A 72,089-nucleotide genomic window follows, 5' to 3' on the forward strand; every position below is an offset into this window, starting at 1 on the left:
GCTAGCAGGAAAAGAATCATTAGAAGCATTATGGGAGCCACAGAAAGAAAAGAAAGAGAGAAAGGGGCAGAAGGAATAATAAAGAAATAATATCAGAAAACTTCCCAAAGTTCACAACAGATATGAACATGCACATTCAGATGCCCAACAAACCCCAAACAGGCTTACCTCAATAATAACATGCCCTGACACAGTAATCAAACTGTCCAATGCCAACAAACAAGGAGAGAGTTCTGAAAGGTTCAAGAGAAAAGAAAAGCAACATTATGTACAAGGAAATCCCAATAAGTTTGGTACTGATTTCTCATTAGAAATGATGGAGGCAAGAAGACAGTGGTATGAATATATAAAGTGCTGAAAGAAAATAATTGCCAATCAAGAACTTTATATCTGGGGAGAATTTTTTAAAAAATAAGACAGATTAAGACATTCCCAGAAAAACAAAAGCTGAGGGTGTCTGTCACCAGCAGACCTGCCCTGCAAGCAATGTTAAAGGGAGTTCTTCAGACTGAAAGGAAAGGACACTAGACAGTGGAGTGAATTGGCATAAAGAAAGAAAGAACTCCAATAGAGAAAAACATAAGGATAACTATAAATGCCCATATAATTATACTGTAATTTTTGATAAATGACTCTACTTTGTGCTTTTTACATGTTCTAAAATGCAAATACATGATCAGGAATGATAAACTCATAAATTTGGACATATAATGCATAATGATATTATTTGTAAAAAGAAGAACAAAAAGGTGGAGAGATGGAGGGTGTGCCAGTTTGGATGTATTATGTCCCCCAAAATGCCATGTTCTTTAATGCAATCTTGTGGGGGCTGACATATTAGTGTTGATTAGGTTGGACTATTTGGATTAGGTTGTTTCCATGGAGTTGTGACCCACCCAACTGTAGGTAATACCTCTTGATTAGATTTTTTCTGTGGACATGTGGCCCCACCCATTCAGCACGAGTCTTGATTTAATCTTTGGAGTCCTATATAAGAGCTCAAACAGAAGATGCTCACTGCTTCAGCTTAGAGAAACATTTTGGATAACACCATTTTGAAACACAACCTAGGAGCAAGCAGACGCCAGCCATGTGCCTTCCCAGCTATCAGAGGTTTTCCAGATGCCATTGGTGTTCTTCAGTGAAGGTACACTATTGTTGATGCCTTTGTTTGGATGTTTTCATGGCCATAAGACTGTAACACTGTAACCAAATAAACCCTCTTTATAAAAGCCAACCCATTTCTGGTATTTTGCATAATGGCAGCATTAGCAAACTGGAACAGAGAGATATAAGAACAGTGTATGTGTATGCTATAAAAGTTAAGTTGGTATTAGAAAATATGATTCTTATAGATTTAGGATGTTAAATGTTAGCCTCATGGTAATCACACACACAAAAAATTACAAAAAATATATACAGAAAGAAATGAAAAAGGATTAAAAATAGTACAATGTAAAACAATCAAGTAAATATGAAAATAGGCATTAATGTAGGAATAAAAGGGCATAAGACTTGCAAAGACAAAATAGCAAAATGGTAGAAGAAAGTCCTACATTGTTAGTAGTTGCTTTAAATGTAAATGGATTAAACTTTTCAGTCAAAAGGCAGAGACTGGCAGAATGGATATAAAAACATGATCCAAATAAATGCTTTTCACAAGAGACTCACCTTAAATTCAAAAACAGAAGTAGGCTTAAAATGAAAGAATGATAAAAATTTTCCATGCAAATAGCAACCAAAAGAGAACAAAGGTAGCTATATTAATATATAAAATAGATTTTAAGTCAAAAACTGTTATGAGGGACAAAAATGTCACCATATATTGATATAAAGGTGTTAATTCAACAAGAAGCCATGACAATTCTGAATATATATCTACCTATTGACAGAGCCCCAAAATATATGAAGCATATACTGACAGACTTGATGGGAGAAATAGTTCTATGTTACTAGTAGGAGACTTTGATATACCACTTTCAATAATAGACAGAACATTTAGGCAGAAGATCAATAAGGAAATAAAAGACTTGAGTGATACTCTAAACCAACTAGACCTAACAGACATATACACAACATTTCATCTAACAGTAGCAGACTATGCAATCTTCCCTAGTGCACATGGATCATTCTCCAGGATAGACCATATGGTAGGTCACAAAACAAGTCTTAATAAATATTAATACATCCATTGAAATCATATAATATATCCTCTTTGACCATGATGGAATGAAACTAAAAAAGAAAACAGAAGAAAAAAAGGAAAATAATAAGTACATAGAAATTAAATAATGTACTCTTAGGCAACCAATGGGTCAAAGAAGAAATCACAAGGGAAATTAGGAAATATCTTGAGGTGAATGAAAATGAAAACACAACCTAAGAAAATTTGTGGATCCAGCAAAAGCAATGCTGAGAGAGAAATTTATAGCTCTAAATGTTTACATTAAAAAACAAGAAAGATCTTGTTTCACTTTGCTAAAGCTGCCAGAATGCAATATACCAGAAATGGGTTGGCTTTTATAACGGGGATTTATAAGGTTGCAAATTTACAGTTCTAAGGCCATGAAAATGTCCAAATTGAGACATCAAGAGGTCGATACCTTCTCTGAGGAAAGGCTAATAGCATCCAGATTTCTTCTGTCACATGGGAAGGCACATGGCAACATCTACTGGCCTTTCTTCTCCTGGGTTCTGGTTTCAAAATGGCTCTCTCAGTTTCTGTGGGTCCTTCTTGCTTCTTCTGGGGCATTTTCTTTCTAAGCTCTCTTTCTCTCTGAGCTCTCTTAAAGGACTCCAGTAAAGGATTCAGACCCACCCTGAATGGGCTGGGTTATATTTCCATGGAAACAACCTAATCAACAGGTCCAAACCAACAATAGGTCTGCACCCACAGGAATGAATTAAAAGAACATGTTTTACTGGGGTACATGACAGATTCAAACTGAGACAGGTTAGATGTAGGAAAATATCTTGTAAGCTCTGAGATGCCTTTGGACTCAGGGCAGGGAGGAGGGACATCTGGTGAGAACAGTCAGGCTCCTGAAACCTGAGGAGGTTGAACAAAGTAAGATACCAGTCACAATAACCCATTCACAATCCTTGGTTTGAATATTCACTCAGCCTATTGCAATAGCTTACTTACAAACCTTGGTTTGCATGTTTATTAACCAATCTTAAGAATGTATAGACAACCAATCACAATAGCCTACTTAGGCTACTTAATTTGAATGATTACTCACCAATCATAATGTGCCAACATCTCAAACTCCACTTCCTTGTTTTTTTTGTTTGCTAAAAAGCCAACCATGTGTAGTGCATCTCTCTTGAGCATTCCCTGCATCACCCTTTAAAGCATGTACTTTCACTTTCCTAAATAAACTTTTCTCAGTTGCTTATACCTACTTGTCTCATCCTTGAATTCCTTCTTGCGATGATACAGCAAGCCTGGAATGGAGCTCCGGTAACATCTTTCTCTGCAAAAGCAAGCTCCACTAGCAAAACCAGCACAGATTTCAACCTCACAGCTCCTAACAAGCTCCTAACTTCAGAACTGGAGGAGCTAGAAAAAGAAGAGTAAACCAAACCCAAAGTAAGGAGAAGAAAGGAAATGAGAAAGATTAGATTGGAAATAAATGAAATACAGAATTTAAAACAAAAGAGAGAATCAACAAAACCAAAAAGTTAGTTCTTTGAAAAGATCAGTAAAATCAACAAACCTTTCTCTAGACTGACAAGAGAAAAAAAGAAGACACAAATAGCTAAAATCAGAAATGAAAAGGGGGACATTACTACTGACTCCACAGAAATAAAAGGGATTATGAGAGCATACTATGAACAATTGTATGTCAACTAAGCTAGATTAAATGGACAAGTTCCTAGATACACATAAACTACCTATGTTAACTCAAGAAGAAGTAGATGGATAATTACTAAATAAATTTAATCAGTAATCAAAAATCCCAACAAAGAACAGACCAGGACTAGATGGCCTCATGGGTGAATTTTACCAAACATTCCAAGAAGAATTAAGATCAATCCTACTCAGACGCTTCTAAAAAGTTGAAGAGGAGGGAACTCTCCCTAACTCACTCTAGGAGGCCAATATCACCCTAGTACTAAATCCAGATAAAGGTACCATGAGAAAAGAAAATTACAGATCATTATCCCTTATGAATACAGATGCAAAATCCTCAAGAAAATACTACCAACCTGAATTCAACAGCACATCAAAAGTATTACACACCATTAACAAGTGGGATCTATCCAGGTATGCAAGGGTGATTCAATATAAGAAAATCAGTTAATGTAATAAACCACATAAAGAGAATGAAAGGAAAAAAAAATGCATGATCATCTCAATTGATACAGAAAAGACAATTTTCAAAATCCAGCATTAAAAAAAGAAAATTAAGACAGCTAGAATTAGAAGGAAACCTCTTCAACTTGATTAAGTACGTATCAAAAAACCCACAGCTAATATCATTCTTAATGGTGAAAGAATGAAAGCTTTCCCTCATTGACACATTATATTGGACCATTCAGTCTTAACCATCAGAAAGGTTAAATATATTTCAATTTAATTTTAATTTCTTATATGAGTGAAGTTCAGAATATATTCATATTCAAATGTGTCTTAGCACAGACATATTTGAGTGTCTTTTTTCATTAACAGTCATTATTTCTTTTATTTGAATGCTATATTTATATTATTTTACCGTGTGGTCATCAATTTTTTGTTGTTTTCAAGTCACCTTGTGTGCCTATCACATCTAGATTTTTTTCCACATACTAACAGCTGATAAGTTCTGTCCTTTCCAGTTGACAAGTTATGTCTTCACCATTTTGTATTTTTATAATGTAGTTTTTTATAAAACACAAATACAGTACTTTTCATATCTGTTTTTGAATATCATCTTATGTTTAGTCCAATATTCCAACTGTCCTGATCATTTCTGCATCTTTTAAAAGAATCTTTTCTTATTTAAAAAATGGATATGTATTTTATAGAAAGTGTTGAGAATCCATGTAAGGAGAAAAAAAGGGAATTCAAAATAAGCCCTTTACCCACCAATCAAAGATATTTGAATATTAATTCTATTACTTTTCAGGTTAATCAGATAATCTACAATGGAGTCATCTAGAAATCGATAAATATGCTTTCTAAGACTTCATTCATACCATCAAAAATAATTAATAAATAATTAGTAGTGTTGGTCATGTTTCCAGCTTTTCCCTTCTGCTTCTTTACAGATGGCAATTATCAAGCAAAGGGAGAGTGATCAATATCCAATGCATGTTTTCTACAAACTGTTTTCTTTCTATGGTGGGATGTCTCTGTGGGGTTTGAGGAGTGATTACAAATTGTAGGTCTAAGCACAGAATGGCCAAGGGAAGTGGGGAAGATTGAGCTATTTGTGCTGGCTTTGGGACAGAAAAGTTTTACCAGAGGCAAAGAAGAAAGACATGTAACAGACTGCTGTATAAAGCAAGGTCTCCCAAACAGAAAAAGTTCATCTATAAATACAAAGCCCAGAAGGTCAAAAAATGGGAATCAAGGTTGGCAGTGAAGAACTGTAAGTTCAGAGCCACATCAAGGCAGAATCGGAACAAATTTTTTTAGGCATAGGCAAAGCTCAAGATATGGTCACTTGTCTTGAAAATTTAACTTGCCCTTATTGGGCAGAAAGGACACCGGGACATACAGACTTTCTGGTATGTTTTGAGTTCATTGTATCACAGCCATCTGTCAGCCACCTGTGTCTTCTATTTCCTGGATCAAACCAGTATTTTATAAAGAGGTTAACATTTATAGATGAATATAAAAAATTAAAAAAATAATAGTATGATACTCTGGAATGGGACCTGAAAGATATGCTGGTTGCCTTTTACTTTCTATCAAATAATATTTACTAACTCTGGTGAAGTTCAAGAAATACCAGTAGCAGAAACTTCTGAAGTAATAGCCTGGTGCCTGAATATCAACCTCTGATATTGAGAATCAAATCAGAGGACATTTACATAGGGAAATTCATGTAGTTAAGTTTAACAACACACAGAGATATGATTGAAGGATTCCTTTTGATCCCTGAAGTAGTCAATTTTAAGTTCATCTTGATCTTCCCCTCTTTTTCAATGGCTGAGTTGCAAATTCTGTGAATAACTAGTTCGGGTTAAATGCAACCCAGCCATGCAATTTGTTTTCTGTCATGACCTATGCCATTGGAAACAATTTTCTTTGTATTTATTTCTAAGCTACTTGTCTCGTAATTTTGACAAATGCCCTATGTCTGTCCTTGTAAGGAGAAAGACAGTGTGGCAGTTTTCTAATGAGAGTCCCTATTTGTATCATCTTCACAGTTCAGAGGATTATAGCGACAGGTGATTGACAGAACAGAAATAGAGTATATAAAATGTTTATTTCACAAAATATAACCACTGATGAGGCTCTGAACTATACAGTGAGAGGAGATAGAAAAGAAGACATTTAGGACTTGAAGAAAGAAAACCTGACAAGATTTGGGAATTGATTGACTTTGAAGGATAGGGAAGGTGCAGGGAGAAGGAAGAACCAAAAATGATTAAGGTTTCCAATAATATAGAAAGAAATGAGATAATAACAGCTTTGTTTGTTTGTTGTTGTTTTTTGGCAACAAGTGTGAGCTTTGAAAAATGAACAGAGTTTTAATAAACATCATTGTCACAACATTGAAACCATGATACCTGAGCAAATTTACCATGATTTCATTTACTGATTTCAAATGTACTATATTAGTCTTATTATGTTCAAATGATACTCCAATTTCTTATAGAAATATCTTATATTTGCTATATGGTTATGCTGGCAACTAAAGGAAATTATTTGTCTCTATTTTCCCTATTTGTTTTAAAACAAGAAAATACACCTTAACAAAGGGTTTGGCAAACTACAGCCTGTGATCCAAATCTGGCCTGCTTCCTGCTTTCAAAAGCCTGCCAGCTAAGAATGGATTTTACATTTTTAAATAGTTGAAAAATGTCAAAAGAAGAATAGTATTGTGTGACACATGAAAACTATATAGTTAGTGTTTATAATTAACATTTTATTGGTACAGCCATTCTCATTTGGTCTTGTACTATTCATGGTTGCTTTCGTGCTTCAAGGACAGAGCTGAGTGGCTGCAACAGAGACCTTACGGGCTACAAAGCCTAAGATATTCAGTCTCTGACTCTTTACATAAATAATTTGCCTATCTCTGCCTTAATGTAAGCTACAGATCTAAAGATATGTTAGGAAAGAATGATAATGCAAATTAAAGTATGATTAGAAAAATCAGTGACTTAATTTTATTAACTTTTTTGTTCATCCATCCACTCATTAAATAAATACGTGAGAACTACAGACAAAATCAAAACAAATTTAAGAAAATGGTTACAGTAAAATGTGTTAAGTTCTAACAATTAGAAACTGATTGACTAACTTGTGCAACCAGGATAAATGAAACACCATAATACAACTGCTCTTAAAAATATCTATTCATATAATACATATAATATTTATTCATATTATAAAACTTCTTGTACCTGGGACATTAATTAAGACTGTACCTTGGTATCACTCTTATTTTGGGGTTATTTTTATTTTTATCATTGTTAAATTCAGGATTCCATATGTGGAATTGTGTGATTATCTATTAACTACTTAGGTGTTCCAAGTAGAACATAAATAACCACTAATGAAGTTCTCAAGAAATGATGAAATGTTGCATCATTAAAAAGGTAGAGCAAATATTGGGCCCAATATAAGGAAAAAGTGATTTACTTTCAATCCTATTCTCTCAGCTCATCATAAAGTTCTTATTATTACATTCTCCCTCTGAAGATTAATATTAGAATAACTTATTTTTTGAGGGCACATATGCTAACAAAGGGCAGTTTGTACAGTAAGAAATAGTGTGTGGTAACTGTGTTTTCTTAGTCATACCTCAAATTTTGCAAAACGTTCTTGGTATCACTTACAAGTTTTCAACTGTAAGCAACAGAAAATGACACTGGCTAACCTAAACAATAGACCGTTTAGTGAAAGAATATACTATGGATGCACAGAGTAGATAGGGAGGCTACAGAACTAAATTTGGAGACTGAAGAGCCAAGACAGCTCCAGAGGACTGGGAAACACACCACAGGCCTGGTCTGATAATAACAGTCTGATCAGGGCACCACCATAAAGAGTAAATTCCAACATGTTTTTCTCTCCATGTGTCACTTGCTCAAGATTCAGAGTGTGTCAAGTCCCAGTTCAATTGACTGAGCTGAGGTGGTTTGCTCTACCCTTGTCTGACTGGGAAACAGCCAGTAGGAAATAAGGACACTACTAGAAATGACAAAAAGTAGCAAATACTTATTATATTCTTCTGGCTAAGCAGTCCTAAACCATTGAGTTCACTCAATGATCTATTCAAAATGCATTTCCAATTATCTTAAAAGCAACTAGTATGGAATGGTATCTTTTGGCAAATGACAGTGGAAAAACTTATCAAAGGGATATTGGCTTGGCCAGACCAATTGCTTTCTTTTCATTTACTGGCACTCTACTGCAACATAGGTAAAACATATGGCTTGGATCAAATGTAGTATACATAAATATTAATGTATAAATATAAATAAATGTGCATACACAACACACGCACACATATGTAGGAAGAGATAAAGACTGCCCAAGAGAAAAATGGAGCTTTTACCCACTAGTTTATGAGCTAATACTTAAGAATTTCTTTGAATATGGCTCTGTGTGTATGTGTGTTTAACTCTTAGAGAGATAGAAAAGACCATAATGGCTTGGAAATTCTTTAAGCATATTGACATAATGATAATAAGCTTGGCCTTTTTTAAAGGGCTGTCATTTGCTATTGGTGTCCTGGATTCACTGATCATTTAGAGTGCTTGTTTTATTGGTTCTCATTTCATGGTAAAATAACAGGAGCAATGAATCACTTCCTTAATCAGGACACACACAAAAAAGCAGTGATTAGTAAAATTGAATTAGTTGCAATTCCTAGGGATGATTAGGAAAATAAATACTAGAGCGGGTGGAGGAAGGGGGAGCAATGAGAACAGGCAAGGCTTTTGCTTCAACGTTCCCACACCAATAACTCGTACATTATCTTTTAATAGTTCTGTAATCTTTTCTGTACTCTAACTTCCAGTAAGGAATTTACTAAAACAACAGATTGTCTCTCCTACAAACCGAGAGTCAAAAAGCTCAGTGAAGTGTTTAGAAATAATAAAGCAAGTGAGAAAAGAAAAAGAAACTGATAATGAGGTGAGAAGAAAAAATTTAATTGAGCTTTAAAATTCAGAGAGGAAAACTTGAACTAGATCTTGAAATAAATAAGGAGCAATGGAAGTCATTTATAAAACCTGCAGAAAAAGAGTTTATATATTTTATAGAAGTGAACAAAAGCCAGTGAGTCTCTTCAAGTTTGGTAAATATTGTTTGAAGTCAAATCTTCTGAAGAGGTAAGGAAATTCTAATCCCACTGTCACTTATGGGGCATATCTCTGCACTACAAATGAGGGTCAAATGAGGGTGGCTGACTTTTTCTCTACTGCATGTAATATCAGCACATCCTGAGGTCACTTACAAAATCAAGCATGCCCAAAAGTTATCTTAGCTGGCCTTTGGTATGATGGGGATTTTGTGAAATAAATGTCTTTTAAAATGCAGTACAATTCCCAGTTTATCTAAATAAGTAACTGTTGAAAATAATTATACTGGTTACATATTCTGTAAAGATGAAGTCTCCAATCATAAATAAAACAAGATATTTCTCAAAAGTAGGTGACAAATACCAAGATTAATTTACTTTTAGTGTTTGCAACAAGAGATAATGTAACTAAGGTGAACTCAAGTGAAAATGCTGTAAAAAGCCTAAATAGCATTAGCTGATCTTAATTTTGTAATTAAGTTTTTATTTTCAACAAAGATTATAGATACATAGAGACACACACACAAACACTCTCGTGGTTTAAAGAGGCAAACATTTTTATAAGAATTATGGGATGGCAGTGTGTCACCTGTCCTTCCCTGGCTCCCATGTTTCCCAGACCCCAAAGGCAACTACTTTCAATACCTGTAGATGTTTATTTACCTCCACATTCCCAAATAACATTGCTATATTGTTTTTTAAACATTTTTAAACACTTTGTTGATTTCCTGCTACAGGAATTGTGGACATGGCTTTTTGTTTTCACTCTCTTAATTCTACCAACTGCACAACTTTCTCCAAGCTTCAAATGAAGTTATAAACTATCTTTAGTTCAGTCAATATTTAGGTTTTTTTATAGAAACTGATTGTTTTCCAGCAACCTTATTTCCACTTTCTGTTTCAGAGCCTTTGGAAGAATAGCTATGACCACTCAGTATTTATTCCTACCCATTCAGTTGCCTGAGCAGTGGGAGCTACAAACCAATCTTTAGCTGCATATGGAACACTCCAGCTGTCAGTTAAGGAGCTGCTGAATAGGCTCAGGGGGTACCTGCATGCCTTCAGACCAGTTTGGGACCTTGTGCTGAGTGGCAGTAAATTAAGGAGCTGGAGCAGTGCATTCACCTGAAATTCCTCCTTGGTCACAGCCTTTTCAGCAGTGGCCTGTTTTTCCTTTTCAATCTCTTCAGGATCTCTGTAGAAGTAAAGATCAGGCATGACCTCCCATGGGTGTTCACGGGAGATGGTGCCATGCAGTAGCAGAACTTTCCAGGCCAGAATCCACCACATCAGACACACTGAGTGAGCTCCCATGTTGTTGCATGCGATGGCAATGTCCTTATGGCACAGAGGAGCATCTGTTACACAGAGCAACGGTCAGCAGTTTAACATAGAATGTCTCTGTGAGAGGCTGAGATACAGCTCTGGGATCAGTCACTACCAGAAGATGTGGATCTAGGAAGGCTGCCTGAATTTGGCTAGTGAAGGTTCCAGAAGTGAAGAGTTGGGCAACTAGAGGTAGCTCTAGTGGCAGCAGCAAACTTCAGCACAGCCTGCTGGTTGGTATTCCAGGAGGATATGACATTGACATCAGCAGGATTTTCAATGGCAGCAATGGCATGAGCGAACAGCAGAATCTTCTCACAGGTCCACTTCAGATTTACGATGTAGATGTCTTCACTTTCCTTTGTACATGTAGTGTTCCATCTGGAAGTCAAGGTTGGTGCAACCTAAGTGGGTCCTACTGCAAGGAATTTAAGGACACCCTCCTTCATCTGCAGGCCATCAAGGCCCTGGACATTGTTTAAATTTCCTTTAAGTTATGTTGAGAACCCAGGAAAATGTCATATGGACCTCTCTTTGGATAGCACAGAAAGGCTTTATTAAACTTATAAAAATACTAGCTGGAATACATTTTACACTATGCTTACTTTTCCTTTTTTGAACAATCTTTTATATACTTTGTTGGTATTAAGAGTATTACTTCTTAATTAACTTAATTTTCTATATCCCAATTCTCCTCGTTGTTTAAAAATAGTTAAAGCCATTAGGATTGTATCAAGTTCTTCTTGGAGACAACTCTCCAGAGGCTTCTTATAAGCTCCAAATTGTTCGTGCTCTATGCCTTGGAATTTCCATGATCATGAGCTCTACCTTCAACTTAGAGAGATCCCTTTCTCTCTTTCCTGAGTTGGAGCTCTGATTTCCTGTATCTCATGTTTTTCTCTTTCTTGATTTGTTCTCTCATTAGGGTGAGAGAACTTTAGCAGTAACTTTGAGAAAGGCTGCATGGGAAATAAACCTTTTGAGAGATTGCAAGTCTGAAAATATCTTTAATCTACTCTCACACATGACTGATGGTTTAACTGGGTATAGTGTTATCCATTCAAAATAATTTTCTCTCCAAATTTGGAAGGCATTTCTCTATCCTCTCCAGCTTTAGTGTAGCTTTGAGAAATAATACTATTTCTAATTCCTGATCATGTTCATGTTCTCTCTGGAAGCATATAAAATTTGAGATGGCACAATTATATACCTCTGTGTCAGCTGACTTTCAGCTGTTGTGCTGGGCACAATCTGGAAATGCATAGCCTTCATTTCTAAGGAATTTTCTTGAATTATTATTTCATACTTTCCACTTTTTCTCATCTCTTTGTGGGTTTGCTATTAGTCAGATGTTGAACATCTCAAAATGTCCCTCCAATTTTCTTATCTTTTTTTATCTTGAAAAAATTTGTCTTAAGGTTTTTTTTAAAAAACTTTGTTTTGTTTTGTTCTAATTCTGTGAGAATTTCTTTACTTTCAAAACTTTTTCTGAAATTTTTATTTCTACTGATTTTAATTTTGAAGAACAATTATTATCTGCCTGTTTTATATAGATCCTATTATTTTTTCATGGATGCAATCTTTTTCTTAATTCTGAACATAGTAATAAAACTTATTTTAGTTTCCTTCATCTTGCAAATATTTACTTCTTCTAAGTTGCTTGTACATTTTGTTCTCTATCTGTTCATATTATTAGTGGTACATTAAAAGCTTTTTTGGAAACATTGGGATAGTTTTCTTATTGTAGGCTTCAAAGTAGGAAGATATGACTGGACTGTTTTACTGGGAGAATAATTTTAGCACTTCAGATCTTTCTCTTGGTCTGGTCAAATCTAGGAGAGGAGAATTTTCCAGATACATATCTGCCTGCCAGCATTCTGGAAACTGAGTCAGACAGGGCTAAGGAGGTCTTGGCCTTCATTATTCACTTCTTCCTAACACACACCCTGCTCTCAACCATGCCTGCTAACCTATTCCAAAGACATTTGGATTTTACTCTCCCCAGATAGAAAAATTCCACAGCCTTCTGTCATGGTTGGGAAAAGGCAATTGTCAGCTGTGCAGAGTGTGACTGGAGATCCCTGGGTCTGTTTCTTAAACATACTCTACACATCTGCTTTTTCTTACCCCATATTCACTCCCACCGTCTCTAGAGATCTTCCCTGACATCCAGGACAATATTGATAAATTTTCCCACCTCTTGATTTTATATAAACTTCTATCACTGAACTGATAACTCTTCACTTATGGCACATATTGTTAGCTTCCTACACAATATTCATTTTTCATTCTTCTAAGAGAATCTGAACTTTGTTTACACAATATTTACTTTTCCAGAGTCTCTTGCAGCTATGACACAGTTCTGGCCAATAAGAGATAACCAGAAATCTGCTGGGATTTCTGTAAACAATCCATTGAGGCTTTGGAATAAATAAATAAATACCCCAATGAATGGTTAGATTCTAATAAAAATATGTTGAGTTGGAGACACATTTTTAACTCATTAAATGATTCATTATTTCTGTAAAACCAAAGATTCTGACCTTCACATTTCTCTTATGGCAAAGATCACTCTATTTTGTGAAGTATTTTATTTCTTTTTCAATATCATCACTAAAATGCTGTACAGGCTACAGAAAACAGACTAGAATCCCACAACTTTGTATGACAAGCACAGAGTAACCACTTCCAAAATAGTTGATGTTTGTTGTAAACTAAATTCCTACTAATTCATTCCTGTATTATGTTTACTTCTTAACTGCTACATCTCAATATTGAGTTTTTTGAAGTATTAAAACTCCTAGATGTTTTTCCATATATCATTTATCATTTAATTGGCAAACAGCTCTTTCCATTTGCGTTTCCTATTACCTTGTTTCTCAGTGAGCTCAATCCATCTTTTAAATCTAAATTTCAAATATTTTATTCTGTCATTCATTATTTTAGCTATTCCTGTAAGCTTTGGGTCTCTTTTTAAATTTAATACAAGTGAACAACAACTTGTTAAAAAGAGACCTTGCATAAGAGCACAGTCATTACATCATTATCACAAATTAATGTAGCTATATATAATAACTATATACAGTAAGTATATATAACTAAGATTTTAAAAAATTATTTACTGTGTATCAGACCTGTATTAGTCCATACATGCCTTATCTTATTAAATCCTCATGAAAATGGGGAAGACTCTGAGGCTCAACGAGGCTAAATTCAAACTCAAGTACCCTGACTCCATAACTGGAACTCTTTTCTACTAAGATAGATGACTTCTCCCTCAGGGAATGTTAAAACATATTTATTTCCGTAAGAACTATTTTTCATTTAATTTCAAGAGAGCGGATTAGGGGCACAATGGGAAGAGGTACAGACATGAATTGTGAGGATTTGACTTGACTTGACCATTTAAGGCATTTCTTTGGATAGACAAAGGCTAACTGAAGTCTTACACATTTAGGAGCAATACTGTACTTTGCGGGTGTATAGTTTGTGCAGCTGCACTTAATCTCCTTTCAGAGTTCTCATGGGTTGTTACTTTTGAGTACTGATAATCTCCTTCATTATCTGAATTGTTTTAAGAGCTCTACTTTGTCTTTATTGTCTTTACTCTTCTGTTTCTTGTTTTTTTGTTGTTGTTGTTGAAGGTTCAACTTCATAATATTTGAGAATTATGCACATACATCGAGTATAATCTTAAGGGTAAGGTATTTGTACTCTGAAAAAGCTAAAGGAAGTCAGGAGACAGCCATAGATTAGAATAAATAGGGATGGATATCTCTATTATGCACATCTTGATAACTCCGTCAACCACTGAAGTTATTTTATCCAATATATTGGCATTTTGTGTTTTGAATAAGTAGATGTCAGGACAAGATCTCAGAAACGCATAGGAATATTGTCCTCTGGCTTTAATATTTACCATATAGACTTGTGAAAATTTACCTGACAAAAGGTGTTTCAATAATGAATTATTCACACAAAGTAGGGAAGACTATATTTTAACACAATACTTCATTAAATGTGTAAAGCAGCCAGTGAGATAGAACACTCCAACTATAGAGATACTGATGGGAAGAAGGGGGTTTTTAGAGAGGGACACATCAGAAATCAGTAGGCTTGGGCTCTTTCACCTGCCCCCAAGGCTTCTAAATTAGTGGTTCTTGAAAGGGCCACTAGTGGCTTTCTTTGGAAATATGAGGAAGGGAGAATCCTATTGTCTTTGGCTGTCAGAATGACTGGGGAATATTACTGACAATTATTGTGGGGACCAAACACTGTTCAAAGAACTTGGATGTTCAAATCCACAACTCTCTTATCTACCATTATCTGCATCTGGAGGCCTTCGGAAACACCATCTCTGAAAGCATAGGTTCAGCTTTAAGTCTATAAACCATACTTGGGGAAATGAAAAAAGCTGACAATAATTTGCTCTAATTGCCTTTTCTACAATTGTGATTGTAGCAATGGGAAAAACTTCCTGAATTCTAAAATGAGGGCTAGGAATGCTGAGTTTTACTTTTAATTATTATTTAATATATGGTATGAATACCCTTGGGCTACTTATATACTCTGTTTCTCCATCTGTAAAAAAGAATATGGGTATGTTTTAGTTACTCCTCCAGGAAAGTAGGTAAAAAGCCAGGAACTGCGTGGACTGGACACCACAGAGCAATCTGTCTTTGGGCATACTTCATACAACACTCATGAAAACGTGGAACTGCTGAGATCACCGAAATCTGTAAGTTTTTGCGGCCAGGGGACCCGCGCCCCTCCCTGCCAGGCTCAGTCCCGGGGGAGGAGGGGCTGTCAGCTCCAGGAAGGAGAAGGGAGAATTGCAGTGGCTGCTCTCATCGGAAACTCATTCTACTGATTCAAACTCCAACCATAGATAGACTGAGGCCAGACACCAGAGACTCTGAGAGCAGCCAGCCCAGCAGAGAGGAGACGGGCATAGAAGGAAAACAACACGAGAAGCTCCAAAGTAAAAGCAGAGGATTTTTGGAGTTCTGGTGAACACAGAAAGGGGAAGGGCGGAGATCAGGCCTTGAGGCGCATATGCAAATCCCGAAGCAAGGCTGATCTCTCTGCCCAGGGCACCTTTCCTTAATGGCCCTGGTTGCTTTGTCTATTAGCATTTCAATAACCCATTAGATCTCTGAGGAGGGCCGTTTTTTTTTTTTTTTTTTTTTTTTTAAATCCTATTTGCTTTTTCTAAAACAACTACTCTAAGAAGCTCAATACAGAAAGCTTCAAAGAATTGAAATTTGGGCACGTCAAGTCAAGAGCAGAACTAAGAGAGCTCTGAGACAAAAGGCAATAATCCAGTGGCTGAGAAAATTCACTAAACAACACAACTTCCCAAGAAAAGGGGGGTGTCCGCTCACAGCCACCATCCTGGTGGACAGGAAACACTCCTGCCCATCGCCAGCCCCATAGCCCAGAGCTGCCCCAGACAACCCAGTGTGACGGAAGTGCTTCAAATAACAGGCACACACCACAAAACTGGGCGTGGACATTAGCCTTCCCTGCAACCTCAGCTGAATGTCCCAGAGCTGGGAAGGGGGAGCAGTGTGAATTAACAGAGCCCCATTCAGCCATCATTTGAGCAGACTGGGAGCCTCCCAACACAGCCCAGCAGCCCAGAACTGCCCTGGGGGGACGGCACTCACCTGTGACATAGCACAGTCATCCCTCAACAGAGGACCCGGGGTGCACAGCCTGGAAGAGGGGCCCACTTGCAAGTCTCAGGAGCCATACGCCAATACCAAAGACTTGTGGGTCAGTGGCAGAGACAAACTGTGGCAGGACTGAACTGAAGGATTAGACTATTGCAGTAGCTTTAAAACGCTAGGATCATCAGGGAGATTTGATTGTTAGGGCCACCCCCCCTCCCCGACTGCCCAGAAACACGCCCCACATACAGGGCAGGCAACACCAACTACACACGCAAGCTTGGGACACCAATTAGGCCCCACAAGACTCACTCCCCCACTCACCAAAAAGGCTAAGCAGGGGAGATCTGGCTTGTGGAGAACAGGTGGCTCGTGGACGCCACCTGCTGGTTAGTTAGAGAAAGTGTACTCCACGAAGCTGTAGATCTGATAAATTAGAGATAAGGACTTCAACTGGTCTACAAACCCTAAAAGAACCCTATCAAGGACAGCAAATGCCACGAGGCCAAAAACAACAGAAAATTATAAAGCATATGAAAAAACCAGACGATATGGATAACCCAAGCCCAAGCACCCAAATCAAAAGACCAGAAGAGACACACCTAGAGCAGCTACTCAAAGAACTAAAGATGAACAATGAGACCCTAGTACGGGATATGAAGGAAATCAAGAAGACCCTAGAAGAGCATAAAGAAGACATTGCAAGACTAAATAAAAAAATGGATGATCTTATGGAAATTAAAGAAACTGTTGACCAAATTAAAAAGATTCTGGACACTCATAGTACAAGACTAGAGGAAGTTGAACAACGAATCAGTGACCTGGAAGATGACAGAATGGAAAATGAAAGCATAAAAGAAAGAATGGGGAAAAAAATTGAAAAACTCGAAATGGACCTCAGGGATATGATAGATAATATGAAGCGTCCGAATATAAGACTCATTGGTGTCCCAGAAGGGGAAGAAAAGGGTAAAGGTCTAGGAAGAGTATTCAAAGAAATTGTTGGGGAAAACTTCCCAAATCTTCTAAACAACATAAATACACAAATCATAAATGCTCAGCGAACTCCAAATAGAATAAATCCAAAAAAACCCACTCCGAGACATATACTGATCACACTGTCAAACATAGAAGAGAAGGAGCAAGTTCTGAAAGCAGCAAGAGAAAAGCAATTCACCACATACAAAGGAAACAGCATAAGACTAAGTAGTGACTACTCAGCAGCCACCATGGAGGCGAGAAGGCAATGGCACGATATATTTAAAATTCTGAGAGAGAGGAATTTCCAGCCAAGAATACTTTATCCAGCAAAGCTCTCCTTCAAATTTGAGGGAGAGCTTAAATTTTTCACAGACAAAGAAATGCTGAGAGAATTTGCTAACAAGAGACCTGCCCTACTGGAGATACTAAAGGGAGCCCTACAGACAGAGAAACAAAGACAGGACAGAGAGACTTGGAGAAAGGTTCAGTACTAAAGAGATTCGGTATGGGTACAATAAAGGATATTAATAGAGAGAGGGAAAAATATGGCAACATAATCCAAAGGATAAGATGGCCGATTCAAGAAATACCTTCACGGTTTTAACGTTGAATGTAAATGGATTAAACTCCCCAATTAAAAGATATAGATTCGCAGAATGGATCAAAAAAAATGAACCATCAATATGTTGCATACAAGAGACTCATCTTAGACACAGGGACACAAAGAAATTGAAAGTGAAAGGATGGAAAAAAATATTTCATGCAAGCTACAGCCAAAAGAAAGCAGGTGTAGCAATATTAATCTCAGATAAAATAGACTTCAAATGCAGGGATGTTTTGAGAGACAAAGAAGGCCACTACATACTAATAAAAGGGGCAATTCAGCAAGAAGAAATAACAATCGTAAATGTCTATGCACCCAATCAAGGTGCCACAAAATACATGAGAGAAACATTGGCAAAACTAAAGGAAGCAATTGATGTTTCCACAATAATTGTGGGAGACTTCAACACATCACTCTCTCCTATAGATAGATCAACCAGACAGAAGACCAATAAGGAAATTGAAAACCTAAACAATCTGATAAATGAATTAGATTTAACAGACATCTACAGGACATTACATCCCAAATCACCAGGATACACATACTTTTCTAGTGCTCACGGAACTTTCTCCAGAATAGATCATATGCTGGGACATAAAACAAGCCTCAATAAATTTAAAAAGATTGAAATCATTCAAAGCACATTCTCTGACCACAATGGAATACAATTAGAAGTCAATAACCATCAGAGACTTAGAAAATTCACAAATACCTGGAGGTTAAACAACACACTCCTAAACAACCAGTGGGTTAAAGAAGAAATAGCAAGAGAAATTGCTAAATATATAGAGACGAATGAAAATGAGAACACAACATACCAAAACCTATGGGATGCAGCAAAAGCAGTGCTAAGGGGGAAATTTATAGCACTAAACGCATATATTAAAAAGGAAGAAAGTGCCAAAATCAAAGAACTAATGGATCAACTGAAGAAGCTAGAAAATGAACAGCAAACCAATCCTAAACCAAGTAGAAGAAAAGAAATAACAAGGATTAAAGCAGAAATAAATGACATAGAGAACAAAAAAACAATAGAAAGGATAAATATCACCAAAAGTTGGTTCTTTGAGAAGATCAACAAGATTGACAAGCCCCTAGCTAGACTGACAAAATCAAAAAGAGAGAAGACCCATATAAACAAAATAATGAATGAAAAAGGTGACATAACTGCAGATCCTGAAGAAATTAAAAAAATTATAAGAGGATATTATGAACAACTGTATGGCAACAAACTGGATAATGTAGAAGAAATGGACAATTTCCTGGAAACATATGAACAACCTAGACTGACCAGAGAAGAAATAGAAGACCTCAACCAACCCATCACAAGCAAAGAGATCCAATCAGTCATCAAAAATCTTCCCACAAATAAATGCCCAGGGCCAGATGGCTTCACAGGGGAATTCTACCAAACTTTCCAGAAAGAACTGACACCAATCTTACTCAAACTCTTTCAAAACATTGAAAAAAATGGAACACTACCTAACTCATTTTATGAAGCTAACATCAACCTAATACCAAAACCAGGCAAAGATGCTACAAAAAAGGAAAACTACCGGCCAATCTCCCTAATGAATATAGATGCAAAAATCCTCAACAAAATACTTGCAAATCGAATCCAAAGACACATTAAAAAAATCATACACCATGACCAAGTGGGGTTCATTCCAGGCATGCAAGGATGGTTCAACATCAGAAAAACAATCAATGTATTACAACACATTAAAAACTCGAAAGGGAAAAATCAATTGATCATCTCAATAGATGCTGAAAAAGCATTTGACAAAATCCAACATCCCTTTTTGATAAAAACACTTCAAAAGGTAGGAATTGAAGGAAACTTCCTCAACATGATAAAGAGCATATATGAAAAACCCACAGCCAGCATAGTACTCAATGGTGAGAGACTGAAAGCCTTCCCTCTAAGATCAGGAACAAGACAAGGATGCCCGCTGTCACCACTGTTATTCAACATTGTGCTGGAAGTGCTAGCCAGGGCAATCCGGCAAGACAAAGAAATAAAAGGCATCCAAATTGGAAAAGAAGAAGTAAAACTGTCATTGTTTGCAGATGATATGATCTTATATCTAGAAAACCCTGAGAAATCAACGATACACCTACTAGAGCTAATAAACAAATTTAGCAAAGTAGCGGGATACAAGATTAATGCACATAAGTCAGTAATGTTTCTATATGCTAGAAATGAACAAACTGAAGAGACACTCAAGAAAAAGATACCATTTTCAATAGCAACTAAAAAAATCAAGTACCTAGGAATAAACTTAACCAAAGATGTAAAAGACCTATACAAAGAAAACTACATAACTCTACTAAAAGAAATAGAAGGGGACCTTAAAAGATGGAAAAATATTCCATGTTCATGGATAGGAAGGCTAAATGTCATTAAGATGTCAATTCTACCCAAACTCATCTACAGATTCAATGCAATCCCAATCAAAATTCCAACAACCTACTTTGCAGACTTGGAAAAGCTAGTTATCAAATTTATTTGGAAAGGGAAGATGCCTCGAATTGCTAAAGACACTCTAAAAAAGAAAAACGAAGTGGGAGGACTTACACTCCCCGACTTTGAAGCTTATTATAAAGCCACAGTTGCCAAGACAGCATGGTACTGGCACAAAGATAGACATATAGATCAATGGAATCGAATTGAGAATTCAGAGATAGACCCTCAGATCTATGGCCGACTGATCTTTGATAAGGCCCCCAAAGTCACCGAACTGAGCCATAATGGTCTTTTCAACAAATGGGGCTGGGAGAGTTGGATATCCATATCCAAAAGAATGAAAGAGGACCCCTACCTCACCCCCTACACAAAAATTAACTCAAAATGGACCAAAGATCTCAATATAAAAGAAAGTACCATAAAACTCCTAGAAGATAATGTAGGAAAACATCTTCAAGACCTTGTATTAGGAGGCCACTTCCTAGACTTTACACCCAAAGCACAAGCAACAAAAGAGAAAATAGATAAATGGGAACTCCTCAAGCTTAGAAGTTTCTGCACCTCAAAGGAATTTCTCAAAAAGGTAAAGAGGCAGCCAACTCAATGGGAAAAAATTTTTGGAAACCATGTATCTGACAAAAGACTGATATCTTGCATATACAAAGAAATCCTACAACTCAATGACAATAGTACAGACAGCCCAATTATAAAATGGGCAAAAGATATGAAAAGACAGTTCTCTGAAGAGGAAATACAAATGGCCAAGAAACACATGAAAAAATGTTCAGCTTCACTAGCTATTAGAGAGATGCAAATTAAGACCACAATGAGATACCATCTAACACCGTTTAGAATGGCTGCCATTAAACAAACAGGAAACTACAAATGCTGGAGGGGATGTGGAGAAATTGGAACTCTTATTCATTGTTGGTGGGACTGTATAATGGTTCAGCCACTCTGGAAGTCAGTCTGGCAGTTCCTTAGAAAACTAGATATAGAGCTACCATTCGATCTAGCGATTGCACTCCTCGGTATATACCCGGAAGATCGGAAAGCAGTGACACGAACAGATATCTGCACGCCAATGTTCATAGCAGCATTATTCACAATTGCCAAGAGATGGAAACAACCCAAATGTCCTTCAACAGATGAGTGGATAAATAAAATGTGGTATATACACACGATGGAATACTACGCGGCAGTAAGAAGGAACGATCTGGTGAAACATATGACAACATGGATGAACCTTGAAGACATAATGCTGAGCGAAATAAGCCAGGCACAAAAAGAGAAATATTATATGCTACCACTAATGTGAACTTTGAAAAATGTAAAACAAATGGTTTATAATGTAGAATGTAGGGGAACTAGCAGTAGAGAGCAATTAAGGAAGGGGGAACAATAATCCAGGAAGAACAGATAAGCTATTTAACGTTCTGGGGATGCCCAGAAATGACTATGGTCTGTTAATTTCTGATGGTTGTAGTAGGAACAAGTTCACTGAAATGTTGCTATATTATGTAACTTTCTTGGGGTAAAGTAGGAACATGTTGGAAGTTAAGCAGTTATCTTAGGTTAGTTGTCTTTTTCTTACTCCCTTGCTATGGTCTCTTTGAAATGCTCTTTTATTGTATGTTTGTTTTCTTTTTAACTTTTTTTTTCATACAGGTGATTTGAAAAAAGAAGGGAAAGTTAAAAAAAAAAAAAAGAAAAAAGACAAACAAGGGGAAAAAAAAAAAAAAAAAGATGTAGTGCCCCCTTGAGGAGCCTGTGGAGAATGCAGGGGTATTCGCCTACCCCACCTCCATGGTTGCTAACATGACCACAGACATAGGGGACTGGTGGTTTGATGGGTTGAGCCCTCTACCATAAGTTTTACCCTTGGGAAGACGGTTGCTGCAAAGGAGAGGCTAGGCCTCCCTGTATTTGTGCCTAAGAGTCTCCTCCTGAGTGCCTCTTTGTTGCTCAGATGTGGCCCTCTCTCTCTGGCTAAGCCAACTTGAAAGGTGAAATCACTGCCCTCCCCCCTACGTGGGATCAGACACCCAGGGAAGTGAATCTCCCTGGCAACGTGGAATATGACTCCCAGGGAGGAATGTAGACCTGGCACCGTGGGATGGAGAACATCTTCTTGACCAAAAGGGGGATGTGAAAGGAAATGAAATAAGCTTCAGTGGCAGAGAGATTCCAAAAGGAGCCGAGAGGTCACTCTGGTGGGCACTCTTATGCACACTTTAGACAACCCTTTTTAGGTTCTAAAGAATTGGGGTAGCTGGTGGTGGATACCTGAAACTATCAAACTACAACCCAGAACCCATGAATCTCGAAGACAATTGTATAAAAATGTAGCTTATGAGGGGTGACAATGGGATTGGGAAAGCCATAAGGACCAAACACCACTTTGTCTAGTTTATGGATGGATGTGTAGAAAAGTAGGGGAGGGAAACAGACAGACAAAGGTACCCAGTGTTCTTTTTTACTTCAATTGCTCTTTTTCACTCTAATTATTATTCTTGTTATTTTTGTGTGTGTGCTAATGAAGGTGTCAGGGATTGATTTAGGTGATGAATGTACAACTATGTAATGGTACTGTAAACAATCGAAAGTACAATTTGTTTTGTATGACTGCGTGGTATGTGAATATATCTCAATAAAATGATGATTTAAAAAAAAAAATTACAACAAAAAATAAAGCTGAGAATTAAAAGTGAAAAAAAAAAAAAAAAAAAAAAAAAAAAGAATATGATGCTAATGTGACTGCATGATCATATGAATTCATTAACAATGGTGAAGTATACTTGAAAAAGTAATACCATGTTTTGATGTATAATTTTATGCTTAGACAAAAAAAAGTGCTACCCAGTTGCACCAATGCTCAGCAGTCACTAAAGTTGTATAACAATTAATATGTCCATTTTTGCATCAACCATCTCCTACCTTATGAAAGAGAATATTTCTGATTTAAAAGCATGAGAGTCATGCCTAAGGAGCAAGTCAATAAACTAAGAATAAATGATGTAATTGCCTGATATGTTTTCCACAGTCTCCATTTTTAGCCTGAGGGAGGAATGAGCTTTTAAACTTTTCCATATCAATGGTCTTTTCCAGAGAGTTAATAATCTGCAGATATATTTAGGAAATAAAAACAAGACCTATTGATTTTGAAATTTAGCCTCAATTAACAGGATTCTGGCTCCCCTGCAGCCAGTTTACATTATTTTTTATCAAAGCCTCCATTTTTTTTTTAAAAAAAAGCATACAAGGACTAAAAATATTCAAGAAGCAAATGTTCATATCCAGACCCTTGTTCTTTCAAATATGCATATTTGATAGTGATTCACTCAGAAGATACTGGAAGTCATCCTGTAAGTCTAACCTATAAGTCATGGATCCTGAGTTATTTTCCCAGATATATCTCCATTTAGTTTTGTGATTTTTGAACAAGTCATTTTAACTTGTTTAGGTCTCTGTATCCACATACGAATGTATAGTTAAGAGTCAAAAAAAGCATTGAACGGGAAGTATAATAGAATACTGATAATTAACTTATCAATATGCATCTCTAAGTATCAGCAGGCACTAGGCTAAGTGGCCTCTCTTTATATTATTTCATTTAATTAATTCATTTAATTCTCTTAATGACCCTATTAAGTGGGAATTATTAATATGTTTTTTGAAGTAGTAAGTGGTTGAATAGCACCAGAGCCTGTGCTTTTAATCACTACTCTAAATCATTCCAGAATGTTACTACTTGACCAGCACAGGAGAAATTCAGTTTAATATATAAACACACTTTAAGAGTATGCAAGTCACCATTTGAGGCATAATGCTTGTTCTAGTTTGCTAATGCTGCCAAAATGCAAAATACCAGAGACGGGTTGGCTTTTATAAAAGGGAGTTTATTTGGTTACACAGTTACAGTCTTAAGGCTATAAAGTGTCCAAGGTAATACATCAGCAATCAGGTACCTTCAGTGGAGCATGGCCAGTGATGTCTGGAAAACCTCTGTTAGCTGGGAAGGCATGTGGCTGGCGTCTGCTCCAGAGTTCTGGTTTCAAAATGGCTTTCTCCCAGGACGTAACTCTCTAGGCTGAAGCTTCTCTTCAAAATGTCTCTCTCAGTTGCTCTTGTGGCGTTTGTCCTACCTTAGCTTCTCCAGAGCAGAAGTCTATTTTCAAAGGCCGTCTCCAAAATGTCTGTGTAAACTGCAGTTCCTCTTTCAGCTCCTGTGCATTTTTCAAAGTGTCCCTCTTGGCTGTAGCAAGCTCGTTCCTTCTGTGTGAGCTTATATAGTGCTCCAGTAAATTAATCAAGGCCCAAGCTGAATGGGTGGGGCCACATCTCCATGGAAATTATCCAATCATAGTTATTACCCACAGTTGAGTGGGGTGCATCTCCATGGAAACAATACAATCCAAACATTCCAAACTAATCCCCACCAATATGTCTGCCCCCACAAGATTGTATCAAAGAACATGACTTTTCCTGGGGGGCACAACATATACAAACTGGTACAATGCTGTATGGAATCTGGTGGTCAAAAAAGGATTAAGGTCTTTGATGTATTCCCAGGTAAGTTGATAGGTAAAGATCACTAAATGCTTGTTAGTCATTCAATGGTAAAGAGATAAGATAGAAACAAATGAAGGGGCCAGATAGAGGAACTGCCAATCAGTCAACAGAGGAATTTTCCATCAGCTGTAGTATCAACTCTTTCTGAAATCTAGAAAACCATGTGACTCGATTTGCTTTATGGGCAACTACAGTTATTCCATGAAATTTTTAATCCAAATTTCTATTAATGTTCTCATATCTCTAGACACAATCCTCTGGTATTCCATACCCCTAGGGGTACGTCTATCACCAAAAGTACTCTTGACAAGAAGGCCAAAGATGGGGGAAGATAGATAAAAAGCCAGGAGTTTGGTACAGTGCAGCCGGTCACCACCCACAAAACAGATCTGCAGACTATGAATTCCTAAACCAAGATACTTTTCTTTGAATTCAGAGTTCACCATAAATTAAGACATACATATTTGTAACTATAAATTAAAAATCTGTAGATTATTCCTTACAGCAAGGCCTTTCTGAGCCTCCGGTTTTTGTAACTTGTACATACACTTGAAAGACAAAGTCCAAAGTTCCTTGTAGTCTTTCACAGACCTGTCCTCTCAAGGCTTTTCTTTCATGACTGAGCAGACAGTATGTGCCATCAGATGTAGAAAACTCTGTGAACTTCCTTCCCTGATATCTGAGAGCTCAAAGGACCATCCAAGTTCCATCTCCTGCCATATCCTCTAGACTATGTCCTTGCTAGGCCTTGTTGGACTCTACCACAGTGCAAAATCCAAGCTCTAACTCACTGAAGTTCCAGGGCAGCACATTCTCAGACCTCATACTCACACCCCAGAGGACTAATTCTTAATTATCTTTGAGTTATGAACACTTGTGAAGATATAATGGAAATTCTGTACCTTATTCCATAAAAAATGTATACATGTACATATATACATAATAATGTTTTCCATTTCAGGGGATCTGAGGATGCACTGAAGCTAATTCGTGGACAAGGAAAAAGTGTCACAGAAGCTTTCCAGTCTTTCCCTTCCTAATGCTCAGCTTAGGGCCTAAAGCCCATTTTGGAGCATATACAATATTCCTTGGAAAATAGTAATTAAGTCTCTGACATTCCTCACTCCTGTTATATATATATAAATTTTTTTTCCTCCCTCCTACAAGCTTCTAATTACCCATATCTTATGGGGCGATAATTATCCTACCTCCTAATGTCCACATTTGCCAAGACTTGAATTCTTCAGTGTACTATTTCTACAAATTCTGTGCTTTTATTTTGCAAAAAATCACCCAGAAAGTCAACAAATTTGAACCTTATAAACTTGAGGTCTCCAGATCTGTTCCCTTCAATTCCTAAATCTTAGCACCACCAAGCATATAGTTTCTTTGTGAGTGCATAAATCAGTGATTTAACTTAATTTCTCCAATACTAAAAGTCTCTTTAGACTTTTACAGAAAAACAGGGATTTAAAAAGCCATGCAAGTAGGGCCATCTGGAAAGTTAGGATATAGGACATATAGTTGCAGACCTCATTGATTAGTTTTAACTGAGTCACCTCATTTATTTTTAGTACATTTTAATACTTAATATTGTTAACAATCTACAATGATCTCAGGTTTTCAGGAGAGAAGTAAACTTCTCCTTTTACAGTTTCTACAGTCATGTGACTATGAGGATCCTGGTGCTCAGTGTGCAATTCCCAGTTAATACAAAGAAGCTTTAAAATAGAGTTTGTTTTATATATTTTCTTTTTTCAAAATAACACCTTTCTCATTCAAATATAGACTACATTTTTGCTCAAAATAGAAGCCAATGCTGCTTTATTTCTTTTGAGTCACCTAAAAGAAACTTGTAAGATATCTTGCAAACAGACCCTTTGTACTAAAACTTTGTTAAGCATCATATATAAAAAGGGATCTAGTTTTAGGAAAGATGGGCAAATTCACAATCTTGGCACCTATAGTGACAGTATGGGAAGATAGAACTCACAATTCCAGGTCACACATTAATAGAGCATCCATAAAACTTGAATATGACTGATTTTGGCCTCACTCTAAAAAGCTAAAGAGAAAACCACAGCCTTCAGTTTTCAAGAAGAAAAATTTGTGGCCTTCTTCCTGATCAACTTTTCAATGAGTTAAAAATACCTTGTACTATGCCCAAGGGTAGCAATAACTTGGGTAAGAACCACTTACATTTACATTGACTTTTTCTTGGTAATTACAATTTTATTTCTATTTTTAGGATTACAGAATCTCTCTAGGACCAAATGACAAGTTTGTGAGTATCTGTTACAAGTTCTACCTTGTATTGTACTCAGCGGGATAAGATATACATAGGCCCTGCCTTCAAAATATTTATAATCCAGAGCTTTGCTCTCCAGTACAATAGCTACTGACCATATATGGCATTTAAATTTAATAAGATTAAAAATTGAGTTTCTCAGGCAAACTAGCCACATTTCAGATACTCAGTAGGTAAATGCAACTAGTTGTTACCATATTAGAAAGTACAGATTAAAAAAAAATTTCATCATCACAGAAATGTCTGTTGAACTACGCTGATCTAGAGTAATACATTCAAAAACAAAATAGACATTTTAAATTGAAAGTAGGTTTCAATAGCTTGATTTCTTTATTTAAAAGAGCTTATGGATAGTGTTATCATGGTTGGTCATCCATAAAATCAGTTTTTTCCTCCAGAATTGGTTGAGTGAGCGTGTTTTAGGTTGAATTGTGTTCTCCAAAAAGATATGCTGAGTTCCTAACTCCCTCTACCTGTGAATGCCTTCTTATTTGGAAATAGGATCATTACGAATGGATTAGTAAATTAAACTAAGGTCACACTGGTATAGAGTGGCCCTTATTCTAATGTGACTGGAGTCCTTATAAAAGATCCAGAGACAGACACAGGAGAGAATGCAGACTGAAGCTCAAGGATTGCTGAAAACCAGAAGCTAGGAAGAGGCAAGGAAGAATTCTCCTCTAAAGATTTTGGACTTCTAGCATCTGGATATGTGAAACAGTAAATTTCTATTGCTTTACGCCAGGCAGTTTTGGTACTTTGTTACAGTAGCCTTAGCAATTTAAGATGGATTTTGCACCAAGAAGTGGGGTACTGCTATAGCAAATACCTGAAAATACGAAAGTGACTTTGAAATTGGAAGAGGGTAGAGACTGGAAGAATTTTGAAGTGCTTGATCGTGATTGTCTTGAAGAGACCATTGGTAGAAGTATGGACAAGAAAGGCGATTCTGCCAAAGGCTCAGAAAAAAGTGAGGAAATCTGAAGATAGAGCCTCTTTCATCTTAGAGAACACATTGATCTTCATGAAAAGAATGCTGCTAGAAATATGTGAAAAGTGCTTCTGAGCACCTCAGACAGAAATGAGGAATATGCTATTGGACACTGGGGGAAAGGTAATCCCTGTGGCAGATAACTTTGCAGAATTATATTGTAGCATTGGATGGAAAGTAGAACTTGTAAACTATGAACCTGAATGTTTAGCTGAAGATATTTCCAAGCAAAATGTGGAAGGTACAGCCCAGTTTTTCTTTCTTACTTATACTAAAATGCAAGAGGAAAGATAAAAATTGAGGAATGAACTGTTAGGCAAAATGGAACCAGCACTTGATGATTTGGATCATTTGTAAGCTATCCATATAGCATGTTCTGGGGAAAGGGCCTAAGGTGTAGCTGAACAACAGCTTGGTAAGAGATTAGGTGTGTGACTCATGGATCCAAGCAATCATCTAAGTAGGAACCAGGAATGGAAACATCTATGGAGGGTCCACTTATGGTTTGCACTCCAGTGAATTGCATGTGAAACTGACAAGACTTGTGAGAATTTACTGTCAGCGGAAACACTGCCAGCCTATACTCAAAGAGACAGAAATGGGATGACATTAAGGAAGAATGACTCTGTGGGCAGAACCATGGATGCAGAGGCCTGAGTCAAAGGGGCTTCCCCAGTCCAGGAGGGTGGGGTCACCAGTTTGGTGTTCATAGAGAGTGGGACTGTCACCACAGTGAGCCCAAAGGACAGAGCATAGAGCCACAGAGAGCTATTCTGAGGCCTTGAACTTCAATGGAATTTGTTTTCCTGGGTTTCAGACTTGCTGGGGACCAATGAATCCTGTTTCCCTTTCAATTTCTCCCTTTGAATGGGCATGTCTATCCTATGCCTATCCCACTAAATGGAAAGGAATTTTGCCCCAGGATGGTCCATGCCCACAACTGGTTTAGATGGGATTTTGGACTTGGATTCCATGTAGGAATGGCTTAAGAGTTTTGGGATGTGGGGATAGAGTGAATGTATTTTACACATGGAAAGGATAAGAACTTTGGAGCATCAGAGGGATGACTGTTATGGGTTAATTGTGATCACCAGAAGGTTATGTTGGAGTTCTAACTTGTGGTACTTGTGAATATGACCTTATTTGGAAATAGGGTTATTGCAAATGGAATTAGTTAAGCTAAAATGGTTCATATTGGAATAGGGCGGGCCCTTAATCCAATATTTCTGTTGTCCTTATAAGAAGAGAAAATTTGGATACAGACCCAGAGACAGACACAGAGGAGAATGCCATGTGATGGCTGAGGCAGAGATTGAAGTCCAAGGATTACCAGAAAACCACCAGAAACTAGAAAGAGGCAAGGAAGAATTCTCTCTTACAGATTTTGTACTTCTAGCCTCTGGAACTGTGAAACAATAAATTTCTATTGTTTTAAGCCATACAGTTTGTGCTACTTTGTTATGGCAGCGCTTGGAAACTAAGACAGTGAGAAAAAAGGATATGACTAACAGACAAACCAGACCTTCCCCCCTCTCTCACTTCCTCTTTGTTTTTCCTTTCCTTCTGTGCCAGTTTGGAACTTTTATGGCCCTCCAGAAGAGTCATGATCTTTTAACCCAATCTTTTTGGGTGGAAACATTTGATTGAATGTTTCCATGGAGATGTGATCCACTTATCTGTGGGTGAGAACTCTGATTAAATTATTCTTATGGAAGTATGTCCCCACAGACTCAGGGTGGGTCTTGATTAGTTAACTGAAGTACTTAAGAGAAGCTAAGAGCCAACCCAGATGCTTGCTGACTCTTAAAGATGCTTGGAGATGTTTGGAGATGCTAGCCCACAGACATTTTGGAGAAAGCCATTTTAAACCCAGAACCCTGGAGCAAAGGATCGGTAGACCCCAGCCACATGCCTTCCCATCTAACAGAGATTTTCCAGATGCCATCAACCATTCTTCAGTCAAGGTATTGCTTGTTGATGTCTTAATCTGGACATTTTCATGGCCTTCAGACTGTAAATTTGTAACCTAATAAACCCCCTTATAAAAGTCAATCCGTTTCTGGTATTTTGTATAATGGCAGCTCTAGCAAACCAGAACACTTTCCTCCCTCCTTCCTTTCCTCTCTCCCTCCCTCCCTCACCCCTCTCCCTCCCTTCTTTCTTTCTTCAGTTTCTTCCTTCCTTTCTTCTTCAGTTTCCAGAGTCTTATTAGTTATTTACATCCATGTGTGGGAAAGAGAGAGGGGCATTGGAGTCTCTATTGGGAGGAAATGAAGAAACTAGTTAGAACGTTGATTTTAAACACCTTCCCTTACTGATATGAGGTGTCCCTGGATTCACCTACTTTTGGTGAATGGTCTCTTTCTACTTACCTAAGCTAATGTAATTGGCCTTTTAAAAATGGTCCCAAGAGCTCATATTCTTTTCAATTGCTAATTATTCTATTCCTTTCTTCACATCTTCTTTAATCATATCAGCCTTCATTTTGTCTCTGAGCCACATTTAAGCCTCTCTATGTCTATTATGCTATCAGTTGAGCACCTAATATATTTTCAGCAGGGGGAGTCACATTACAGCACCTAGCATAATGCTAGACACAAGATAGGTTGTTAGCAAATGCTGCTTATTGTTTAGACTTCCTAAATATACTGAAAAGCTGGAATGATTACAGACCCATCTCAAAATGTGATGAAAGTGCTCAGCATTACAAGGTCTGTTGAAAATGCAAAATGCAACTGAAACTCCTATTATAAAAATGTAATCTTCCAAATGTTGTTACAAATTTTACAGTGACATTTATGCTGAAAAGAATTCCTACAAAAGAATGTCTTTTAAAATAAAAATATATACACAAAAATTCATATTCTGGTTTGTAATTATCCTATGGCTTCACTTTCTTTATACGCATCTCCAGTTTGTATCATTTACAGATATTAAGCCTCTTATGTGTAGTATGATCTCTCCAGTATATTAATACTCAACTCTTCAGTTTAATAAAGACTTCAAATTTTTGCCATTTTATCTGTATTCTTATTAAATGCTTGCATTTGTTACAGTTTCATGCTCTTTAATATCCATATTTATCAGGGTTTAATTTGTTTTGACCTTTAAGTTGTTAATAAATACTTTGAATAATATTTATCTCAATACAAAGTTTTTATAATTTTCTCCATAATTCAGACAATAGTATTAATTAATTGAATGTAATTGTCCATTCATTTGGTACAGACATCCTCCAGTTGCAGGGATTAGGTTATTCACAGTCCTGTGCCCAGAAGAGTCAAATATTCAACTTTGCTTTATTGTTGGCTATTACTCTGGCAGCAACCACCATCTGTAGTTTACACTTATCTCCTTGTTAAAACTACATTTATAAAGCATTAAAGAGAGGCATTAAAGGCAGATAAGCATGCAATAGAGTATTTCAAGAAATAAAAAAAGAGTTCAAGATAGAGGCACTTTCATACATTTTTGGAGGGAATACAACTTGCTACATTTTTCCCAAGTACAATTTGACAATGTATACTAAAAAGCTCTTTAAAAACATGTTTGGGGTTTTGTTTTTGGTTGTTTATTCTTAAACAAAAGGGTAGATACTTGAATGGCTATCTAAAAAAATGCAGTACAGAATGCATAATAAATTGATGACTTTACTACTTGATGAGATTTCTAGATACTATTTCTAGATTTAAGCAGCAACACTTGTTGAATTACTCAGTCTTTCTTGTGTCCCCAAAGTGGTTAACACTACTACATTAAAGGATTTGTTTATATTTAATATCCACTCCCAAAGAATTTATCCCTTTCTAAAACTGAGTCTGTCACTGCTGAATGTACAGGAGTAGAGAACCACCATTTTACTTGGAAAAATCAGTGTACAAACAAATATCTGTTGCCTATAACTTAGTCAGCATTTGTTCACATAATCTGGATTATTTTTACACATAGTTTGAACCTGGAGACTCAAATTGTCACAACTCAGATGTGTTGCACCTGAGAAGCTTACTAGGATGCAGGTTAAAATTAACCACCTAATTTTGTAGATCCCAGGGTGCTCAGATTGTGTACTGTACATTGTCCCTCACATGATCAAAATTTGAATAAAGCATTCAGAGAAGTTCTCCTATTCATTGAACTGTTCAAGGACCACTTACAACGGTGTGCTCTGATCATTGTTGACTTGTTCACTTCTATCATTTCTACCACTATGGTCCTTTGTGATTAGAACCACTGTTTTAATTATATCTTTTTTATTTTAAAAGAAAATCTTTTATTTCCTCCCATAAGACAGATTCATTAGAATACTAAAATTTTTCCCAAATAACTATTTCTTGATTTAGTAGGTGCCAAAATGGATTTAATTTACCTGTAAATTAAGTAAGCTTTAGGCATAGCTATTCCATTATATATTATAACATTATATATTCAAATATATATATATATATATATATATATATATGAAGCAAAATCCAATACTATGAAGTGATTGAATGTTATATTGAATTTATAGTGTTTGAATGTTAACTGTCATTGGTTAGCAAAGCTGCATAAACTCAACATAAACCACTAATCATTGATGCTACCTAAGAACCTGTGCTAGGGGAGTCGTTAGGATGGTGGCATAGGGAGGTGTAGGATTTCATCTGTCCTCTAGGGAGGCTAGTAAATAGCCAGAAACTGTCTGAAACAGCTGTTTGGGGGACTTCAGAGACCAGACACATTGTACACCAGCCAGGAATGAGTGAAAATGCAAGACTGATAAATCACAGCTGTAAGTATCTCCTCCCATCCTATGGAGGCTGGTGCCCCTCTCCCACTGGCATAGTAGGCTGACCTGGAATCACTTCTGGGAAACAGAAGCCCTCTCTACTAGGATCAAAGGAAAGGGAACTCATCCAGGCTCCAACTGAGGATTTGAGTAATGAATTTGGACTGCTGAATACCAGATCTTAGCACAGATAAATTTGCAACATAAACTAGAAAGAAACCAGGAGTTCTGTTATAGCCATGCTCCCAGCAGGGAGGAAGCAGTGGTTATGGAAAAGAACAGAGGCTTCTGAATTGGCTGAACTCAGATTGCTGAAAAAGGGCTGTGCCCCCAAGAAAAGGGGCACATAGAGCTGGGTATGAATTCCAGCTCTTGAGGAGTGAACCAGGGTTGCTGGGAACCAGCTCTGAAAACGGCTTTTCTTTTTTAAGCAGCGCATTAAAGAATGCACTGGCATTCTCTGTTTTCAGCACTGCCTCAGGCAGGGGCAGAAGTAGGGTTGACTGAGAGACAAACTAACCAGATGGAGGAGATCATTTCCTAAAGGGCTATTGTCCCCAAGAAAAGGCGGGGTGGGGGGAGGTAAGGGCCCAGCACAAGTGGTGGCTCTCATTCAGAGAATTTAGAATCCAGGTACTAGGATATCAACAAGTTTCAATATACAAAAAATGGAGGCCAGCCTGTCTCAAACATTCTTAGTCAGAGGTGGAAGTGGGGCTGTTTGAGAGTCCTGTGATTTTTCCAGCCTGCAGGGATCAAGGGGCTGAAAAGCAGTTCCTCCCCAAGAAAAGAGGTGGGGCAAGGCCCAGCATAGATGGTGACTGTTATTTAGAGAGCTGAAAATAGAAACACTTTAAGCCCACCTTCCCCTCAGCATATATCCAAACCACTCCCCTGGAAGGGGCAGAGTCTGCTGAGAATTGAAGACACAGGACAACCTTAGTCCTGTGGGAGCAGCAGGCTGAAAAATACCATCTTCTGGGCAGGACAGGAAAAGCACAGAATCAGAGGTTTCAAAGGAAATACTGGCACCCTGCTGGGTCTCATCCCCAGAGAACCTTGATACTTACCCATACCCCTTTTGTGAGTCCTGAACTTGTCTGGGAAAAACTGAATGGGGTAGATCCTTCTGAGGGGACCCTCCTCCCAGAATCAGCCTCCAGGTAAAAGTTGGTAGAGGTAATGAAAGGAGTGTTAAAAACATATAAAGGCAAATAAAACACAAATCAAACAGATTGAAATCCCCTGAAAAGGAAGAGGTTAGAGAAAGCTTTTTTCTGGGGGTGAAACAACTGCACAGAAACGGGTAATCTCAAAAAAAAAAAAAAAAAAAATTCCATATATGCAGGGCAAGAATCAGAAAAATAAGATCAGAAAAAATTCTGATCAGTTAAACAAGCTATGCTAGAGGTCTAGAATAAGTTGAAACAAATGTCAAAGAACAGTTAGAGCACACAGCCAACCAACAAGATAACCCTAGGCAAAAGAGAGAAAACAACCTCCAGAAAAACTAATCAAGAAAAGCAGATACCTAGACACAAAGTCACAAGTCATACTAGGAAGCAGGAAGATATGGCTCAGACAAAGCAAAAAATTAAAACTTCAGGTACAATACAGGAGTTGAAACAACTAATTAAGATATTCAAGCAAATCTTCTATATTAATTGAATGAGTTGAAGAAAAATGTAGCAAAAGAGATGAAGGATATAAAGAAGACACTGGGTGACAATACAGAGAAACTCAGAAGCTTGCAAAAAAAAGAGACAACTTATTGGAATGAAAGATACAATAAAAGAGATGAAAAACACAATGGAGACATACAACAGCAGATGTGAAGGTGCAGAAGAAAGGATTAGGGAACTAGAGGACAGGATATCTGAAATCCTATACAGAAAAGTATAGATAGGGAAAAAGAATGGAAAAAAATGAGCAGGATCTCATAGAATGGAATGACAACATAAAGTGCATGAAGATACGTGTCATGGGTGTCCAAAAAGGAAAAAAGAAGAGAAAAAGGGCAGAAAGAATAACTGAGGAAATAATCCAGTAATCCCCTTACTAAGTATATACTTGGAAGAACTGAAAGCAGGGACATAAACAGACATTTGCCCACTGATGTCTATAGCAGCATTATTCACGATTGCCAATGGATGCAGGTGGCCCAAATATCCATCAACTGATGAGTGAGTAAACAAACTGTGGTAAATAATACAATGGAATATTATGTAGTTGTAAGATAGAATAAAGTCATGATGCATGCAACAACATGGATGAACCTTGAGGACATTATGTTGACCAAAATATGCCAGTAACAAAAGGACAAATACTGTATGGTCTCACTAATATGAACTAAGGATAATGAGCAAACTTGAGAGTTAAATTTGAAAACACTGGTTATCAGGAGGCAGAAAGAGGGCACAGACTGGGCATTTGATACTTAAGGAACATGGAATGTTTAACAAGATTGATTGTAAAGGAATGGATAGCACAATACTGTGTGATGGTAACACAATATTGTAAGTATAATAAACAATGCTGAGTGTGAGTATGGTTGAAAATGGAAGTCTAGGTGCATGTATATCACCAGAAGGAAAGCTAGAGGATGAAAACCAGAACTGCACAACTCAGTGAAATCTAGTGTGGACAATGAAGGTGGTAAATTGTATAAATATAGGAAAATTTTTACATGAATAAGAACAAATGTATGTCACTATTACAAGGTGTTAAAAATGGGATGGTATATGGAAAAATGCAATTAATGTCAACTAAGGTCTATAGTTAACAGTAACATTGTAATATTTTCATTAATTGTAAGAAAGGCAATACACCAAAGTAAAATGTCAATAAGAGGGCGATATAAGGGAGGAGTATGTTTTTTTTTTTCTTTTCTTTCTTTTTGGAAGAAATGGAAATGTTCTCATATAGGTTGTGGTGGTTAATACATAAGTATGTGATTATACCAGGAGTCACTGATTGTACACTTGGTATGGATTATATGGCAAGTGAATAATACTGTTTAAAAAGTAAACAGAAAACTACAAGTACTGGAGAAGATATGGAGAAAGAGGTATACCTATTCACTGTTGGTAGGGAAGTAAAATTGCAAGCCCCTCCAGAGGGCATTGTGCCAGTTTGAATGCATTATGTCTCCCAAAATGCCATTATCTTTGATGCAATCTTCTGTGGGCAGACATATTAGTGTTGATTAGATTGTAATTCTTCGAGTGTTTTCATGGAGATATGACCCACCCGACTGTAGGTGATAACTCTGATGAGATAATTTCCATGGAGGTGTGGCCCCACCCATTCAGCATGGGCCTTGATTAGTTTACTAGAGCACTATATAAGCTCAGACAGAAGGAGCGAGCTTGCTACAGCCAAGAGGGAGACTTTGAAGAATGCACAAGTGCTGCAGCTAAGAGAGGAATGTCCTGAGAAAGCCACTTCAAAGCCAGAACTCTGGAGCAGACACCAGCCATGTGCCTTCCCAGCTAACAGAGGTTTTCTGGATGCCATTGGCCATCATCCAGTGAAGGTACCCAATTGTTGACGCCTTATCTTGGACACTTTATGGGCTTAAGACTGTAACTTTGTAACCAAATAAGCCCCCTTTATAAAAGCCAATCCATTTCTGGTGTTTTGAAAAAGGGTAGCATTAGCAAAATGGAACAGGCAGTGTGGAGGTTCCATAGGAAGCTAAGAATAGGGTTGCCATATGATCCCACAATCCTGACACTAGCTATATACTTGGAAGAATGGAAAGCAGTGACATAAATAGACATTTGCACACTGATATTATGGTGGCATTATTCACTATTGCCAATGGATGGAGGTGGCCTAAGGGTCCACTAACTGATGAGCAGAAGGGGGCTGTGGCGTATACATACAATGAAATATTGTGTGGCTGCAGAAAGGAATGAAGTGGTGAGACATGCAATGAGGTGAGTGAACCTTGAAGATATTATGTTGTGTGAAATAAGCCAGAAACAAAAGGGCAAATATTGTATGGTCTTACTTATATGAACTAAGCATAATGAGCAAACCCTGAGAGTTAAATTTGAGAGCATAGGTTACCAGAAGATAGACGGTGGACAGAGATTGGGCAACCAATGATTAAGGAGGACAGAATGTTCAATAAGGTTCATTGTAAAAGTTCAGAAATGAATAGCACAATACTGTGTGATGGAAGCACAATACTGTAAGTGTAATTAACAAAGCAGAGTATGAGTATGGTCAAAAGAGGAAGGCTGGGGTCATGTATTTCATCAAAAGGAAAGCTACAGGATAAAAACTGGGACTGCATAACTTAGCAAAACCCAGAGTGGACAATGATGGTGGTTAAATATAAATAAATAAATATGAACTACAACAAACCTATGTCACTATTACAAGATGTTAATAATTGGGTGTAATATGGATTAAAGAACAATTAATGTAAACTAAGGTCTGTAGTTAACAGTAACATTGTAAAATTCTTTCATTAATTGTAACAAAGGCATTATACCAAAGCTAAAAGTCAATAATAGATGGATACAAGGGGTATGGGATTTTTTTTCTTTGAAAAAAAATGAGAATGTTCTCATATTTACAGTAATGGTAAATGCATAACTACGTGATTATACCAACAGCCATCAGTTGTACACTTAGGATGGATTGTATGGTGTGTGAATAAAGCTGTTTTAAAAAAATTAAAGCTACTGGAAAGAATTTTATCCTATATGGAAGGATTATGATCCCCTTTTAATGACAAGATTGATAACTGCTTATGAAGGGACTATGTCTTCCATTTGTTTGGTTGTCCCCACAGGGATTATTAGGAGGAGTTAAAAGAAATGTAAAGCCTGCATGCTCTAGGGGAAAAAAAAAAAGGAACCTATGCTAGTCGGTGGCATCTTGCTAATCAGTGATGATTCCCAGAGTTGCTGGTCTTTTTTTTAAAAAAAACTTAATTGCTTGATATACTTTCAAGATGAACTAAATACAAATCTTCCTGTCATAAAGAAATACAGATATTTTTCTATACCCACATGTTATATTTTCATCATTACAATGTATTATTTTGGTTGCTAAAAGAGGGAGAGAATGTAGACTTGGCCATAAGGCTTAATAGGGTCTGTTTCTAATTATGGTTACAAATTAATTATATGAAACCTATTTTTTTGTCTTTGACAAACAGCCTTCAAATATTACTTTTATAAACAATAGTCCCTCCCTGAAAAATATCTTATTCAGAATTAATCATGTATGCCTTGCCTTAAAATTGTCTAGTGTGATTATTTTTTCTAATATTTATTGGTCATTGGGACCTTTCAAGTGCTTACTTTTAATTGATTATATCTTGAAGTATTTTATGAGTCAATGTAGGCAGCCTTAAATTATTTTTTGAACAAGTCAAGAAATTAAGAAAAACCCATATATTCCTCATTTTTATTTCCATATGCTTACCGGTCATCTATTCTTAAATTCAAGAGGAATTTAATCATGAGTATTATTCCCAAATATTTCTATCAAAACTTAAGTTATATAGCTGCAAATGGTCCATTACAATAGCAAGAGTGATTATACATCTGTAGAGTAAAAACAATGTGCTAAGAATTGTAAACCAAAAGTGTCACAAGGGCTAGTAGCCAAGGTTTCATAGAATATTGCAAACAGCATAATCTTAGAGATAATTATAACATCTTCAATTTAAATAATTTCCCATGTGCTAATGTGTGCAAAAATTATTCTCACCTACTTTTAGCAAGGGAATATAGTAAATTCTGGGTTTATCTCACTGCTGAACAGAAGGAACAAGCTGGGAAGATTAGGGGTACAGGAAGGGAAGATGCACTGCCTTGGACATATTGCAGCTGTTTAAATAATTGCCTTCATATCTGAGGTTTAGGGCCATACATTGACATAAAATCAATAATTGACATAGTCCCGGTTTTCTGCAAGCTAAAGAGTCATTGACCCAGACAACTGTGTGCTTACTGATGTCAATACCAATACAAATTAAATCTGTATAATAAATAAAAAAGGAAGTTTGTGCATATGTGGGTTTCTGTGAATCTGTATGTGTGGGCAATGACTGGCTTTTGGAGAAGCAGGTGCTAACACAGAAAATGTCCTGGACAAGGAGTGAAATTTCATGTGTTCTATTTTTGAGTCTCACTAACTGGACATGTAACCATGGGTAAATGATTCAATTCAACCCTTTCTGAAATTCCTCCTCTATCAAGGGGGATAATAGTACCTTCCTTGTTCATGTAAGGTGACATTTTTATGAGTATGAAAAATGCATGGAAAAATTTATATGAAAATGAATTTTTATATCATATCTTTTCATTCCAGGATTGAAATGGGAAATAAGAATTTTAAACTAGACAAAACCTTGGAAGTTACTCATTTAGCATGATTTTAAATTTGAGAGAAGAGGCCTAGTAAAGATTAATGACTACCAAAGTGACAATTTTTTACTATAGTTCTCATGGTTATGATCCAGAGCTGTTTTGGAATGGTAATTTTTACATTTACCCAGTTGTGAAGACCTTTTCCCCAGACACAAAACCTAATTATTTTCTTCTGTGACTCAAACATCTACTATACTAAGATAAAAGAAATAAATTAAATCCCAATTTATTAGGTTATTCAATATTTTCTTGTTTTATTTATTAAATATTTCCTTAAAGCTACTGACAAGAAAAAGAAATACCTGATTTGTTTAAGCTAATGATCAAACAGTAAAAATAGAGCACATAAGAGAAGTAAAGAAAGCAAGCGGCTTAGATGCACCATAGATTAAACATTGAAATGTTGGTTAATCAGATTTAATTCATCTTTCTCTCTCTTCAAATTCCTTAGGGGGTGGTGGTGGTGCATAGGTTTGAATTGTCCTTCAGAAAAAGTTTCCCTTTTCTCTGTCAATCTTCCTTGTCAACAGTGATTAAGCATATTTCTTTTTTTGGTATCTGGTGGCTTTTGTAAGTAATTTATCTGATGAACATAGTAATAATTTAATCCTTCTGTGAAATAAGTAAGAAGAATCTAAATTGCAACACAGAACATATCTATCCATTCATTAATTTAGCCAAATTCTTATGCCTAATGCTCTTATGGATGCAAATATGGGAATACACAGCCAAGTGTGAGAGGGGGGAGAAGGAAACAGTAGACATAAAATAATACAGAAAGTATTACGGGAAAGCCAGTAAGTTTGGCTGGGAGGTAGGGTTTGTAAAAGGAACCCACAGGAAATAATTGCCTGCCAATTGCTTCTTTGTGCCTAACCACCACATTTAACTTGTTTGAGTTTTGCTACCCTGTTTCATTCTTTACCACCAAGGCAGCTGTCTTAGTTTTCCAGCTTCTAAAACAAATATACAATGGGTTGGCTTAAACAATGGGAATTTATTGGCTCAGAGTTTTGTGGCTAGGAGATGTCCAAAATCAAGGTTCAGCAAAGCAATGTGTGCTCCCCACAGCCTGTGTCATTCTGGGCTGCCTGCTAGCAATACCTGGGCCTTGGACTTTCTGTCACATGACAGTACATATGGTGACATCCTCTTCTTTCTCTTCTCGGTTTTGTTGACTTCCAGTTCATTTTTTCCCTGTGCCTTTTTCCCTATGGCTTGCCCTATAAGGCCTCTAGTAATAGGATTAAGACCATCCTGATTCAGTTGGGCACACCTTAACTAAAAATAACATCTTCAAATGGTCCTATTTACAATGGGTTCACACAAACAGGGATGAATTAGGAACAAGAACATGTTTTGTTTCCCCCGGGGTACATAACTCAATCTGCTACCACAGCACAGACCATTAAATTGGCAAGTTAAGACACTTAGTATCTAAAGGAGTTTCTGGTCATCAAGAGGGTGGAGTGAGCCACTCCAGGGCTCCATCCCTCTTCCCTGCCCTAGAAGGTTTAAGCAACAAAGAACTTGCAGAACCATCTTTCTCAAAGCTCTAGTAAACAGTTAAAGTGTTGTAGTAACAGGACAGGACAAGCACCAAATCAAGAAAAAGGCAAATTAGAAATGGAAGGCTCTCATGGTGCCCTGGCTGGCTCTTCCTTCCCCATCCTCTTAACAGCTTGGTGCAGAGCCAGTCCTCATTCCCAGTGCAGGTTGCTAGTCTTTGTTCTGGAGGGAGCAGATTAACCCTTATGTACATACTAGATTGCAGCCTGAAAGACTGAACCAGGATACTTGTCACAGGCTTGCCACCCCAGAACTTGCCCTGCATTTGGAAGGCAGTTCACAGAGTTCTCCTACAGAATGCGCTAGAACAAAAAAATTGCACCTGCCTAAGGAAAAGTTTCGCTGGTGCAGTGCAGTACTCAAATCTGTGAGGAAACACTGTTTCCTTGGGAAAAAGGGACATTTGGATCAGTTTAAATGGGGGAAATCCTAGGGCCATGCATGCATGCACAGGACAAGACACACACACAGAAAAGACGGTGGAGAACCCTGCATATATGCCTCAGGTTATTCTTTAAATTTATTCGTAGGACAGCTATGTGGAGGGCACTCACACAGGCCAATTTGCAAAGACTGAAAAAGATTTCTTCCTTCCTTTCTTCCTTCCTTTATACCTCCCTCCTTTGTCTCTCTTTCCTTTCTTCCTTCTTCCCCTCCTTCCTTCTTTTCTCCCTTCCTTCCTTCCGTCCTTCCTTCCTTTCATTTTTAGTTTTTGTTAGCTCCTAGCATTCAGGGTATCAAAATGCCCAGGAGGCAACAAAAATGTGACACATACAAAGAAAACAGGTAACAATGGCTCAGAGCTTGGTCATACCAGAGAAAGACTTAAAATCCTATTTATGTTCAAAGAGCTAAAGTAAAACATGGACAAAGAAATAAAGGAAATAGGAAAACAAGGGATGAGAACACAAAGAGAATATCAATAAGAGACAGACATCATGAAAAGGAAACAAATAGAGCTGAAGATCACAGTAACAAATTTAAAAAAATCCTCAGGGGGGTTCAACATCAAACTGGATCTGGCAGAACAAAGAATCAGTGGGCTTGAAGATAAGAAAATTGAAATTATTCAGTCTGAGGAGCAGAAAAAGAAAACAATGAAAAAATTCAGCAGAGTCTGAGGAACATGTAGGATATCATAAAGTGTTCCTATATATGCACTGTGGGAGCCCCCAGAAGGGGAAGAAAGAGAAGAAAGAGAGAAAGGGGTAGAAAGAATACTCGAAAAAAGAATGGCTTAAAACTTCCCAAATTTAGTGAAAGATATGAATTCAAGAAGATATGAACATCCAAGAAGTTCAATGAACTCCAAATAGGATAGAGCAAAATAGACCCACACTGAGGCATATGACAATCAAGAGTTAAAAGCCAAAGATAAAGAGACAATTCCAAAAGCCGTAAGAGAGAAAACACATCTTGTCCAAGGGAACCCGACACCCATCAGAAGGCCCAGATAGCTTGGCAGCATCTCCATTGTAATCAGTCTCTTCCTAGAATAGGCCCATGGCACCACCTTCTCCACTCCCACAGAGCCTCCTGCTCCCAGCTGGTGGACCCCACCATGCTCTCCTTCCCCAGGCCTCCAGACAAACCATCCATCCAAGCAGAAGAAAAGAAGTCCTCAGCACCAGCCAGAGTTTCCATGGGAATTGAGAAAGCCACCAACAGGATCAAGCCCAGTGTCCAAGAGCCAATTCAGATCAAGATGTCCAAGCCACGGGAAGCACAACTTTTCTTTCCGCCTTACCATAAGATTGTTCTGGAAGAGCTGAGGTCCCCAGCCTATAAGGAAGCACAGGCACATCCACCTGCCCCCTTCTGGCCTTGCAGGGCTCTGCTGTCTCTCTGTTCCCAGAAACTTCTCTTGAATTATTTGCACCAAATCCCTCTGGGGACAGCCAGTTGCCCCCTACTCAGGAAATGAGATCCCCTAGCCCCTTGGCAACCCTGTAGTAGGCTCTGCTGGCCCTCTTCCCCCTGCTGTCGACAAACTGGAAGTACTCAACCAGCAATTTGAGGCTGAATTTGGAGATAGCTTTGGGCTTCCTCTCCCCCCATATGTGCCCATTCAGGACTCTGAGGAGCAAATGTCTGCAGACCGCCCCCCCCACCCGAGCCTTTTTGCTACCTGTTCCCCCAAGCAGATCAAGATCAAACTTTCACGGCTGTGAGTGTGCTGTTAACCACCTGCTTCCATTCAGAGAAGGGAAACCAGGAGGCCTCTCCCACCAAGGCTGAGAACCCACTCACATCCATCATTAGCAGCTTCTTGGAGTCACCTTTTAAGTACCTGGACACACCCACCAAAGGTCTGCTGACATACCCGCTAAGAGAGCCAGGCTGAGTTCCTCAACTGCAATTGTGTCAAACAGATAGTGGAGAAAGATGAAGGTCCATAGTACACTCACCTGGGATCTACTCTCACTGTAGCATCTATTTGTGAGCTCATAGAGGAGCGGTATGGAGAGAAGGGGAAAGCCATGCAGATTGAGAAGGTCATCTACACCAGGAAGGAGGGGAAGATCTTGTGTGGCTGCCCCATTGCAAAGTGGGTGATCTTCAGGCATGCATAGGAGGAGGAGAAGCATCTCTGCCTGGTACCAGGCAGGCCACCAATTCCAGAATGTCATGATTGTCATCTTCATGCTGGCCTGGGAGGGCATCCCCTGCAGCCTCAGATACACCCTTTACCAGGAACTCACCAACACCCTCCAGAAGTACAGGAACCCCATCAGCCGGAGATAAGGACTCAATGACAATCAAACCTGTGTTGGCCAAGGCAAAGACCTCAACACTGGTAGAAAGCACCCTCTCCTTTTTTGCTCCTGCAGTATGTACCAATGGCAGCAAATACACTTGGAGTAAGATGCCTCGCAAGTTCCACCTCATGGGGAATAATCCCAAAGAGGAAGAAGTACTTCGGGAAAGTTTCCAGGACCTGGCCACTGAATTCACTTCCCTGCACAAGCAGTTGGCTCCCCAGGCCTATCAGAGCTAGGTGACCAACAAGGAAATAGCAATCCTTTGCTGCCTGGGGCTGAGGGTAAGGCAGCTCTTCTAAGGGGTCACAGCCTGCATAGACTACTGCACTCACACCACAAGGATCAGCATAACCTCTACAATGGGAGCACCATGGTCTGCACTCTGATCAAGGAAGACAATCGCCACCTGGGCAAAATTCCCAAGGATGAGCAATTGCACATGATCCTCCTCTATAAGGTGGGCAACACCATCTTAGTGTTTGGCAGCTAGAACCAGAATGCTGGTTGGGCAGTGGGGCCATTCAGTTATTCACCACCTTCCCCTGCAAGGTCTGGTGCCTGCCTGAGTCTGCCAAGTCTTGCCCCCAGCAGCAGATGGAAGCCAGGAGGCTGAGCATGCCTAGAAGATCAAGCAGGAGGCCCTGGAACTGGCTGGTGTCCCCACTGATGCAGGCTTGTCTCTGAAGGGTGAATTGTCCCAGCAAGCCATCCATCAAGGTGGAGCTGTAGAACCACTTTAGCTCCTTCAATTACAGTGGTAACGGGGTGGTAGAAGGCTACTTGGTATTGGGTAGATGCCTGCCCCGTGACTCCTACAGCATGTACAGCATGTACTCCTGCCATTCCTACTACGCAGAGCCCATCCTGACCTCTGTCAATGGGTTTCACTCAAAGTTTGCTCTTCCTTTGTTTGGTTACCATGGCTTTCCTCCCAGCAACACTGTCTTTCCCTCCCAGTTCCTGGGTCCTGGATCCTGGAAGCAGAGTGGCAGCAGAGGCAGTTTTGAGAAGAAGCCAGACCTCCACACTCTGCACAACAGCCTGAGCCTGGCCTATCGTGGTGCTATGTTCGCCAAGCTGTCCAGCCAGGCTGTTCCCATCAACACCCACTACCCCATCTCTCACTACCAGCAGCTTACTTGTCTAGACCTCAAGGAGTATCTGCCCAGGCCCCCCTCCCTTTGCACAGAACTCCAACTGCTACAACAGATTCATCAAGCAAGAGCAAGCAGATCCACTGCTCCAGGCCAGTCTGTACCAAGAGACCCTGGTAATGTGCAAAACACTTTTGCATGAAGCATCTCAGAATGGGGGACCCAGTCACCTATGGGGACAGTACTCAGGAGGTCTGAGCATGTCCCTTAGGAGGACTACCAGTGTGGGTGGCAGCTGGGGGGGGGTGCTCCCTCCTGGGGAGAGCACCACCGTGGTCCCTGACAAGCTTGGTTCTTTTGGCTCTGGCTGCTCCACCCCTTCCCACTTCCTGGATGGCCAGTGGGAGCTGTTCCCTGGTGAAGGGCTGCAGCGAGCACCCCAGGGTGGAGGACCAATGCGAAGCACTCTGTGGAGCCCCTGCAAGTTCAAGAACAATGCCTCAGCCTTGGCTGGGCCTGGCCTGACTGAGGAACCTTGGGAAATGCAGTCCTGGGTTTCAGGAGAAGTTGTGGTGTCCCAGGAAAGGGGAGGAGGGCAGGATTCCAGCCACAGGGGCCAGCCAGCTGGACGAAGCCTGGCAGTCCTTTAGTATGTCCCTAGGATCCGACGAGAAACTGTTTGGGGCACGAAGTTCCAGAAGCTATGGGATTCCTTTGGCCTGGATGAGGGGACGCTCGAGGAGGGCCCCACAAAGGGAGGGTGAAGGAGGATTAGGGCAGCGGAAGCAGCGATGATGGTGAAAAGGGGTAGGAGGAGCTGTGGTTGGACAGTGAGCATGAGAACATCTGCGGCAGGACCATGGTCCCTCCCACGGCTCCACCCTCATCAAGGGTGCCCAGCATGAGCTTGCCCTCTGCCATGCTGCTACACCACTCAAGAAGTCCAACCTGCTGCCGCCCAACCTGCTGCCACCCAACCTGCATCTCGCTGGTCTTTTACCAGCGCAAGAACCTCACTCAACCGGGCCAACCACGGACTGGCCCAATGGGGAGCCAAGATGAAGCAGCTCGCTGAGAGGGCGCGGGCCAGGCACGAGGTGGTGGCCCGGCTGGGTCTAGGCCAGCGGGAGGCCCAGCACTACAGGAAGAAGCGCAAGTGGGGTGTGGGGTGGGGGCGTCGTCGCCGATCACAAGAGAAAGAAGGGGTCGTCCCCACTCGGCAGGCATTGGCGGCCAACGCGTCCTCCTCCTGCCCCTACACAAAGGTCAATGGCCCCTACAGCCCCTGGATATAGGTGTCAGGGATCCAGAATTCCTCGGCATCGGTCCCCGCCAGAGCTGCCTCTGTAGTGCTTTGACCCTCACACCTGGGAGTGGGCTGGGGGTGCAGAAGTCTTTTTTTATCTATATATGTGTATATAGGCACACGTATGTATGTATTTCTGATCCAAATCTCAGCACTGACTCGCCTCTCCCTTCCCGCCACTACCCCAGCACTTTGAAGAAGCAGCTATGGCTGTCGGTGATTCTTCCGTGATCTTAGTATTTCTATTTCCACGGTGGGCGTTATTTTCCCTTTGTTTTTAAAACTCTATCCTTGTATATCAGAGTAATGGAAAGAACGTTTATAGTGTTCTTTCACAGGAGTACTTTTAAATTCCATTTACGATATGTATTTATTGGGTTTTTTAAAGTGACAAGGCCCTCTCTGCCATCCTTTCTGCAGAACCTGGCTACAGGACACGCCTTCCCTTTGAGGAAGGAAGCCCTCAGGATAGTCGCTGTCCTTCTGTAGAATGGGAGAATCAGTAGAAAAACATCTGTGCCACCGACTTTGAGTCAGTCTGTGAGGAGGGTAAATGTGCCCACGTCAGGCACCTGAGTTGCTGGCTCTTATTTCCCCAGAAATCAGTTTGGAAATAGAGGGCTTCGAGCTTGCTAGTCTCCACACTGAATCCTCTCTGTTATTTATCAAGTCACATGATGACAAGGTTTACTAGCAGAATTTTCTGATGGCGCTGGAGTCGAGAAGGCTCTTAGGAGCTTTGTCCACCGAGTTGACAAGCTGATTAATACTGAGCTGAAAGAATTAGTCTTATTGGCATTTTTTTTAAATGGTCCCAAATCTATGCTGATACTGAAAAGGGCTGCTGTATCTTTAAAAACAAGGAGTTGAACCCGAGCAGTGAACCACACGAGATGTTCTTTGCACATGCACAGGGAGCCTGGTGCTGTAGTATTGTGCTGGGACTTTGTTGATTCTGCAGGAACTCAGCAAACCATTGGAACTGCAGTTAATATATATCCTTATTCCTAGATTTCCATGTTGGACAATGGTGTAGGCATCTCACCTGAGCCCACCTCCTGTGTTTTATCATTTGAAGGGCCTTGGGGTTCTACACTTAACAATTTTAAAATGCAAGAGTCAAACATTTTCAGCAGATTGCTATAATTTTCCTCCCTAATAGGTGCCATTTCTTTATTTGATTATTTGATCCTTTTTCCCTTCCCTTCCTCCCCTCTCCACTCACTTTGCCATACCCGTTCTACAATTCTGGTGCATTTGTTCAGTTCAATGAAATGAGAATGTGGTGCTTAAATTTTGAGATGTTATTGAGAGAAGTTGGGCCTTACAGGTGGAGGTAACACTCCTCTACAAGAAGTCAGACTTCTTGGAAGTGTTTGTTTTTCCTGTGGTATTAGCAGAAATATCAAGCTACCCATGTGGACATGCGTGGTGAATGAGAGGCTTTCCTCTTGTCTGTAAATGTACACACAGAGGGGATGTGGCCACACAGTGAATGAAAACTGAGCCCTACTTTAGATAAACATCACACATTTATTGAGCAGTTTTATTCAGATGGGGATCTTTTTAAAACGAGTTTAACAATGATGATGCTAACAGCAAGTTCCTGCACTTCAAGGTGCCTTGTGTAAGAGCTGAGAACCTACACCCTGAGTGTTTACTGTAACCATTCCTGGAACACTGGTGGAGAATTGCTGTAAAATGTCCTGAGTATTTATGTGGTCTGGTATTCAGTAAATAGTAAAATATTTTTTAAGCACTTTTGCCTGGATTTAAACAGCAACTTGAAAAAAACAAGGTTTAACATGTAATTGTGGGAGAATTGTAAACAGTAGTGGAATATTCAACATGCTTTGCCTATCTTTCACTTTTAACATAGTCTATAAAGTTGCATTTATCTTACAGGACAAAAATGAATTCTTTTTTTTTTTGCTTTTGAAATAAATGCCCAAGAGCTTATCAGGATTTAGAATTATTCCAAACTCAAATTTATAGGAAAACCTCTGGGACCTTCAGTTTGACAAGCTAATGGAAGAAAGTCTTTAATGAACATGCTAATTTTTTAGTTTTGAAGAAAAGTTAGGTCCTTTAAATGCTATTTTGCTTATTGCATCAGTACTTTTATGCAGGCCTCATATGACTGCATGCGTAGGTAGATGCAGGGGTGCCTTGAAAACATTTTAAATGAACTTAACAAGAAATACACTATTTTATGAAGCATTTTGAGGATGTGACTGTATGTATGGCCTGTGAAAGCCCCAGGTTGACTGTTGGTTTGGAAGGTCCAGAGTATAACCCAGATGATTCTAATACTTGGTACGTGTGAATCTTCCTGATGTATTTTAAATATACTTTTCCCCTCATCTCCCTTTGGTAGCAAAGCCATTAGATGAAAGGAGAAACCAAAAATCAATTCAAGCTAAAAGTATGTGACTTCTGGTCTCTCTCTCACACACACACCTGCACACACACGGGGCCCAGACAGCCTTTGATTTGATTCATACATTTCTAGGTTAGGAAATAGGCTACTAACAGATACGACAAGAGGCAGTCTCCATTGGATGGTTCCCATCCCCCTTAGAGGGGTGTTTTGGGAGTTAGTAGTCCTGTTGCTGCACTCAAGCCCATGCTGACTTTTACATACTACATGTACAACCTATCTCAAATCTCATTCATTAAAATTAGCATGCTTTAGATAGTTATTTTAAAAGTAACTATGCACTGCTATTTATCCCCCCCTTGCTACTGAAGGTTTCTTAAAGAGAAAAATCAAATTTTCACTTTTTACTAGCATTATCATTTTTTAAGTCCTAAAGATGATTAACAGACATATCATGAGAAGAAAATAAAGCCATTGCAGCTAAAGAACCTAACAGCATGACCAAGTTTTAAGAGCAGTTAATATTATAGCAATCGAAAATGGTAGAATCATTACACTCATCTCCCTGTCCACAGACACAATCCATATGCAGTGCAGACATTTGGTTGGTTTTTTGCTTTGTTTTGTTTTCCCTGCATATTGCAAAGTTGTGTGCTAAGAGAGTTTTAAAGTAAAAACTACTTAGCAGATTCTTCCTAAATAATTGGTGCTAGGTCATGAAGCCATTATGTAACCATCAGAAATCTTGATTAAAGGTGTTTCTTGGATTTGGATTTTTTTTTGTTTGTATTTTTTGGTTTTGTTTTTTTTTAGCAGGGCCTAAGTTTCCTACACTCAACTTCATGGGTCCTGCTTTGCCATCTCCCAGATATGACATTGAAATGTGTGGAAAGAGAATATAGTATCTTGTAGCCTTTTGGTCCTTCCACCAGTCTCTTTGGGAAAAAGTTTGCAGAGCAAGGGTTTTAAAACACTAAAGCAAGGAAAGAAGTACTGGAACTTAATAGCTTTGTATCAAACAGCAGTAGTTGTGCAAGGATGATTGAGGATGAGTAGATAGTAACATAATTTGAGTGAGATACAGCCACCTTTTCTTCTTGTTTAACCACTATGATATCTCAAACCAAGTCAACACTGGTGGAAAAGTAAAATCATATCCTTGACATGCCTCGACAAATATCTCTTTCCTTTTGTTACTGAAGTGTGTTTTTCTGGACTAGGAGTGTTTGTTAATGGATTGAAATGTCTAAATAAATTGGTGCTACAGTGTTTTAATGTGACAGTCCTTGATCCTGTCTCGCTGAGCTGCTATCAACCTTATGAAACCACGACCAACCAAAAATAAGGTGAACTCCAGTCTCTCTTGGCTTCCCCCCACCTCTTTTGGCGCTATCTTCTCAGACCTCTGTTTACCATGCTATAATCTGCTCTGAGCAGTTTTCTGTTTCATTTTTTTGTGTTTGTTTGTTTTTACCCTTGGTGGCCAAAGAAATAAAGTGGAGAAGGCAGCTAGCTCCTTTGCTTCAGGTGGGAGCTACCTGGCCTAGCAGTTCCTTTAGCTTCAAACCTCTTTTCTCAGGTCTAGGAAAGAAAGAGTGAAGAGCAGTTTTGGGGGAAAGGGACATTGGGGCCTTCTGCCTCCTCTAAGAAGCAGGCATTCTCACAGCCAGAAACATGTTTTCCTCCTGCAGCCCAGAGTGCCAAGGGCCATACAGATGTATCTGGGAGACCCGAGGGTGCTTTGCATGCTGATGTGGACCAAACAAAACAGATTTCCTTCTTCGGTTGGCACTGGCTGAGACCACAGTGGGGCAGGAAAGGGGTCACTTCTTTGTTCTTTGCAGTTGTTGCCCAGTGTGGCTGTTGCCTCTGGTTGGTAACACCTCATGTCCCAACCGAAGAAAGGAGCTTTCTTTGCTCATCTGATGCCACTGAGCTGAGTTTTTCGTTGGTGTTCTTCTGAATTTCTTCCTGGGTCCACAGGAGTTGATGATTTAAAAACTCAACAGGAAGCTCCATTTGTGTCATCCACTGCCACAATATTTTTTTTAATATACCTCAAAAACAGGACATTGCAACATCTTTGGTAGATTCTGTGAGGATCTGATACTTGCATATTATCCTTTCGATCACATACTTGACCTTTAAGAATTGGAGGTCATTTTATTTTTCATTCTTCAGTAATTAAAATTGAAGAACACCTAAAGGAAGGAGCATGTTTGACCTTTTTTCTTTCTTTTTTTTTTTTTTTTTAATTTAGCTCTTTAGTAAAATGTGAATTTCCTCTGCCCATCTCATGGAGCTTTCACAGCCACTGTTGCTGTCATGACTCCTTTTTTGGCCAGCTACGTCTGTAGTAGTGCATGGCCAACATAGCCTGGACTAAAAGGATCATTTTTGAGGTGCGTACCCCCAAAATATGTTAAAATTCCACACCCAAGCATGCACAGAGGGTTTTTTTTAGATGTGAGAGGGTGCTGAATGTGGAGGCCCCTGTTGGTGTTCACAAGTCCTTCCTCCAGAGTGCAGCCAACAAAGCAAAGCAATAGGCTTCTCCCCTGAGCAGAGACTTCAGCACAGAAATCCAAGGTCTATAGTTATTTTTTGTCTAAGAATCAGTGAGTGATTTTGCCTGCTTCCTCATTTGCTTCTATTCTGATATCAAGGATGCTTTTTGTAGTGGTTTTGTTGGTTCCCTTCTCATTTTGACTACCCATCATTCAGGGATAACATCACTATTTTCATAGGGATTAAAATAAAAGCTAATTAGAGTAATTGAATATCTAAATTTTCTTGGTTCCAGTATTTTTTTTCTTTCAAGGGAAAAAAAGGGGGAGAAAACCAGGAGGGAAGTAATTTCTTTTTCATGTGTTCTAATCACAAAAATATGGAATGGCAGGTCTTATTGTGGCGTATTAATGCATTAGACTTAATCTAGAAGCCCTGTTACTTTTTGATGTGTTTTATTTCTTCTCTTTGAATTCCTGTATGGTTACTTGGCTCCCAGTGGAAGTGAACTCAATAACCATACTTGAATATCCCATTGTGGCTTTGTAACTGTGGCTATATGAAGTTTATCTGGGGTTGATGGATAAATTGTAGATTTTTACAATGTCTCAAGGTAATAGGATGTGTATTATTAAACTGTAGATATTTTTAGTACAGTAAATTTGTGCTGATAATTTTATTTTATATCATTTTTACCTTTTTTGTTAATATTTTTTTCCTCCCATTTTATTGGTTTGCCTCTCTTTCTTCCCCAGTGTTTTGGTAAATTTAATTTAGGGTGCCTAGAAATTGCAAGTATGTATCCTTTTAAAATTTGTATTTTATTATAATTTACATAAACAACTAGGTTTGTGAGCTGTATTACTCCTGGTATCTTTAAAATATTGTTGGCATTTTAATACATTTTATATTTATTTTTTGCACTAAAAAGAACAGCCTAAGTGATGATTTTTCATGTGAGGAGGCAAGAAGACATGGGATAATATATTTAAAGTGCTGAAAGAAAAAAAAATATATTGCCAACCAAGAATTCTATATCCTGCAAAACTGTCTTTCAAAAAATGAGGAAGAGATTAAGACATTTCCAGATAACCAATAGCTAAAGATGTTTCTCACCACCAGAATGCCCCTACAAGAAATACTAAAGGGACTTCTTTAGGTTAAAAGGAAAGAACACTAGACAATTGATCAAAGTTCACATGAAGAATTAAAGATCTCTGGAAGAGGTAATGATGTGTAAATATAAATTCCAATACTATTGTATTTTGCTTTGTAACACCACTTTTTACTTCCTACAGTATCTGAAAGGCAAATGCATAAAAAGTAATGGTAGATAAATGGTTTTGGACTTATAATGTATAAATGTGTAATTCGCATTAAGAACAACATAAACGTGTGGGCACAAGGAGTATAAGAACATAATGTGTGTATGCTGTTGAAGTTAAGTTGGCATCATAAAAAACAAGAGTGTTATAGATTTAGAATGTTACATTTGAGCCCCATAGTAACCACAGAGAAAATATTGGAAAAATATGTACAGAAAGAAATGAGAAGGATTCTGAAGAGTTAGCTACAAAAATGGGCAAAATGTCGGAATAGATATTTCTTCAAAGAAGATCATACAAATGGCCAACAAACACATGAAAAAATGCCCAGTATCATTAGCCATTAGAAAAGTACAAATCAAAACTACAATGACATACTACTTTATATGTAATAAATGGCTGCTATTAAAATACAGAAAGTAATAAGTGCTGACAAGGAAGCAGAGAAATGGGAACCTTAGTACACTGGTGTTTGGATTGTTAAATAGTGCAACTACTGTAGCAAATAGTATGGGACTTCCTCAAAAACTTAAACAGAGCTACCATATGACTCAGGAATTCCACTTTTAGGTGCATAGCCAAAGAACTGAAAGCAAGGATTCAAACATTTGTATACAGTGTTCATAGCAGCATTATTCACAATAGCCAAAAGGCAACCCAAATATCCATCAGCAGATGAATGGATAAACAAAATGTGGCATGTACATACAATGGAATATTTATTCAGCCATCAACATGAATGACGTTATGATACCTCTACCTGAATCTTGAAGACATATGTCAAGTGAAATAAGTCAGACAAAAAGGAACATATATTGTATGATTAAACTCACATAAAGAAGAGAGGGAAGGGGAGTTAATACATAAGGGATGCAGGGTTTCTTTGGGGGGTGATGGGAATGTTTTCACAATGGATGGTGATAATGATAGCACAACATTCTGAATATGATTGATCCCACTGAATTGTATGCTTGGGAGTGGTTGAGATGGGAAAGTTCTTGTTATGTATGTTTCCGCAATTTAAAAAGGAGGGAGGGAAAGACATTAAAGAGACAATAACCATTAAAGGCAATATATAATTCCAAGATGGATTTATTAATGGAAGAAAAAATGCCCAAAAAAGGCATTATTGGGACATATTAAAAAATTGGAGTATAGACTGTAAGCCTTCTATCAATGTTAAATTTCTTGAACTTGATAAATGTACTTACGGTGGTTACATAAGTGAATATCTTTGTCCTTAGGAAATGTGCATGGAAATATTACATAACAAGAAGCACGATATATATAACCTTGTCTCAATTGTTTAGAAAATAAATAGAAAGATAGATAGATAGCTAGATACATAGATACATGGATGGATAGGTAGAATGACAGTAAATGTGGGAAAATGTTAAAAGTTTGGTGGATCTGGGTATCTGGATAGAGGATATGTTGGAATTCTCTGTATGGAGTTTGTATTATTTTTTGCAACTGGCCTGTAATTCAGACATTATTTCAAAAGAAAAGTTAAAAAATTCATTCCCATTTTATTATATACCCAAAAAAGTACAAGAATTTCTTTTTAGTTCCTATACAATATATATTTTTAAAACATAACAACCAATATTTGTGGAGTATTTCATTATTTTGCTTTAAGAATAAAGGCAAGTTTGCCCCTAATGACTAAAGCAAGAAAGCCTCAAAAGATCATTTTAACCTTACCTCTTCTATCTGAAGCTTGCCTCTCATGATAGAGATTAAATTGAGTTGGGGGATAAGAGGTGAAAAGTGACTATATAAATTGCTAGAGTTGAAAAATATCATCAGAAATGTTGCAACCCATTAATACTTTGTAACTACCTTTCTATCATTATTATTTTGGATCTAGAAAAATTCTGTAGCATCTCTAACCCAAGCTGTAGTAGTCTTCTTGTTTCAGGGAAAGCAGGCAAGTTTATGGGACTTACTATCAATGGTGAACTTACTCTAAAATATTTAAAGAGAAGATAGAACTGTATGCATCACTGCAGATCAGACTGTTTCACATTGTGTGTTTGTGCTGGGAAATGCAGGAGGCTAGGTCTGTTTCCAGTTTCCTTTAAAATTTCTGTATTTATAGAGATTATGAACGTCAGTATATAGTTTTCATGCCTCATACTAAATATTCACATTTTAATTAATAAAATATAACTATCATCACTTTTTTAAAGCAATTTTATTGACATATATTCAATACCATACAATCCATTCAACATGTACAATTGATGGTTTTTAGTGTAATCACATTGTTGTGCATTCATCAGCACAGTCAATTTTAGAACATTTTCATTACTCCAAAAAATCCCAACCCCCTTAGCAGTCACCTGTCAATCCCTGAGTCCTTCCCCAGCCCTAAATCATCACTAATCAAATTCTGCCTCTATATATTTATTTATGTTTACATTTTATACAAAAGGACTCATACAATATATAGTACTTTGTATCTGATTTCTTTCACTTAACATAATGTGCTTTTTAAGTTATTGTTTTTTTTTAATTAGAGAAGTTGTAGGTTTACATAAAAGTCATGTAAAAACTACAGTATACCCATATACCCCTTATTGTTGACACTTTGCATTGGTATACCTTTGTTAAGATTGATGAAAGAATATTAAAATATTACTGTTAACTACAGTCCATAGTTTACATTAGTATTTTTCACATATATTACTCTACTATTAACACCTTGAAATAGGGACATACATTTGTTATAATTTGTGAAAGAACAATGTTATATTTGTACTATTGACCATAGTTATCGTCCACAATGGAGTTCACTGTGGTATACAGTCCCATGTTTTATCTTCTAACTTTCCTTCTAGTAATGCACAAGTTCCAAAATTTCCCCTTTCAATCACATTCACAAACATAATTTAGCACTGTTCATTACACTCATAATAATATGTGACCATCACCACTATCCATTTCCAAACATTTACAATCAACCTAAACAGGCATTCTGTGTAAATTAAGCATCAGATCCTCATTCTCTACCCCCATTCTATTCCCTGGTAACCTATATTCTGCATTCTAACTCTTTGAGTTTGTTTATTATAATTAGTTTATATCAGTGATATCATACACTCAATGTCCTTTTGTGCCTGGCTTATTTCACTCAACCTAATATCCTCAAGATTCATCCTTGTTTCTGCATGCTTCAAGACGTCATCCCTTCTTAACAGTTGAAAAACAGTCTATCATCTGTATATACCATTTTGTTTATCCATTCATCAGTTGATGGACGCCCAAGTTACTTCCATTGGCAATTGTGAATAATACCGCTGTAAACATCAGTGTGCAATGTCTGTTTGAGTCCCTGCTCTCAGTTCTGGGTATACACCTAGCAGTGGGATTGCCAGGTCATATGGTAATTCTATGCTTAACTTTCTGAGGAAATGCCGAATTATCTTCCACAGTGGCTGCACCATTTTACAGTCCCACAAGCTGTGAATAAGTGTTCCTATTTCTCCACAGCCTCTCCAGTACTTGTAGTTTTCTTTTTTCTTTTAAATAGAGACCATTCTAGTAGATGTGAAATGATATCTAATTGTGGTTTGATTTGCATTTCCCTAATAGCTAGTGATGTTGAGCATCTTTTCATGTGCTTCTTAGTCATTTGTATTTCCTCTTTGGAAAATGTCTGTTCAGATTTTTGTCCATTTTTTAAATTGGGTTGTATGTCTTTTATTGTTGAGTTGTAGAATTTATTTATATATTCTGGATATTAAACCCTATTGGATATGTAGTTTCCAAATATTTTCTCCCATTGATTTGGTTACCTTTTCCCTTTCTTGACAAATCCTTTGAAACACAAAAGTTTTTTAATTTTGAGGAGGTCCTATTTATCTATTTTTTTCTTTAATTTCTTGTGCTTTGGATGCAAAGTATAAGAAACCATTGCCCACTGCAAGATTTTGGAGTAGGATTGAGTTCTGGAGTTCCCTATTCTGCCATCTCACCTAGAAGTTCCTAATATATCTTATTTTGATTAATGTTTGCATCATGTATTTTTTCCATCTTTACACTTTCAACCTGAAGTGAGTGTTTTATAGATCAGTTTATGTTTTTAGATTCACTCTGATAATCTGTCTCTTAATTTGTATATGGTGATCACTTACATTGAAACATATTTGTTGATATATTGGGCTTAAATCTCTCATTTTATTTTTTGTTTTTTTGTTTATTCTGTTTTTCTTTTTATTTCTCAGTTTTCTTTCCCCTGCCTTCCTCTGGGTTACTCAAATTGTTTTAGAATTTCATTTTTATTTATGTATAATGTTTTTGATAGTATCTCTTTGTATTGCTGTTTTAGTGGTTGGCTTATGCATTGTATCTCTTTGTATTGCTGTTTTAGTGGTTGCCCTATGTATTACACTGCATATACACAACTTGTCATAGTGTTGTCATTTTACCAGTTTTGGTAAAATTAGGACCCCACAGGTCCCTGAAACTCTGTATTTTTTTTTACTTTTTTAAAAAATCTGTTTTCTCTCTATTGTGTAAATTGGGCAATTTCTATTATATATTCCAGCTCACTGATTCCTTCTTTGCCCCCTCCATTCTGCCCTTAGGGCATCCACTGAATATCTTCTTTTCTTTACTGTAGTATTCAGTTCTAAAACTTTCAATTTTTTTTCTTCTTTACATCTACTTCTGTTGAGACTTTCTATTTGCTTTCTGATATTTTCTATTTTTTTCAGTTTTTCAAGCCAGTTCATAAATGTTTGTTCAAGCATTTTTATTACAACTGCCTCAAAATCTTTGTCAGTTAATTCTAACATCTCTGTTATCTTGGTGTTGGCACATATTTATTTTTTTTTCATTCACTTTGAGAATTTCTGGACCTTGATATGATGAGTGATTTTGGATTGAAATGTAGATTTTAAAAAATTACGTTATGAAACTCAGAATCATTTTAAGTTTGTGATTTAGCTGGCTTTCTCTCACACCACTTTATTAGGAGATAAGGGTGATTCCTCTTTACTGCCAGATGGAGATAGAAGTACAGCTTTCTCCATTTAGGTTGCATTGACACCTGAGTTTGGAGGCTCCTCATTACTTCTAGGTAGGGATGGAGGTTATACACATGCTCAACAATATAAACTTTCACTGATGTATACCCAGTCTGCCAGCAAAAGAGACTAACACTCAGTCCCTGATATTGTACCACTCCCCAAGGTGATCAGCCAGCTACTTGGTGACAGTTGATTACATTGAAACAAGTCCATTATGAAAGGGGCAGTGTTTTGTTCTTACTGAAATTCACTTATTTTGAATATGCATTTGCCTTAGCTGCATGTAAGGCTTCTGCCAAAACTACCATTTGTGGCCTTGAAGAATGCTTTATGCATCATCATGGTATTCCACACAGCATTGTTTCTCCTCTAGGAACTCACTTTTCAGCAAATGAAGTGTGGCAATGGACCCCATGTTCATGGAATTCACTATCTTGCTATGACCCCCACCACCCTGAAGCAGCTGGATTGATAAAACAGTGGAATGGCCTTTGAAGACTCAATTATGATACCAATTGGGTGACAACATCTTTCAGAGCCAGGGCAGTGATCTCCAGAAAGCTATATGTGCTCGAAATCTGCATCCAATCTATGGTGCTGTTTCACACATAGCCAGGATTCATGGGACCAAGAGTCAAGGAGTGGAAATGGGAGTGGCACCATTTCCCTATTACCCCTATTATCCCTAGTGATCCATTAGCAAAAGTTTTGCTTCTTGCCCCCATGACCTCATGCTATGCTAATTTGGAGGTCTTAGTTCTAAAAGAAATACTGCTTCCACCAGGAAAAGGAACTGGAAGTTAAGACTGTCACCTGGCCACTTTGGGCTCCTCATGCCTCTGTATCAAGATGCAAAGAAGGGGGTTATCATGCTGGCTGGGATAATTGAGCCTGATTACCAAAGGGAAATTGGAATGCTATTACATAATGGAGATAAGGAAAACTGTGTCTGTAATACAAGAGATTCCTTTGGGAGTCCTTTAGTACTACCATGCCCTAAGTTCAAAGTCAATGGAAAACTATAATAACCTAATCCAGGCTGGACAACTAATGGCCCAGACCCTTCAGAAATGAAGGTTTGGGTCACCCCACCAGGCAAAAAACCACGACCAGCTGAAGTGCTTGCTGAGAGTAAGGGGAATATAGATTAGGTAGTGATTAAAGGTAGTTATGAATATAAGCTACAACCATGTGACCAGTTACAAAAATGAAGATGGTTATGGGTGTTTCTTAATGATTATAAAATGGTTATGAGTGTTTCTTCCATATTCTGTTATGAATATATTTGTATATATACATAAGGCAAATATCTTTGTTTTCTTCCCTCTCATCCTGTTATCATACAAAAAAGTTGTATTAACTTTACATCATAGTTTTTAGGTTACAGGATATCAAGGATAAGAACAAATATCACACGAGGCTTTGTCTCCTCTTCTTAGTGAAAGAGTTAGTGTGTTTTTGGTTGTACACAGGATAGTTGTATCATGTGTGAAAGCATGACTACATTGTTACCTTCATTTTGAAATTAAGTTTGGTTTGAAGAGATGTGTGTTTGTGCCAAGTTGACAAGTGGTGGACTGTGATGGTTAATTTCATGTGTCAACTTTGCTTGGATATGACATCCAATTGTTTGGTCAAGCAAGCACTGGCCTGATTGTTACTGTGAGGCTATTTCATAGGTAGATTTGCATACAAAATCATTTGATTGCATCTATGGCTGGGTGCAAATACAATCAACAAAGGATATCTCCCTCAGCAATGTAGGAAGTCTTCTCATCCAATCATTTGGAGGTCTTAAAATCCAGAACTAAAAATTTCAGAATCATAAAATATGTCTTCCTCTTCTTCGGTCAGCCAGCTTCTGTTGGGGAATACAGAATTTCCAGACTTGAGAATCACTTTATTGGAGTTTCCAGCTTTTGGACTTCCTTACAGAATTCAGACTTGTCAGTCTCCATGGTTGTGTGAGCCAATTCCTCATAACAAATCTTTTAAAAAATTATATATCTTATATATGTGCAGATTTGGTACTGGGCCTCAGATATTGCAAATACAAATACCTAAAAAGTGGCTTTGCAATTTGGTAATGGCTATAGGCTAAAATAATTTTAAGGAACTTAATAGAAAAAAGCCAAGATAGCATTGGTCTACCAAGACTGTTGGTAGAGATCTGGATGTAAAAGACATTTATGGTGAGGCTCAGAAAGAAGTAATAAAGGCTGTAGAGAAAGTTTCTGTCATCTTGGTGAATATGTATATCATCATGAAAAGAATATTTGTAGAAATATGGATGTTAAAGTTACTTCTGATGAGGACTTAGAAGGAAATAATGAATGTGTTATTGTAAAAGAAAGGCAGTACTTGTTCTAAAGAGTTAGAGAACTTGGGAAATTGTGTTCTGATATTGGATAGAAGTCAGAACAATGAACTTACGTAATTTGTGAGAAGATTTCCAAGATAAGTATGGAAAGTGTATCCTGGTTTCTCCTTGCTGTTTATTAAAATGAGAGAGTAAAAGAATAAACTATGGAACTAATGTTAGGCACAAAGGAACAAGAAATTGATAATACAGAAAATTCTCAGCCTATCCAGATAGAGTACTCTGAGACTAGGGCCAGAAGTGGCTCTATCAGGGCACTCCCTGAGTTTCCAAGAGATGAGTTCCCAGAGAATGGGGCTCTGCACAAGGGTGTAGCCTAACCACCCTTTGCTAAGGAGATTAGGCATATGACTTTTGGATCCAGTCAGTCATCTCAGAGGAAGACAGATTTGGAAGTGTAATTATCCAGGAAGGATCTGTGGAAGATCCTTCTGTCAAATGACATCAACCTTCTTGAACTACATTAAAAACTGATGAGGTTTTTGGGAATTTTGTATGAGCAGAAGCACTGCCAGTCTGGGCTGAAGGGGACAGGAGACAGGACAAAATGCAGGAAAAATGACTGCAAGGGCAGAACTGTGAAAACATATGTTTAGACCAAAAGATCTCCTTGGGCCAAGAGAAAGGGGCCTTTGGATAGGGCAGGGCTTATATCCACGTCTGTGGAAGGGATGACCTTCTACTCTGATGTTCAGGGAGTGTGCAACCACCACCCCAATGTTCAGAGAGGGTAGGGGTCTATGTCTTATTGTTTTGGAAGAGAATGTCACTGCCCCAGCACTTGGAAAAGGTAGGGCTGCCCCTCCTGTTTGACCTGGAAGACAAAGAATTGATCTACAGATGACTTTCAGACCTTGGAATATAATAGAGTTTGCCCTGCTGAGTTTTGGACTTGCTTGGGATCTATGATACAAGTTTTCCTTTCAATATCTCTCTTCTGTAATGAGGATGTTTCTCTTCTGTCCCATTATTGTATTTTGGAGGCAGTTAACTTGTTTTCTAGGTTTCACATGTCCATGAACAGGGGGGAATTTTGCTCCAGGACAGACCACACCCATAGTTGATTTTGATGAGTCTTTGGACTTAGAGTTGTTACTAAAATGGCTTAAGGCTTTGGCGATATTGGAATGGGTGAATGCAATTTGCAGGCAGGAAGAACATATCTTTTGGGGATCCAGAGGGTAGACTATTGGAGATTGAATCATGTACCCCACAAAAGACATGTCCAGGATTAATCCATGTTCCTGTGTGTGTGAACCCACTTGTAAATAATATCATTGAATATGTTAAGGTGTGTTAGAGTGTGGGCTCATTTGTGAATAGGATCTGAATCAGGGTTAGCCTTGATCCATGCTACTGGAGGCCTTGTAAAGAGAAGAAATTTGAATATAGTCAGTAGAAGTTAGAAGAAGAAGCCAGAAGTTAGAAGAAGCCAGAGGAGAGACAGGTCACCATGTGACAGAGGATTGCCACCACCAGAATGCTATGGACCCGAGAATGCATGGTCTTGCCAACATCTTGATTTCAGACTTCTGACTTTCCAAACTGTGAGACAATAAATGCTTCTTGTTTCAGCCAACTTGTATAGTATTTGTCATAGCAGCTAGTGTAAAGTAAAACAGTGGGTATGAGCATTCCAACTTCCCATGTGATCTCCACTGACAATGCAGGGTGGACAACCTCATTAATGCTGGGCAATGGTGAAAATCTTGACTCTCCACTAGACCTCCTCATTCACCACCATAGTGGATAGCAGATGGAGCTCCTTATTGCTGCTGGATTAGGGTGGAAGTCCAGACTTCCCAAATGGTTTCCAGTGACACTGCAGGGGAAGATGGTTCCCTACTGGGACTTCTCTGACACTATCCTCACGAGGGTGTGGAGAAACCTCATTATAACCTACAATGGAAACAGTCTAGGCTTCCCACTTGGCCTTTGCTTCTGTGGGTTGTGGTGTGGCCACAGCTTTTTCTGGGTGTTTTGCCAGAGTAGAGAAGTTATCACCTAAAAATTTTGTCTTGCTAGCCTGACTCTTTCTTAGTCCTTTGAATACAGAGAGTAAACTTTTATTGGGGAGTTTTTCCTATGCACTCATTGGTGTTTCTGGATTGCTGGGTTCTTCAGCTTCAAGTCTGGAATATATGAAGCAAAAAGAAAACAACCATTGTGTTGTTCCTTGGGTGGAGAGGTCCCTAGCTGGTCTGCGTTCTTCTAACTTTCAGAGTCCTTTTAGGTTTGTTTTATATATAATGTCCAGTATTTCTAATTGTACTTAATGAAAAGAATAGGGAAAAGTACATCTACTACATCTTTTGGAAATGGAAGACTCAAGATTTTTTTACAAGAACAATTCTTCATTATCTTAGGACTTATGTTTCCCCTATTGAATCAAAACCAAATTCCATATTGCATTTCACTCCAGAAACAGAATTTTCTTACTCCTTTCCATTCCCAGAGGTTTAAAAAAATCAATCCTTTAGCCTATTTTCCATTCCTCAAGCTGTTATTTCCTTACTCTGACTTTCATAAATGTTTTCATCAAGTGGCAGTTGATCAGATCGTTTGTGTGACCTGATAGGGTGACACAGAACCTCTTTTCAATTTGACAGAATATTCAAAGCCTTTACTCTTTCCACCAGTAAAGCTGCTTTGTAAATGCCAGTTTCTTTTAAAATTGTGTTCCTTGCAACTGCATGTATTATTCATCTGACTGAGGTATCCCACACTGTCAAGGGAGAAAATAGCAAGAAATCTGTCTCTGAGCTTCCCTTTGATGCTGTGAGAAGATTCAGAATGAGTGGACTGGAAGGATGATTGTATTTTTCCTTTACATTATGGTTAAACTGACAATATCTGCCTCATGCCTTACCATATCACATGTCACCCATCACGATGACCCCAAGAACGTGATTCACCCAAGAAAAGGTACATGACTAGTGTGATCTAAGTGTCACTGAGGAGTTACCAACCTGACAAACGGCTGCAAACATTTTTTTGGCTTTCCATGATACTTTTTGACTAGGGCACCAAGCAACTTATTGCATAAAGTAGCAATAGCAGCAGCAGCTGAGAGGTGGTAGATGTGTTCTTCTCAGTACACAGTTCACAAGGCCAGATCTTAAATGAGAGCAAGTCATACAAAGACAGGAAAGGACCACAGAGGTCACTGAATCATTGCTTCTGCTATTCCACAAGTGAGGAAACCAAATAGCTTCAGTAATTTGCCCAAGTGAATTAGTGGCAACACTAAGACAGGAGCCCAGGCATCTGATTCTATCTAGTACTCTTTATTTTTTTATACACAATGTGGTCACCAATAGTGACTTCTAAAATGCTGGCTAATTATTCTGGATTAGGGCAGAAAGTTATCGAACTACTTTAGGACTTTAATCTCTCTGACGTATGGAAACTGATTCCCATAAGTGTCAGGATTTTGATGACCAAGGCATTCAAAAACACTAAGGAGCTGCAGGAAATGGGCTGTGATTCACTTAGTGGGCAGCACTTTTTTCCTCATGACATTCTATTCCCAGGTCTTCGTTATGGTCAGCTGAAAAGTGAGCCAAACCTGGGGCTGCTCTGAGGTCTCCACAAATCATAGAGTAAGACACAAGTTTACTCATCTTCCAAAGTGGGTCCTAGTGGGTCGCAGTTCTAGCTCTCGTTTCTGATTCCATTTTGGAGAATGACCTGTAGCTGACCTACATTCTCCTGAAAGTTTAAATTGGATGTGGTTTCCAACTTCCTTTGCTATCCTAAACTCTGTAGCTCTGTTACCCAACTGTTTAAAAAGCTGTAGCTTCTCTACAAAGTTATCAAGATACTAGTAGTTCGTAAAATAGCTGCTTAAATGTTTAAATATAACTACACACATATGAAGGTTTCAGTATGAGTTTGTATAATCTAGACACATTTTATGAAATATATTTGGTATTGAAAGCCATGTTAAATTGGTGCTTCTATTATTTGCTGTGAGAAAAAAAAAGAACATGGAAAAATGCCATATGAAAGCAGAGAGATAAAATATTTTTGTAATAACAATATTTTTTTCTGAATTCTAAATCAGGGTACATGGTAAAGATTTGAAGAACCTGGACTCCCAAAAGATCCAGACCTTAAGATTGTCAAAGACTTGGAGAAACAGATCTCATCTAGAGCAAGATTCATGAAGTTCCTTCAGGTTCTCAATTGTAGGAATGATCTGACAACAATTCAATTCTAATAGGAAAATCAATCTAAAGAATATTGGTTGTGTAAAGGACAAAGGGGGGAATTTATTTAGTCTGTAATAAAGGGTTACTGAATGGTGTTTGGAGACATTCCTTCAGGGGTGTCTCCTACTTCAGCATACTGTCTGGGCAAATGCATTGATAGACTTTTTCCTATTTTTTCAAGGATATTTGTATGGTAAACAGCCTTGAAGATAGAGTCTCTCCCTCTAGGGCAGAGGAGAAATTTGTTTGATGTCAGGCTAATAAAGATAATGTCTTCTTCCAGGGCAATGTTTGGGCAAGTTTACTAACAGAGTCTTTAAAAGATTGGAATCTCCTTAGCTTGGGGTTCCTCAGGTATGATGTAAACTCACTGTGCCTCCATGTGGGCCATTCTCTGTTATCTCCTTGGAACCTCAAAGAGGGCAGAGGGAGCAAGGGAAACTGATGAGAATATGTAATACCTGTAATGAAGTCCTTTATCTCTCACCCAGGAGCCTTTGGTTCTCTGCTAGCAGCTATGAAACTGTAGCAAACTAACTATCTTGAAAGCAGGGTAAAATCTCTGACCCTTCACAATTCTTCAAAAAAGATAGTATCTATGTTAAAATACTGTATTACCCACTAAACTTAGCTTTGCCACCTACCTTAGTGATCCAAACTGAATGGGCCTATAAAGAATCCCAACAAGGGCCATGACTAGTCAAAGAAACAAAATTAACAATTACATGGGTGTTACATCACCTGGTCGATTATGGAAATAGATTTTAACTGAAGATACTGACCCACACTTGATATTCTTCTCAAAATGGTAGATAAATGTTAGGGTGCCACTGTTGGTGGTCTTAAAATGTAATGAAAGGGAGAGTACTCAGCTAAATGCTGCCGTGGACACAGCAATTATATCCTCTACTTTCCTAAACTCTGGGTCTTCTTTCAGTGGCTTACAGCACCCACTGACACTTCCTGTCCAGAACTATAATTTTATGTTGCCATTATGGTTCTTTTACCCCAAATGTTACAATTTTTCTGAAAACAATAAGAGATAACACATCATAGTGACTTATAAGTTAAACATTAAATTGAAATTCAAGAAAACTTGAGCCTACCTTATCTTTCCTGGTATCAGGAAATGTGGAGATGTGAGTGCAAGCATAAATGCAGAAGGAAAACCATTGAGCATGTGGCTATTGAGCATTTAACTTGTAGCTTTTCCAAATTGCGATACGCTATGAGTATAACATGCACCCTGGATTTTGAAGTACAAAAGAAAATGTATACTCAATTTTTACATTGATTATATGTCAGAATGTTAATCTTTTGGATATATTGAGTTAAAAAATAAAATGTTAAAATAAATTTTACTTGTTTATTTTTACTTTTTTAATTGTGCCTACTAGAAAATTTAAAATATGTGGCTCACATTCTATTTCTATTGGACAGAGCTGTGCTAGACTATTGCTTGTCATCTACCTTAGTGATATGAATTGAGTGGGCCTGTGAGGATCTTGAGGGCTGACCCAATAGTTATAAACTAAATGGTGTCAACTATTATGGAATTCAAAGAAAAAAATTAAATCACTTGAAGGCTTTCAAATAGAATGCAAGTTTCTTGAGGGCAGAGGAGGTCATGTATTATAAATTGTCATAACCTTTCCTTTTCCCCAGTGACAAACTTAGATCTCTCACTTAGCTTAATAATTCTTGCCAGGTAAATGAATAATAATGAAATCAAAGGGAAAGAAAATGTCCAAGTGTAGTGGTTTAGCATATTAGAATATTGTACATATTAATTCTGAACAGGAGTCCTGTATATTAAAATACTTCTTTTAGCAGTAATTTATACTCTTTTTGTTTAAGAATGCAGCCGTACAGGGCACTTTTTCTTCCAATAGATCTCACAACCTCTCTAGAGATCTGGCTAGAAATGCTTGTTGTTCTTATGCAGAACTCCTTTTAGAACATACAGAGCAGTCATGGGGGTTAATTAAAATGGGAATCATTTGTACACAGATGAATAAGTTAGTAGATACACAAGCCTCTGAGTTTTCAAATTCTCCTAAGATTGCTGACTTACAAAAAGTTCAAATTTTAAATTTTATTTTAGTGCAGAGACATAGGAAGTCCTAATAGAGAGAATAAAGCCAGTTGTATCTCAGTTATGCCCTTTTGCTATCTCTATATATTATTCCATCTGCAGGTAGGAAGCACTGCCAGTGAACAGGAAGAAATGTCCCCAAAATGTAAGGTCCATGGCCATTAGCACTCATACATTTTACTGCAGAAGCTGATGGCTGGCATATGAGAGCAGACAGGAATCAAGGGACCAGTGGTGTCTGAAGACATGTAAAACATACTTCGTGTGTTCCTTAGTAGGTGCAATTAACAGTGACACTAGTAGATGAAGGATGATGGCACATTCACATAATATAAATAATAATACTGCATAGTTATCCTAGTCTAAACAATTTGATTATATAACTTTCACAGGAACTTTGGAGGGGAGATGTTATCCCTGTTGTATAGATTAAAATAAAACTAAGTTTGAGGAGAGTGTAAGTAACCTGTCCAGGAACATAATTCTTGCCAGTGGAAGAGTCAAGATTTAAACCCAAGTCTAATCCAACTCTAAAGCCCACACTCATTTTATTAAACCAGTATCACCTCCTCTCAAATGCAACAATGACATTATTATTAATGATGATAATGATAATGATAGAGGAAAACACAAATAGTGTCAGCAGCATCACCTTTCTTGTTTTTTTCTGCCTTCCTCCTTTTCTTGCCTCTTCTCTTCCTCCCTCTTTTCCTCCTATTCTTTGCTCTTTCTTACTCTCCCTTTCTCTTCCTTTTTCCAGCATTTATTACTAAGCTGCAGTCCTGCCAGTGCCCTCTGGGAATCTTGCTGTGTTATAAAGTTTGGCTACTAGAGAAATGCAAATGGCAAGAGTAAAAACTGAAGAGGCAAATATAGTTCCAAAGTCCTTTAGATGAGAAGGGAATTATTCCAGGAAATAACATTGAAATGTTAAACTACTGTAGAATCCTAGAATGTTACATCTGGGTGAGAACTGGGAGCTTAACCAGCCTGATAACCACATTATAGACAAATGGAACTCCAGTGCAGGGAAGCTGAGGGTCTGTTCAAGGTGACCATACTGGTTAGTGAGAAAGGCAGAACTAGGATCCTGGAAACCTTATTTTAGTGGAAAATTAAGTAGGAATGTGAAAATGCAAACCCATTGACTAGAACTGAATGAGGCCTAAAAAGGTGAAATTCATTTCCTTATTGCATAAGGATGTTGAGAAGATAAATGAGAGAATGCAGGTAGAAGTGCTCAGTGAGAACTTTTAGGGAAAGAAACCTGATTTAAACATGAGGAAATTCTTATTGCCTGGGTATTAAAGACCTTTTACAGTCTTAAGCCAATGCCTAAGAATGGAATTGTTAGTCTATAGACCCTTTTATGCTACTGAACTCAGATGATAAGAAGAACTCTCTTTACACACAATAAATTGGTGTTGAATGAATGTCAAGTGCATACATCTGTTTTACCATTGTTTCTGCTCAGTAAAAAAGCTTTTCTAGGTAAGTGTATAAAGTAGTCCTTGGACCCCTGCAGAGGCAGTAGATGGATTCCAGTCCTTCTCTTTCTCCGATTCCCCAGCTGACCCTAAAAGACAGTTTATTGCTGCAATCTAATCTGACTCACTTAGATGAGGAGATAGTTCATTTTGGAGGAAAGATGCCTGGACTGAGAGGCAAAACCTGAATCCTATACCTGGTTGGAACTCTAATTAGCCAAGTGATTTGTATAAAATGTATTAACATTTGCTTTTGTGTTTTTCGTCTGTAAAATGCCGCTAACATTGGCACCTATCTCAAAAGGTGAATATTTAGTGAGATAATGTGCATGTCATAGATTGCTTATTGCCTGGCACAGGTGAGGCGCCATAAATATTAGCTATTATTATGGTTTTAGTCAAAAAAAACTTTGTCTTAAGGTGTTAGTGGCTAGATCATCAATATTTCTGCCTTTTAAAAAGCAGCTTCAGAAAGTTGTGTTTATCACTCAACAGATCAAAGCTCTGTGAGCTAGATTGTGCTTCAAAAGAACAGATTGCTGTTTCATGCACAGATGTCTTACTCCATCCCCAAATCAACAAGGCAAAATGTTTTACAGATTGGATGCTTGGCACAGAGCAGAAATCTGAAATAAAACTCCTATTGCACACACCCCCACTCCCCACTCCCCACCCCCACCCCCTGTTTTTAAGGGGAATTGCAACCCTGGTTATTTTTTTGCTTCCATGGGAAGGAAAAAAAGAGCACATCTGTTTGCAATATTAAATTGAAAGGTCTAAAAATAAATACGCTTTAAAGAAAAGAAACAAAATATGTTGGCACTCTAAATCCAGTTGACACAGGGAAAATGTTTGTTCTAGAAATGTTTGACTTCTTTTAAAAAAGAAAAAAAGCAAACAATGTCGAATTACACAGTTCTAGTTAAGTGGTTCACCACATAAAAATGTGTTATTTTTACTCATCTAGTAAATAGTTTTAACTGTGACATAATGTCTTAACATTTACATTTCAATTCTGAATATATCCTGCATCTGTTATTTTCTCTAAGAAGAGATTGATGAAATATGAAAATGATTTCTTTACTCTCATAAACTGAAATTAGAAAGTAAAAAGCCAAAGTTCCAGCGAGATATACGTAATTTGTGTTGGCTATGATCTTAGGAAACTCAGTTGCTCACTGTGGGGAAAATTTCTTTACTTAGATACATTTTTTTTTCAATTCATATAAAAAATAAAGATCATCCATTGTCAAATAAAAATATTGTCACAACCATCTGACAGAGAAGGTAACAATCATGCCAAATGACCTACATGGCTGTCTTCTCTTGGGAAGCTCAGGATAAACTAATGTTAGGGATGGAAATTGGAAGGGAAGAGATTAGGGTTGACAAGTAAAAGGGAGCTTAGAGGAACTGGGACAAAAAACAGATGGAGTCGATAAAGATGGACGGGCTGCTGGTATAGTCTGAAAGACAAATATTGGTTGCTCAGAAGCTGTTGAGTCACAAAATCCTTGAAATTGGGTTGCTGAATGGAATTTGTCCAGGCAAAGAGAAGGAACCCAGGAAAGAGAAGTTCAGATAAAAGAGGATTTCTATAGGTGAGAAAGTACAGGCTTGCTAGTTACAATCCATTCTAAAAATGAAGAAAACTTATAGGAAAAAATAGAGAAGTGTCTGGCCAACTTGGTGAACCCAGGAATTAAAATAGACTCTTCTTTCTGGATCAAATGTAGAAAGAAGCAAGGAAGTATCTTAAAGGTTAAATTGGAAGTAAATCTAAATAAGTGAATAATATATCAAACAAATACTTGCCTGTAGTTTGAACCTGAGATTTCTATATTTAGTTAAACAGTATCTGTACTGGAAATGGTGTTTTTAGTAGTTTTAGTTTTTAGCAAGGTACAAGATGAAGTGCCAGCAAGCTAAGTAAGAATATTGAGCCCTGGAGGTGTGGACCTGGTTAAGTTAGACCTTTATCTATCTAGATGGGTAAATGCATTACATATAAAATACACTGTATGTATAAATATGCCTATGTGGCTGTGGGTATAAAGCCTTTGTCTTGTAATGGGGTGCATTAGGTTGTTCCTGAGGAAATCCAATAATTGCCTCTTGGCCTTGCCTGGTGTTCCAATCATTTCCACCATCTCCTCCAATAAAAATTTACTGGTGCCACATTTCCTTGAGCTTGAAATATGATAAACAAGGCATTAAAATTACTGTTTGTGGTAGGTCAGTGCCCTCAAGCCCCAGGGAAGGTGAACATGTATATTTTAAGAGTCCTTTGGTGACTATCATGCTCCTCTCTAATGGTTGATGACCTGCAACCGTCTCTAAAATGCATCTATTATTTCCTTAGTTTTAGTATCATTATGATTTGGACATCAAAATTGTCAATTCAATAAATCACTCAAAGAATTGTCTATAGTTGGCATCTCCGCTTTCTTAACTCCTTTTTACCCTCTATCCCACTCTAATCTGCTGCCTCACTTCATCAGAACTGCACTTTGAAGGTCACCTGGGCTTCCAGTTTTCATTCCTTGTCTTCCTTGTCAACTCATTAGCATTGGTCACAATTGGCATTTTAAAAACATATTCCTTTTGATTCTGGGAATCACTCCCTACTCTTTTTCCTTCTCTCTTTAGTTCTTTTGCAATTTCTTTTGGGGGATCTTCCTCTTAAACCTGATCTATAAGTATTTAAATTCTTCAAGACTCTGTATTAACATCTTTCTCATCTCTCGCTACATTTTCCTTCCTGGTGATCTCCATCACTGCCATTGGCTTCATTTATAATTCAAAAATCAGAACTTCAACCCAGACCTCCTGCCATACATGTCCCTAACATATATATCCAACTGTCAACTTAAAATATCTATGCTAAATTGACAGTTCTCAGAGTTTAACTTTTGATTCCCATCACTGGCACCACCATTTACCCACTTACTTGTGCCAGAAAACTGGGTGCCATCTTTGTGAACTCTTTCTTCTCTACATCTACCCAACCACAAATTCCAGTTAAAAATCTTCCAAAATAAGTCTTGAATTTGTTAATTTCTCTATTTCTCTCCATATCTACTGCTGCTTCCCTCAGCCGAGCTATCTCTCATCCTGGTTTCCTGAAAGAGTCTCCTAAATGGTATATCTCCATCTTTTCTTTCTTTCTTTTTTTTTTTTTTTCTGCTTCCAGATTATTCTTCAAATAGCTATTAGAATAATTTTAAAGAAAGACAAATTTCATCTCATCACTCTGCCACTTAAACTCTTCTATAGCTCCCCATGGTTCTTGGATTAAAGTTCTATTGCATATAGGATAACATCAACAGTCTTCATCCTGGCCCTAAAGCTCTGCATGACCTTTCTTATCCTGAAAATCTCCTACTTTCTCCTTGATGACCAACTTTTGGCTGACCCCCACTTCCATCCCTTTGCCCTTAACCTGATAAATTCCTGCTCATTCATTAGAGTTAATTTTAAATATAACTTCCTCAGGGAAACTACCCTGTCCAATTTAAGCCTATCCTGTTTCATCTTTTCCGTATGTTAAGTAATACTTAACTTCATTGCTTATTTGACAGTTATGTTGAAGTAATTAATTCTGCAGTTATTTTGTTGAATTTTTATCTCTCTCACTGAAATCTCTACCTAGTTGGATTTGGGTCTTTTTGCTTCACTAATATATCTCCAGTATATAATCTACTATATTGTTACTACTGTCTTTCCACTGTTGTATCTAACAGTGCCTTTTTACAGAAGGCCTCAATAAATAGCTTTGGAATGAGATAAATGAATGTATAAGTGAGTGAAGGGATGACTAAATTTATCCTCTTGATATCTGGAAAATGATATGCTAATGATTTCAAAATACAAATCTTCTTAACTTATTTCTGAATACAGATAACCAGTGTTATGGTATCATATTCATTGCATTGTTTGCTTTTTTTAATTAACTGTAAGATCAAAAACCTTGGTTTGAGGCTCCATTAAATTAGGACTCTCTCACATCTTTAGTGACAAGCCAGCATAATCCTTTATGGAAGCAATACATGAAAGAAGTGTGCCAATGACCATAATCTCTGTCTCAATAATCCTACTTATAAACATGTACATAAGCATGAAGTCAAAGCAGAATTTTATTTCATAAAGTCAAAATTTGGAAACAATCCAAACATCCAAAAACAGAATGAAAAATACACACTTTACATACACCAACATTATGATTACCACTTTAGAAAACATGCATATAAAAATCCATGATATATTCACGAAAAGAATCATAGTTGACTGATTAAGATGGTAAAGAAGTTACAGAAAATTTTTTTACTCTATTTGCTAAGCGTGATATTATTTTACTTTTATTATGGATTGGATATCTTTCT

General features: G+C 37.9%; 2 pseudogenes; one reads left to right on the forward strand and one right to left on the reverse strand.

The window, feature by feature from the left end:
• Positions 1–10,388: 10,388 nt before the first annotated feature.
• Positions 10,389–38,608, reverse strand: LOC119515225 (annotated as a pseudogene).
• Positions 38,609–41,862: 3,254 nt separating this feature from the next.
• LOC119515319 lies at positions 41,863–46,271 on the forward strand (annotated as a pseudogene).
• The last annotated feature ends 25,818 nt before the right edge of the window (positions 46,272–72,089 follow it).

This window comes from Choloepus didactylus, chromosome 1, assembly GCF_015220235.1.
Source record: "Choloepus didactylus isolate mChoDid1 chromosome 1, mChoDid1.pri, whole genome shotgun sequence".
In the NCBI taxonomy this organism is placed as follows: domain Eukaryota; kingdom Metazoa; phylum Chordata; class Mammalia; order Pilosa; family Megalonychidae; genus Choloepus; species Choloepus didactylus.